Genomic DNA, 72,089 nt, shown 5'->3' on the forward strand with positions numbered 1-72,089 from the left:
CCTTTGGTATTGCCTTCTCATTAGCGACACAGGAGACCCGAAGGTGCTACCCATCCATTTAAGCTGGTTATTTGACTCTAGGGATGGACCGCCACTCCTTCGGTGTTACGCCACAGTGATTCTCACATATCACATATAGGAACTTGTGACAACATAATGTAATGGAAGTAATAAGGTAGATCAATTAACTGCACAATTTGAACACTTGATCAAATAAGAAAAAAAAAACAAAAAAAATATTAACAGCCATAGGCAAAGCTATTCACTCACAACTCAATCATATGAAAACCTTTAGCTGAGTTTACAAAATGGGTAATGGGAAGTCACAAAATCACCAACAGTGGTTTGGAAAAAATGTGTGAGACTTGCCCCGTACATGTCATTGCAAATAAATGGAGGTTCAGTGATGGAAAAGAGAGAATAAACATCATCATTATTTATTTTTGCATGTTCCCAAGAAAGCGATGATGTCAAGAGCATAAAAACAACATTAAACATTTTTTTTACTCTGTAAAACTAGGATTGTATTGAGTCTATCACATGAGCTTCATCAGCCAATAGACTTTGTTTAGTTGCCATACAAATGATGATGTTTGAATATATATTTTAAACACTTGAGGGATTTATTGCCTATTTTACCCAAGCAGTTGTCAGAATTAATAGTTTAAATTGCTGTGAAACACTAGAAATTAAAAATGCTACCGCTGACCTTTCTAAGTTGTGGATGCAACTGCAAAGGTCTTTTATGACTCACCACACGATCATCTGTACTGTGAGTCTCATCCCTGATGAGCCACTGCTCCAGACTCCCTCAAACTGCCACTGCTTGTCAGCATAAATGGTCAGGAAATATAAGGCCGCTGATAGAGGCCTGAGAACGTTTCCTCTGAATGGGCGCATTAACGCAGTGAACCCACAGACACGTATTAGAGCAGGCAGTGGCACTGCATCGCATCCATTGTAGTTATTGGTGAAAGGGCAGCCATCTCTGTCTTCTCAATGTCTTTATCCACATGAAATAATAATGTCACTACTGCAGCGCACAGAATAGAAATATCCAGGGGGTGCAGATGATTTTGTCACATGGCTAAGCAACTCTAACTACTCTCTACACAGAACAACAGGGAGGATAGTTAAAGCCAGACCACTGACTGCTTTTGCTGTTTAGATTAACAGCAATGTCATGAAAACCATTCCGCATGTGGGGGTGTATATGTTTTTATTTTGTTTTGAAGCAGGGATAGATTGTAAATCATACAACTATGAAAGAATCTTGGTGTCAGCGATTTCCAACCATTAGAAGGCCTTAAACTATTCAATAATAGATAAGGTCTAATGGCTTCTTTGCTGCTGCTCCTGGCTGTGTTTGACATAAAATGAGATAATAAATGTAAAAGAGTGCTGGGGGCAGGGGTTACATGGTTAACATCCTATTTTGTATTAAAACCACCGCCCTTGTGTCCTGTATCCACCTGTCTGAAGGGGCTTATTGGGCAGAGGCCCACAAGCCTTCACCTGCAAAATGTCATTCCAGTTCACACATACTGACCAGAAGGATTAAAAAAACATGCAAAGGAACAGTAAAGAGACACAAACTACATAAAGACACAAAAATACTTCAAAAAAATACTGAATGGCCCAAGAGAGACACACAACAATTACAAAGACACACAATTACCCCCTAAAACTACCAACAAACATACTGCAAAAAGACACAAAACATGCTCCTCCATTCAACCCCCCACCCAAAAAAAAAACCCAACCAAAATGACCTCAAACAGACACAAAATGACCCCAAAAGGACAACAAATTACATTTAAAAAAACCAAAACAAAATCACCGGAAAAGAGATGTAAAATGACTACAGACACAAAATGACCACAAGAAAAAAAAAACAAACACAAAATTACTTTAAAAAGACAAAAAACAACTTCAAGGACACATTAACTCAGAAACACAAAAACAACTGCAAGAGATAGAATTACCAAACATAATACAAAAAAACCTTCAAAGACACATAAAACAACATAGGAGACACAAAATCAAGAAAAAAGACAAAAAAAAACAGCCACAAAGAAACACAAAACAATTACAAACAGACAAAATCATCAAAATAACACAACATAACCTCAAAGACACACAACAAAACTAAAAGTAGAAACAAAACAACAACAAGAACGTCAACATCACCAACAACAAAATACAAAATCACAGCAAAGTCTAAATGTCTTCCTCCCATGAAAAAGAAGTGGAGAGGCCTTTTGCATCTCTGTGCACAGGGCCCTGTTGTCTCACAATCTGGCCATGCCATCATGCTGGCCATGTGTGTTTTTAACATTGCACCACTCATTTCTAAAGAGCTCTATGAAATATTCAGTCACAAAAAAATCAATGCTTTACCATCTAAAGCTCTAGAGGTTCACTCACAGACAGTCAGTCATATCTGCCAATGTTTACAGATGAATAGGGTGAGCAGTTATACATTTTTTTATGCACCAAGCTTCCGCTCCTTTATTCATTTCATCTACCATTAGTCAACATATGATATGCTTCTAAACACTGATCAATTTTGTCTGTGCTGGTAGCCTTAGCTAGAAATAGCAAGGGATTTTCCTTTCAGCTTGAAGCCCATTTTTTTCTCTTCTGGATGATATAGTAAGACTATAATATTTCAGTTCTGAAACCAGAAAAATAGTATGTTTTAACACTTACAGCCCAGTCTTTGATTGCCAGTGCCATGTTTGAGCCATTTTGAAAGGAGTGAACATTGTTGGGCACAGACTCAGAAAAGACTGAATATAACATTTTGGGAGCCCCCTATACTTGCACAGGAACACACACTCCGATTACTGTAAATAACTTGCTCGAGTATAGCCCAACAGCTTTGCTTATATGTTGAAATGACAGCAGATTCCTCTTACACTGCCATGTCATGAAATCGAGTTGGACGGACAGCTTTTGCTAGCAGTCTGTATCTGACATATGCATATAAAAAAACACCTGGTGGTGTTGGCGTCAGGCTACCTTCATACCTTCAAGTGCACAGATTATTTTCACCAATAGACCTTTTTCATGGCAGACATTTTGACTTGTCACAGGTGTTACTAATAACATTAACACTGTTCTATTCAAGGGTCCCAGTGAGCCATGACAGTGTGACAGTGAACCAGCATGCACTATACAAGGACCCTAAAACTGCTGCAGCAACATGGAATTCAGCCATCATTAATTCTTATTTTTTACACTTGTGATTTTCCTACTGTGACGTGTCAAAACATCTTTTGTGAAAAAGATCTATTACTTGCTCAATTTGGATCCCTGGCTTGATTGTCTTTTTGCTCCACACACCATTTTGAAATTACTAAATTGACTGGTTTGATTGTCCCCCTATCAACCCTGTCTCCTAGAAATTACATTTATATCATGCTAATTAGTTTTCCTGATTATGTTGTGATGGGAAACAAAATTACTGCCTGAATTGTGTTTGCATAAAATGCTTTTTAAAGCAAAGGAAGTGCTGTATTTATGAAGCAAAATAAAATTCATGGGTTGTAGAATGGTGGTCAGGGTAGTGGGAGTGAGTTAGGGAGAGCAACGATTCTCACCTCGTTGCGACAAAAAGGCCAAAACGCCTTGAGAAGGTTGGAAATGGCCGATCAGCTGAGTTAAATTGATTTGGCTTCAGCCAGCGATTTTTTAGTCCTGATATTGTGACCTCTCCAGTCTCTGACATGCCCTTCAGTCCCTAACCTTAACCAAGTACTGTGAGTACCTAAATATAACCAAAAAAGTTTCAAATTTCATTTCATTTGAGAGACCAAATGAAACACATCATGATTTCTAGGAGACAAGGTTTCCCTTATGACCTGACTTAATCAACCCATGTGGACTTTTTGAGGAAAACTGTAGCCTGCCAAACAAAAGAAAAATGTGAGAATAAAGACAACAAAGGGTGTGTTTTTATCAATCTTTTTTTATGTGCACATTTTCTATTTGCAGATTTAAAAAATCTGAGAGGAGAGGCCAAAAATTTAAAAACAAAACCCAGAAATAACATTAACAGCTTTTTACCCTTGGTGAAGTTGGAAAATTTGGTGTATCAGTAAAAGGAAAATTTGACGGAGTGCAATGGAAACAGACTCAGTGAATAAATATAATGTACACTAATGAAGTAGCCCGCCGTCATTGCACTGGCCCCTGCAAGCTCTCTTCAGTGTCTCTGCATGGTTTTAAACTTTCTTTTGCATGCACACAGGGCTGTTACCAGAACTCTTCCAAGAGTAAAATTTAATACATTCTGTTGTTCAAAACTCGTTTCCATAGTCTGGCATGCTTTCCTTCATACAGTCATTGTTTTCCTTTGGTCAAGGTTTGATTGGCATTCTTCTTCTGCAGTGATAGAATGGGACCTGGCTAGAGAAGTAGTGCCACCTACCTATCTCGATGAATCAGCTCCCAATAATCACATAACAATAGTGGATGGAAAGCACATAAATTCACATTTTCTTTTGCCGATTTCCTTTTTGTGCCAATTTCTCTTTGTCTTTTGCCAAAGCCAAACTATTGATAAAATTCTGTTTTTGATCTTCAGAGATGAAAGATTAAATATTAACAGTTCTCAAATAACCTAAACCTTCCAGATTACCTTGATGCATCACATCTCAACTTCCCGTGTTTTCTAAATGTCTTATTTTCAATCTTCTGCAGCAACTGACAGAAGTTCTGTGCTTGATTGATTTCACTGTTGGTGCCTTCTGTCTGTGTGTACATGCGATAAGGCAGGTGGTTGTTAAACATGGCTGACATTAGTCAGGAGGTATGCGCTGAGATTGAGGTGAGGCAGTATAAACAGATCTCTGTTAATGGGCCCGTCCCTCCGGGTCTGCAGTGCACTGAGGCAGAGAGATAGCCACAGACCCTCCCATCCTCCTGGAACACTGCTCCAGGAAAATTAGAGGCAGATTATTGATGAGCTGCTTTCCCGGAAACACTTTACAATGTGGTGCACAAATTGATGAGTAGTTATGAGGAAACAGAGAGGAAAAAATCAAGACCTAATAATTAATAAATTGTTAATCCAGAATAACTAAAATGAGGAGATTATAGAAGGCAATGATGAGTTACTAGAGAACAGACTGGAAGAGACTACGTTAATGCATCATTAGTTAATGATTAATCTATATTTATCTTTGTAATGACCAGTTTCTTCATGAGTCTCTCCTGATCAATTCTGAACCAACTGCTGAGCAGCACAGACAAACAACTCATTAATTAATGACCACTTAATCCTTAATTATTCTTTCATGTGAGCCTTAAAGTAAAGACGTACATCATACATAACATAGTGTGCACAATTATCTGTATCTCTTCAGATTGCTAAATTATCTGTATCTGTATCCGTAGTTGGAGTTGATCAGGTTTTAACCAAACGTGCTGGGACCTAACTTTTTAAAGCCTGATTATTTATTAGAAAACTATTCACTGCACTAACAGAGGGATTTTCGGCAGTCATGACCTCTGTAAATTTCAGTGGAAGTTCAAGTTAGCAGCTCTTACCAGGAATTTACAGTCAGCACTGATAACTGCCTGAAACTGCCAGGAATAAATGTAGACTAGCAGTACCAAGGTGAGAAAGCCCCAACTCCCCCCCCAGGTTTTCACATGTAAATGACAATGGTGTGAGTTATACAAATGCAACAATGAATGTGTGTGTGTCTGTGTCTGTGTGTGTGTGTGTGTGTGTGTGTTTTCACAGAAAAGATGCACAAAACAGTAAATTTAGTCTAATCAGATACATAGGTATATGTATAGTGCAGATACTGACATATTTTTCACAGGTGATACTTGCGGTTGTAAAAGGTGCATTATTCACACCAGATAATCATTTCATCAGAGGATGTGGCTCAGTTGAAAAACTAATGGATGAAGCTAGGTCATCCATTGGTTTTTGGACTCCTTTAATGAAGGCTCAAATTGGGCATTTCAGCTGTCATCATTTTGTTTTTTTGACCATATATGGGAGAGAGGCTGGAGCTATGGAGGCTCAAGGCCAGGGGGATCTGACTGAAAAGTTGAAGATAAATGAGGAAACAGCCTGTCACTTGAAGCAGTCCCATCTTTAAAGATGCATTAATTAAATACAAATTTGAGTTATTAAAAAAAAAAATCATCCCCTGCACAGTTTTCATAAGCTAAATTTTGATAGTTGCATATGTCATGTAGGCCTATCATCAAACTCCTATGTCATGTTATAATTGCTTTCATTATTTAGACTCATATACTGTTTTTTTATGTTTTTTTTTTTTTTTTTGGTGTCTTCTGAGTTGTGCACTTAACTCCTACATCTCTGTTTACCAGTCTTGTCAACAGAGTGTAGCCGGGCGCCGGGAGGGTGGCGCTGTGCGAGCTTTTATCAGCAGGTGGGTGATCTAACCTCCGGTTTCTCCTTCCGCTTCACTCATTTCCTGTGGTGTGGCGTGTTCTGGCGTGGTGCACTGTGGCGAAGCATTTGGCCACCGTGAAAGATTTTGGCCGAGTGTCAGGCATCACAGCACGCGCACGCGGAACTTCCATACAGGTGAGCAATTTCACCTTTTTTCCTCGGGCTGCGCCCGTGCCAACTGGCCGTATTGATGACGCTGGTCTCACTTGCGGTAGTGTGGCTGTCCGCCGGGGACTCCGCTGGGTGCAGTTTCCGTTTCGAATGCTGAGTCGCGTCTAATAGCCCGTTTTCACCTGTGTGCGTTCCTGGCGCTGCTGCAGTGACTGAGCTGCGGGCCTTCACGGCTGTTCTCTACCGTGCGTAACTCCGCCGTTAAAACGGTGTGTACAAATCCTCATTACGCTGGCACGGTAACCTTAGCCTTTTGATTTATTAATATTTGGTTTGTTCTCATTTTTTAGTGTTAAGTTGGCTAGTCATTTGCAGCCACACAGAGCTGTTTTGTCTCTCTCTTGTACATCTTTTAGTAATATCTTGGTTTTCTTTTGTTCTTTTGTCTCTTGCTCTTTTATTTCTTTTTTGATGAGCCGTGCTCCGGCGGGCCCACCTGTCTGTTTTTGGCACCCCAGCGCACGGTCTTCAAGAGAGAGAGAGCTATAGGCTTGCTGGAGCTTTGGGGATTGGCCCTCTGTAACTAACTGTTGTAGGACTGGCTCATAAGAGAATTATGTTAAATTAATTTCTATTTCTTTTACGTTTCTTTAAGTTATGTTATATTATTATATAATATTTGTTGCATTGATTAAATTGTTTGGGTTGTTTTTGGTAATTTTTGTCAGCACCAGAGATTTATAACAGTACTTTGGTTTGTTTTAATAATTTTACCTTCTCTCTGGGCAGGTCCTGAAGGCTCTTGGCAGTGGCTGCGTTTACTGGTGGAGGTGTTTCTTCAAGGTCCCTTTTTTTGTGCTGGGTGTGCTGTGTCACGGGTGGTTAAGTTAAAGGATCCCTTTCTCCCATTTTCGTTTCTGCTGCCGCGGTAAGCCTGGCAGTGCCCAGTCCCTCATCCAGAGTGCTGCTTTTAGGCTTCAGTTTTGTTATCCTGGTGCTTGACATTTGTTTTGTTAAGATTAAATTTTTGCTGAATAAATTTTCTTCAACTTACATTTACCGTCTGTGCCCACTGGTTGTCCAATGAACCTTGTGTGACCTTAATATTTGTTATAATATAATATACTTTCCTGGGAGCGCAAGCCCCCTACGTGGCGTTGTCGCAACCCTCTAACTACATGCTCATGCCACAAGAGAACAATACCATTTTCGTGCTTCAAAGCATCCACACTATTTTCTTTAGGTGTGGATACTTCAAAGCATTCAGATGATTCAAATTTCAAAATATTATACTGTCTTATACTATCAATACCACTAGTTCTACAGCTTCTGTTACTACTGCCACTGCAGCTACTGCAGCTATTTGTACTCCTATTATTAATAGAAATACTGCTACATATTCTACCAACACAACAACTACTACCACTTCTACTCCTTCTATTTCTACTACAACTTCTTCTGCTACTACTATTACCACTAGCAGTAGTACTATGACTACTAATTCTACCCCTATTACTGCTGCTTCTACTTTTATTACTGCTAATACTATAGGTAGAGTTTATCCTGCACCTTTGATTGACCACTACCTCTGCATACTCAAAAATGCTGTACCATAACTTTTATCAACAGCTAGAATTATAGCTTTTTTGATTGTTTTTACTGCATGCTATAGTATAGCATTTTGCAACATACTATAGCACGAGGCAAAATATTTTAAAAGTTTATTTTTTGGACAATTTTTTTGACACTCTACACTATAATATTCATCAAAATGCTGTACTATGACTTTTTTTTAAATTTGGAACTGTAAATGTTCTGACCATTTTTTCCACATGCTATAGTATGGCATTTTGCGACATACTATAGTATGACTTTAGTCAATATTTTAAATGATGTTTTGGACTGTTCTTTTGAAACTATACTATAATCTTCTAAATCCTATACCATAAGTTCTATTGACATCTGAAACTATTACTCTTTCAACCATTTTTTCCACATGCCATCATACGGCATTTTGCGACATACTATAGTATGACTTTTTTCAACATATAGGTGATACACTATTCTGATAGATAGATGTTTGTACCCATCAGAATGGCCTACTCTACATTTTATTATGTATACAGATGGTAGCCCATTCTGATAGACATTTGTCCCAATTAGATTGACCTACCCTGTATTTAACTATATTTATGTAGGTGGTAGGCCATTTTTATTTTAACCCATCAGATTGACCCACCCTGCATTTCACTCTATTTATAGTGGTAAGCCATTCTGATAGACATTTGTACCTTTCAGAATGACCCACTATGCATTCAACTCTATTTATAGAGATGGTAGACCATTCTGATAGACATTTATTCCTGACAGAATGACCTAAGCATCCTTTCAAATGTGGACTTTTCTGGCCATTTTCTTAAAATTGTACACTATAAACTTCTTCAAAATGCTGTACCTTAAGTTTTATTAACATCTGGAACTATTACTTTTTTCATTGTTTTTACCGCATACTATAGTATGGCATTTTCCGACATACTATAGTACAACTTTCTAAAACATTTTAAATCCTTTGACACTCTACTCTATAAACTCTATAATATACACTATAATATTCTTCAGAATTCTATACCATAAGTTTTATTGACATTTGAAACGATGACTATTTCAACCATTTTTTTCCTCCGTGTGCTATAGTATGGCATTTTGCAACATGCTATGAATGAATGGATGGAAGCTTATTTCGAACATGCAAAAACAAAACAAAAAGCAAAAACAAAACTAAAATAGTCAAAAGAATTTTTTTTTCAAGATGTCTGAAAAGGAGCAGGAAGAAGCTTATCAAATCCTATCCGGTAGGATTCATAATTTTCAGCATATAGGTGGTAGACCATTCTGATAGACATTTGTCCCTATCAGATTGACCTACCCTGCATTCAACTCTATTTATACAGGTGGTTGGCCATTCTGATAGACATTTTTACCTTTCAGAATGACCTACTCTGCATTTAACTCTATTTATGCAGGTGGCAGGCCATTCTGATAGACATTTTTACCTTTACCTTTACATTTCAGATTGACCTACCCTGTGTTTATACAGGTAGTGGGCCATTCTGATACTTTTCTTATACCTGACAGACTGACCTAAGCTACCTTAAAATGTTGACTTCTTGGACTGTTCTCTTGAAATTCTACACCATGATCTACTTCAAAATTCTGTACCATAAGCTTTATTGGCATCTGGAATGATGACTCTTTTGACCATTTTTACTGCATGTACGGAAATTTTCGAGATACTTTAGTATGACTTTTTTCAACTTTTTAAATGTTGACTTTTTGGACCGTCCTTTTGAAATTCTACACCATAATACTTTTCTCAGTGCTGTACCATAAATTTAATTGATATCTGGTATAATTACTTTTTCTACTATTTTTTCACATGCTGTAGTATGGCATTTGTTCACATACTAAACTATAACTTCACCTTCTTTTTTTTAAAATTTTAAGAAAATTTTTTGTGGCATTTTCCTTTTTATTTATAGGGCATTTAAACAGAGAGACAGGAAAGTAGGGAGAGAGAAGGGGATATGATACAATCAAATCATCATTGAACTCTTTTTAGAGAGGTGGTAGGCCATTCTGATGGACATTTGTCCATATTAAAAGGACCTACTCTACTTATAACTGTATTTAGTGTGGATGCTTCAGCAGGTCACAAGACCTTGAACTGTTCAAATATTATTCAGCTCTTTAACCTCTTTTAGCATTTTTGTAAATTTGCAGATGCTGTTTTCAGTTGTTTTCTGACTTTATAATGGGCTCTCATGGGGATGGAATGTCCTTTCAATAACATCTCATGGTGCTCACAGTTCCAATATTTCAACAATACAACTGAGTTTTTTTGCTGTAGCATGTGTTTTTCAAGCAGTACTTCTCTGTGTTTTAACAGATCTGACAATGACTCATCACTTTAATACACCTACTTCTACTAATGCTACAGTAGTAGCAGACAACTACAATCACTACTACTACTGCTTCTTATACTATTACTACTCCTTGTAGTGATAGATGTACTGCTATTTCTTTCACTTCCATGACTACAACTACTTCTACTGCTAGTTATACTACTAGTAGTACTTCTACATACTTTCAGATACAGAAACCATTCGAATGTCAAAATGTTATGCTCTTGAAGGAAATTTGTGCCTCACAATTTTATTTTTCTACATTTTATGCCTCAAAATTTTAAACTTTTGTTATTTTAACCTTTTCAATTAACACCAACTTCTTCCTTTGACAGTCTTCCAATTCAGCTTGTTAGCTTCTTCAGTTTAAGCAGTTTAGCTTTTATATCTGCCAGTTTTTCAGATATTTCTGGCAATTTGAAATATATTTCTGCATTTTCAGCTATGTATTTCTGCAATTTTCAGCCATGGTTCTAAACTGATTTCAGTTTTAACCATCCACACGCATGTTCCGTAGGAAATGCATTTTCTCGTTACTTACCATTTCCAGATTACAGTATCTGACCATTACCTACTACTTTATTTATAAAGTTTGTGCCACTCAGCTGCCACTTTGTACAGAATCTTCCTGTTCTCTAGTAACTTAACCATTGTCCTAATTCTTGGGACCAGTCCTAATTCAGAGTTAATAAGAAATGACTTGTTAATTATTTCATAATCATTGTTTTGTGTTTAACACTAATACAAAAAAGTCCTTCATTTATTTATAATTCTCCTAATTGTTTATTTAAAATTGTATTACAGAAAAAAAATGCACTTCCTTAAGGTCACTTTCTGTCCCTTTTTACATCATTTTCATTTGTTTCTATTTATTGTCAAGTAATTTTCTGGTAACTTTTTTTTATGAATTTCTTGCTATGTTTTGGGACAGCGGTTGTTAGGTAACCATTCACATTTGTTCTGTTTTGCATTCTTCAAAGGGATGTTTTAAATTCCATCGAATATAATTTGTTTCGGTTTTCTAGGCGCATTTTTATTAAATATTAAAATATATAGAGTCCAGAACAGGTGGGGGCAGAAACACAATGTATTTTATAACCAAAACATGTCTGCTAAATAGTAGATAAAGCTGTTCTTTTACTAAACTTTTGTATTCATATGGTCTAGTTTTATCATACAAAGGTATTAGAGAAAGGGCTATTGGCAATGTTCACAAACAACACAAAACTATTTTCTTTAGCACTGATTAGGAAAAAAAAAAAGGGGGGGGGGGGGTAAGGTAAATGTTAAATAAATAAATCCAGCTTATTTTGAACCACAACCTTATTTTCCCAGTTTCCTTTCCATCATGACAATTGACTGTGTTAAAAACTTAATCAGCCTTTTGTAGCTGCTCTGTAGCATACATTAAGCAAATCAAAAAACAAAGAAAAAAGAAACCTTTTCAACACACAGGCTGAATTTACACACCTTTGAATAGCTTTGATCAAACAATTAGCTTGGCATTGCAGTTTCAGTTGTCTGACACTTTTTTTTATTGCTCACACATTACATGGTGTGTCAGCTGTCAGTTTAAACATCTGTGGTAAGTCAGGAGATGTTAGTGAAAGTGCTCGTTTCTACAAGATGGCTCTTGTTCGTGTGAATGTAGATGTTCATGTTGACTGCTGGCAATGTGTTTGGACAACCTTCCACAATTTGTGATGCTTTACGGAGACATCATGGCCTGCAGGAAATCTGACAATGCTTCTTGTTATTATCATGAGGAAGTTGATGTGAAGTGTTTTTTCCTCGTTGGCAGATTGTGTGAGTTCATCTGGTTAGACATGAGCATGACATCGGAGTTCTGTTGATAAATTAAAACATTAGCTACAGCTTACTCAGTAATGGACAGAAATATTTTATGCTATTAATTGTCAAAACAGGATGAGTGCATTGCAAAGTGTGTTTTACTGTGGTATGTTCTCATCCCTTTTTTAGCTCTCAGAGATGATGAGCAGAGGAGTGAGCAGTTGTTACTCGAAGCTCTTCACTGAAGGAGTTTTTTAAAATGAAAATTATTATCATAATAGAGGATTATTAGCTAATCAGCATGGATTTATAAAGAGAACTGGATACAGTGTTGGAGGTGGGACCCATTCATTGCTATGAAAGTTACTTGGTGGCAAGTCAAAAAAGCTTGATTTCCACTGTATAAAATTACCTCAATCTTCCACATTGTAGGGCCCAAAGAGCAAACACTAGCGGCAGCAGCAAACATCTAGATTAGCCCTCAGCTAACATGAATGGGGCTAACGTGCTTCAATTGTGCGACTCTTCTAGACTTCAGAATGTTATCGGACAGACTGGATCAAATCCTGATAGTGAAACAAATCATTTTGCATGGGTTTTAATGCTCCAAAAACTGTGTCCACTGATTTACATAGGTCTCTTTCACAATAAAAGTCTTTGGGGAAAAGTCATTTTGGGCCACATGGCATCATGAGACAAACTCAAACACTGTAATTCCATGTTTTGCCACTATGTTAAATTGCCTTCAAAGCCCAGCACTGTTGTGGTGGCTTGATGGCATAGCAGATTGCAACCAACCAAAACGTCTCCTTTGAGCCAAGTGTTGAGAACTATGATGACAGTAAAAATCTGAAAATGCTGAAGGCTTTATCTAGCCAGTGTTTGGCTTTGTCCGTGCTGGGCTACTGTAGAAAAATATGGTGGACTAATGGAAGGGGACCTGTTCAGTATGGAGATATAAATGGCTCCTGAAAGCTAACAGCAATTTAAAAAAACATTTTTTACTGTATTTTGGGTGACTGTAATCTAATAAAAATATCATTTTGAGTAGTATTTACCATTTCTGCTAAGATAAGCCCCTAAATCCTGCACACTGGGTTTGTTGGTTTGTCATCCACCACACTGGCCTATCTGTGGTATAATGTATTCTGTTCACATCAGGTTAAAGACTAAATAACTGTAAAACTAATGACATTCCCATTAGTATTAGAAGTGCATTGTGCTAATTAGCATAGGCTACGGAAACACCACAACCATGGCTCAGGTAAAGCAGGTAGTTCACTAATTGCCATGTTGAAGTGTCCTTGGGCAAGATACTGAACTATTAATTGCTCCAGATGACTGTTCAGTTCAGTCCATTTACCATGGTTTGTGTTCCATGCTAAAACTGAAATGGTGAGCATAGTTAACATTACATTTTCTTAACATCAGCATGTTACCATTGTTGTTGTGAATGTGGTAGTAGGCTATGCTGATTATAGCATTTAGCTCAAAGCACCACAGTCAGCCTCATAGCTGTTAGCATAGTGGTAGACTCTTGTTATCTTCATTTCCCTTCACTCTTTGTTTTGGAAAAAGGCTACTATAGAAACTTTTGTAAGACATATTAGTCAGTAGAATCAATGTAAAAATTACTGATGTAAGCCTGTCATAACAATCCATGTAATACCATGTTTACCAGGCCTTTAATTAGTGGCTGCTTAGTTACCAGAAGAGCTCTAAGCCATCTGCCCCCCCCCAGTTATCTAATCATCTGTAGTTTAATATGGTGGCAATCGCAACCTCTGATAGGGGATATTAGCCCCAAACCTGATATAGAACGAATGAATTGCAGTGAAAATCCATAGATCTGCAGAAAGTTAACCATTCTTTTAGGCATGGGTGGGAGGAAACATTGAGGGGAAATTACTGGACTAGAAAGATATTTAAAATATTGGAAAGTAGAGAAAATTAAAAGCTTCGACCACTGCCAAGTAGCCCGGTACACTGACAGTCTCTGCGGACGCTCCACCGACAGCTGAATGCGTCTGATAAGAAGTGAGCCAAGGAACAGCAGCAGAAAGAGAGGTACCAAGACTTCCATAAAGAGAGATGAGAGAGAGAGGGGGAGGGGGAAGTCTACAGAGCATGATGCTGCCTATTTGATAGAACACAATTTGATTCAATATTAGCTTGAATAAGCACTCACACAACTGTTTTTGAACAAGCAGAACTTTGAATATCGTGCAATATTGTGCTTTTTATACCCCACGGAAACATCTACATTAAAAAGCAGGGTAAAATTAGTTTGCGATGTCTTCTGAGTTTAATTAACTTAATTAAGGGGGAAATGTGTTCTCTGACCCCACACTCTGGAGGAACTGCTTTCACAAAACATCAAAATGAATGCTTCACAGAGCAAAAGAAAGTGAAAGAAGATGGTGAGCGCATTAATATACTGTATAATGTATACAGAACATAATCTAAAATCACACTTCTAATATTTAGCATATAAAAAGTGCCTTTTTGCCACAATGATTATGTGTATTTATAGCATAGATGGCTTGAACGACAGACAAACTGCTTCGTTGTCAGTTAGTGCCTTTGCTCATTAAAGCATACAGTCCCTGTACTTGTACTCATATCAAATTCAGCCATCAGGGTTTTAACAGAGATCACACTTAATCCACTCCTGGCTTCCCTGGTGACCTGTTAGCTACAGACTTAATTTCAAGATTTTAAAATTCATACATATCTGCTGCCCATCTTGACAGGACTTTTAACCCCAGGTGGCTAAAAGTGCAACATGTATTGCTTGTTCTCTCTCCCAACTTGTAAAATACTGCCACTTTTTTTGTGATCTCAGTGTCAGACACTGCTGCACAAAGACACCTTTTGTGGCAGTTATACTCCCTGAGGACATAAATTTAAAGGCAGTGGGAAACAACCCAACCCATCAAATACTGCCGTCAAATACTATGTCGGCACAAGACATGGACAGAGCCACCCCTCAGTCCTTTAGCCTATGATACAAACTGGGCAGGTGCAGTTTGTAACATTGTTGATAACAACTACAATTAAATGAGCAAGAGTCAGTTTAGGGTGAGTAGGAGGACTGGTGCATGGGTCAAACAAACTCTGGTCTTTCACGCCTTTTGTTTCCCGTATAAATTTAACTAGACCCATGACTTTTTGCTCTGAACCTTACCATGTGTTTTTGTTGTCTAAACCTTTTGAAAAAGACTGGATGCATGTAACAAGCAAAAACTTTACATTTCCTGTCAAAAAAAAAGTGGGTTTAGAAGACACAATGCAAGTAACAAGCGTAAATTGACACACTATCCCTGAAGGTCAAAAACAGACTCAAGATAGTATGATCATATTACACATGCTGGTCGTCGGACAGTGGTGTGCCAAGAATTTTTTTACTGGGGTGGCCCAGGTGGGGCACTGACTTATGCAGGGGTGACATGAAGTACGAGCACCACTGCGGGCAAACTCGGCTGCATAGCTTTTAATTTACCATTTTTGTCTCCACTATCCATACCTACTTTAATTATTAACATTTCAGTGTCTTACATTCCTGTTTATAGTTTAGTTTTGAAGATAAATAGACCTACCAATCACAATACAACAGAGTGACACGACACATGTAAAACAATGCTCCAAATCAAAACAGATCTTCTCTCTCTTCTGTGAATTCTTGGCAGGATAGATACTATTCAGGCCCATTACCTCCTCCCAGGTTTAAGACTGAATTGCACTTATACACGAAAATTCAGTTTACTAGTCAAAATGTTCAAACCCACTGGGCAAAAAGAAAATCATGATAGGGTGAGCCGTGTCTTCCCACGCCACTTCCTAAACATGCCCATGTCCACTGACAAAGTGGCAGTATTTGACAAGTTGGGAAGAAAACGTGTTGGTATTTCTCTCTGTTCTTATAAAAGTAATAATAATAATAATCAGAATGATGATCAAGTAGTTGTTGGGATAAATGTTGTCCTATTAATATTATAATATATTATTATTTAGCCTCTGTACTTAAGAGAATAACACAACTCTTTATGCATGCATATTTGTGGTTCACAAATGAAAGGCCGTTGTAGTTTAATTCTTCCAGGTCTATCAGAAGTCAGGAAATAAACAACGTCCACAAAGTCAGCCCACGGGCCTTCAGTGTGGCTGTGGAGATTAGCATGCAAATTAATTATAAATGGGTTTTTTTTTTAATTTGGTTTTTTTTGTTCACTCACAGTCTTCACCTGGAAAGACTCAGGTTTGTAGAAGTCCGCTTCATCTTTCCCCAGGTGCCTCAACGGCTGCTCAAAAGAGTTTGTATTTTAACTGACTAAGTGAATTGTTAAATTCCTCACATGAAAGGGTGAAACCTTGTGCGTCTGTGAATTTGAATATTTTCTTTTGGACCTCCTTGGAAATATGTTTGAGCATTGGGAGCTCACATTATCAAGCTGAACATCCAACTAATACTCCCTTTTGGGCTGGCGCAGCAGGCAGCAGCGTTAGATAACAACCCCAGCACTGAAATAAAGGAGCAGAAAGAATACATACCCTCACATCTATGACAGAGAAGATGGTGTTGGCCACTTGTGTTCACATCTGACTAAGAGTGTTTTGATCCTCATTCTTCCTGAACTGCTTTGTTTTTATTAACCATTTCCCTTTGCAATCTATTCTCACAGCTGCACTGTTTTCTTCCTGTCTCCTCTGTTTTCCTGCTGCACAGTGGCTAGCTGCCATGGAAGAATGAGCGGTCTCAAAGAAATTACCTTGGATTGGCTCCATGCAAAGAAAAAAAAACACTTTAAAAGCAAGTTTTTGTCTCAGAGAACAAAAGGTGTTCTCACAATTTACTTTTGCACCAGATATCATCATCCTTACATGCTCAAGCAGGGTGAAAGACACACTGCTGTTTCAGAACACCTTTTCTCTGTTTGAGCAGTCGGCTTGGTCATTGTTAACAAAGGTTAATTTTCCACTGTTGCCAAAAAAACAGCTGATTTGATTATCTTCCCACAGCTTTGGTTTTCTCACAGTCTTTTTGTGTACCTGCCAATATCCCATCTCCTGGTGCAACTGTAAACTTTGCACAGTGCCCTGAACACACTCAGCAATCCATGCTCATCAACCCTGCCCTCCTTATTCTTTTGATCTATTGTCTGCCCAAATAAACTATGTGTCCTCTGGCAGCAGGGCTTGTCAATAGGAACAACAGGGGGTACAGGACTATTTCTAACAGACTGGGTCTCACAAGGCCACAAATTGATTGAAAGTTGGATCCATTTTTGTATTACCTTGGGCCCATGTCAGCGCAACCCATAGAGGAGAGTTTCCAAGTCAGCAGTAGTACAGTGAGTCCACATTGTTTTTCTTATTCAGGATTATGAACTCATCACAGAGATGACAGGTGCAAAACATTCAAAAGAGACCAACCCTTCGTCATTGTCTGCTATATAGTCTGTAGAAAAAGTAAGACACCAAACAATGTGTGGCTATGAAGCAGATCAAAGCTCTTCTTGCAACAGTTTAAATCTCTTAACTGTGTGTGTACGTTTATCTCCAGTGGTGATCTGCAATTTGCAATCAATGCTTTTACTGTGCAGTTTTTAAAGTTCATTTTTTAAAGTAATTTTTCAGACTGTTACCCTTTAGATTTTAGAATTTTTAAGGTGCTTACACTTGTATTTTATTTATTTTTTGCTTTTTCAGAACACTGCTACAACGGAAAAGTTAAGAGTCCTTTATAAAATGAAAATTGTGTACAAATTAAAGGAATAGTTTGATGTTCTCCACATATGTTTGTCAAGAGTTAGACAAGACAATCAAAACCTCTCCTAATTTTATAATAAAAAGGAGTTGCAGCCAGCAGCTTTTTAGGTTAGCAAAATATCACGCTGTTCGCTAACATGTTATGCAAATTTTTCCCTTAAAACACTGTAAGTAACCATAAATCTCGCTGCCAAGGCACTAAACTGCCCTTTAGAGAATTCCTGTAGGTCCCCAAACCAAAGTTTCAACAAGTCCTCCAACCTCTACAACCAGAAAGGTTGTTTGTTCCTACCCTCTTCTACAACCACAGCAGCATTTTCTAAATAAGCACCTCTGCGGATGTGGTTAGGTGTTGGAAAATAAGCATGGCTGGGCGTTGTCCTGTGATGTATTTCCCATAGTGTTATGAAATTAATGTAGCCTGGTGATGTAACTTAAAAAACCTGAATGTTGATTTTTGGTTCCACACAGGACGTGAACATTTGTGGTGTCGGAATATTTGGAAGAACAAGTTCCTCAGTTGGAAAATTCACATGAACCATGAAATGGGACCATCAGTGGAGCATGTGACCACCAGAGCTACCACTTTCAGACCAAGGGGCGAAAGGGTCTTGGACTGGCTTGCTGGTATGGGTGAGTCTTGTTGATGGTGGGTGGGTCACATAGTTGCTCCAGCCACAGCTATACCTTTGTATGCGGACTTTGTCACATTTTATACTACATCACCTGACTTTCTCTTTTGCTCCTGTCATGATTACTATGAACACAAGAGGTCGTCACCAGCCTACATTAAACATATAATAAGCTGCTCATACTGATACCTTTTGTCCTATACAGACACCTTTTGGGGTTGCATTTTTTGGTAAGACAAGCTCAATATTTCACTTCCATCTATTACCTGTATTATGAAGTTCTGTAACCAGTGCAAAGTTAACTAAAAAAATCTATGCTTCAGAAAAATCTTGGTTAGAGTTTCGTGGGATAAAGTTTGAAATTCTGATAAATAAAAATGTAAATATAATTAAGGTCTTTACATCCTTGATTTAGTTACTTCAAGGTTCAAACCTCTTAATTTATTTGGTAATTCTCTTGTTTTGTCATTGTGCTTGACATATATTTGTCTTCCACACAATTAAATCAAGAGGGAACATTAATCTGGCAGTGTTCATGATACCATCGAACATGATGTCTCAGCTGGTTGTTTATATTATTTTGAAAGGGCTCTTCCACTACACTTGTCATAGATTATCAATTGCTACACATCAAATCATACCTTTAAACTGAATGGTCTAATAAAGCTGTATCTTAGACAATCTTTGGTAGAGTTATGATGATATCCTTAGATTTCCATGAATTAGTCTTTACAACATATACCTATTTAGGGCTGGAATGTTTTTTATAATGCTTTGAACAAGACCTCTGTGTTACTAATTTATTATTGGTAATTTCAATAAAACCTAGACGTCATTCAGTAAGTCAAGGTGAAACTGCAGGAAGAGGTGTTTGTTTTCTGAAGTGTTTGTTTAAATCAACAGAGTTCTGCCATGTGTGACAACAAGTATAGTGTTTGCCTTTGCAGCTGGCACCATATGAGGGGAGGCACTGTGAAAATGATGAATAATACAAGGATTAATTATTTCTCACCCATGCCACCAAGGGAGAATCCCCATATGGAGTTTTCAGTGAAGGAATTGAACTCACAGATGTTTCAGCATCTGGATGGTCCTTTTGGCATTTGCCAAGGCAGGATACATCACCAAGGGGGGCTGTACATGCTCTTTCCCCTGTTTTTGCTTGCATAATTAGCCACTTCAGAGGTCTAGCACTTAGTCTACACATAATATAAAATAAATGCCTGATGGGTCTGCCTCAATCTGAGACTGGTGTATTAAGGCATCTAGTGTTTATCACCTGCTTTTCTTTCACTTTGTTTTGTTTTGAAGTGCACTCAGGCAGGTCAATCTCAGAACCCATCAGCTATCAATCCGATAATAGGGGCAATTGCCAGTATCTTGGGCTGATTTGATGTGACCTAGTCAGCAGGGAAAAAATGTTGGCATTGTACATTTCTGCAAACCACTGACAAGTTACATTTTCATGTTGTAATGTAGAGTATATGTTGAAACATTACCTCTTCTACAACACTGTGGTGTATGTGCCATTAGGTTTAGGTACAAAAGACACTTGGTTATGGTTAGGAAGACATAATTTTTCGGCTTAAAATACCACCTATGGGCATCCTGGTGTTTCTAAATTATCCCATCCGAAGTAGTCTGTAGAAGTCTGAAAACATCAGTTTCCATGGCTCAGTATTTGGCTGTTAGTTCATTCAGACACTTGGTGCTGTGAGGAGAAGCTCTGCTCTGTTTGTCTGTCTCTCTCTGCGCTGTCGGCGATCAGCGCCATAATGAAACACCGCTCGGTTGTCAAATAATCGACTGTATTTTACAGTCAAAGTCGTTCACGGCATTATATGAGTGTTCAAAACTTCTGCTGTTGCAGTGTTTTGGCTTGAGATTTGTTTTGGTGTCACGAGAGCATCAGACTGACAGTGTGACGGTACTCTGGATCTGTACCTGTTGATCATTAACACATCCTCCCTCTGCAGCTCTGGTCAGACCCAGCCTCTGCCAGACACACAGGGACTGGCAGAGGCTGCGCTGCCTGCAGCCACTGTGAGAGCCAAGCTTCGCTGATACCGATAGTTTGTGAATCGTTCTATCTCCGCTGATTCGGAGAATTCTGTCTTTGCGGTGGCACCCAGTCCAACACTGTAGCACATAATATTCACTACAGTTTCAATCAGTGTAAATGTAGGCTTGTGTGCTACAGAAATGGCTGTTCCTCAAACAAACTGATGAGGTGATTCTCTCACTCTTCTCTGTGCAAAACTGACAGAGCGACTATGGATGGCTCAATAGCTGTCTATCTATTTTTCCACCATGCTGTCTTGTTACATTGCTTACCTACTGAGAGTGAGGAAAAATGTGACAGTAATACAAGACTGTCAGCTTCTGTCAGCATGTCCACTGTTTCTGCGCCTATTTACTTTGAAAGAACAATCGGCCAATAGGGAAATAGCTGCGTTACATCTCAGTCACACTGAGCAGTGGTGCCAATTCACTCGCTCACTCATGGAAAACCCTATGTGTAGCACCGTGACCGCAAGCTGTGGTCTAGCCAAAAATATAGAGATGACGAGCAGGCCAATGACTAATCCTGGGCAGATCCTGACCAATGGAGGAGCAATGAGCTAACAGACATGGATAAAGGCAAACTTGTAAGCTCAACATGAATGTGCAGTGCCTGAGTATTGAAGAGCACAGATGAAGTCATACTTTGGCATAAATCTCAGTGTTTAGGACATCCTAAGAGAACAGCTGTGCTGTGGAAAAGTGGATTATGCTGCAGGAGACGACTGAGATTTTTTTTTTATGTTTTGATACTTTATCTCCAACATGAAAACTTGTTCCTATTTCTTTGGATCTAAGCTTACTACAGCCTCAATTCTTCACGAAAACAAACTTTACACAGACAAGTTGTGTGTTTCAGAGTACTTCACATGCATGTGAGTTTGTCTAGTTTTAAGTCACTCTCAGACAGGGGTTGTGTCAGTAGAGAGGAAGTAAAACTTTCAGGATGGAACATGTCAAATTTAAGGATTTGGAGCATGACGGCTGAGTTGTACGGTGGATTAAAGTATTCCGACATGCCAAGTAGAACTGATAGATGAAGGTACAAAAGACAAGAATGGCACAATATGATGCTTTAAAGCAACACAAATAGTTTCCTTTCCTGTCTCCCTTTGGCTACTGGACACCTTGCAGCGACACTAACATTGTGAGAGCAGTTTGAGAACTGCACAGCCAGCAGCAGGATTTAGTTAAGCTTCTACATTTGGTCATTTTTATCATGAAACAGAAAACTCTATGCAGCCCATTTGAGATGATCATTTATTATAAAGGTGATTTGTTTTGTCTCTGCTGTATTTTTTATAATGTGTAAATTTATACATGGTCATGTACAGAGAGACTGAACGCTGCAGATAATGAGATCACCAAAAGAGAGAAAAAAAATAGTTGAATAAATCAGTGGCACTTTATCGAAAAGGTCGATATTTAAGTTTTATACATCCATACATACATACCATACATACCATACATATTATTTACATGTCATACTGCTATTTATAGCATTACCTCTGCCTGATAAAAGTCAGTTGAAAAATATTTATGCATTATAAGTAGCCCAAATATATTTTTCCATATGAATCTTTGCTATAATCTGTTGTATGTGGAATTTGAGATGTTGTGACTAACTGTAGCTATACTGGATTATAGAGTAATCCCTTTCCCATCATATCATTTAGACTTAATCTGAAACCAGTTTCTCACACTACAGTCACATCTTGCGCTCAGCAGACCATGACTTCCTTTAGCTTTACAAATGAATTTCTCCGTCACTTCAAAGGCGGTCTGCCACAGCAACAGCAGCACTTTGCAGCAGTTGTAGCCTGCCAGCATCAACAAGTTCAGTTAGAGGCTTACTCACACCCCATGGTGATTCTGGAGAGAGTTGTAAGCATTTTGCACTGTTTTGCTCTCTATGACTGTTAAATACAAGACAGTTCAAGTGGCTGAGAGGAAGAAGCTCAACAATGCACATCCTTCTGTTTGCTCCCACAGAACAGTATCTGTATACTTTGTATGTTACCACATACATACTAAGAATTTAACAGAAAGTGGTCAAAAGGATAAGCAATCTATTTCCTTTTACTAGCTTCTTTTGAGTCTCTAATCATATTTGCAAAAGTGTGTTTGTTAGTATGCATCATACTAGGTATTATAATAACATGAAATGACTTTGATGATGACTGTGATTTAATTCATTCATTTCATTAAATTTTTGTCAAAATCAGTAAACTACTTTTGAGGTGAAAAAGCCAGAGAGCCTAGGCTGAAGTTCCTATCAGAGAGCTTAGGTTGTTGCTAATGAAGAGACAAAAACAAAAGTGTTTTTTAAAGATTTAAAGTCAAATTTGCTCCATGTAATTGAACTGCCAGAGGCTACATATACTATAAACCTGGAAATCTGCTTGTACAGTTACCCTCAGCCCTGCCACAGTTTTCACACCTCTGCTTTGACCGGTTGATCAACATTATAGAAATTACATGTTCATTCCCCAATGAATTACCCGTTAAACAATGATGATGAATGTATGTACTGCACACATTTATACTGAGAGGTCCTTGAAAAGAGGGACAGTAAAATGCTCGTCCTTGGCCCTAGAGAAGAGCAGCTGGCCTCTGCATCATCTCTCTGAGCTGTATGAAGACCTGTCTGTTTGGCATTGAGATATTGTTCTTTATTGCATCTTTTTTACTGTGTAGAGCGGGAAATTTTAATTTTTTATTCTCAAAAGCAAACAATCTGTACGAAGAACCAACATCTCCTCTGAGGTTTGACCTCTGGCCATATATTAGTTGACCATTTGCTTACCTCCTTTACTGATTGCTGCGTCTATCAAGCTTTCTATTCTTGCACAGTACTATTTAAAGTCAAATTATGGGATAATTGTTTTGAATAAATGGGTCCCAGATATCAGAGAGAGGTAGGCAACCTCGTATTTCTAGCTGTTGACTGGCGAATGTATTTGCTGAAATGACACCTGGCAGATTTTATCAGCAGTAACTGGCTAACTGTGCTAATGTTAACTTCATGAGTTGGTTTAAAATGTCACCTCTGGTCAATGGTGGATGAAAGACCGGAAAGATACTAAAACTATCGATATCTTACAGAAAATGACTCTAGAAGAGGTTAAAGTCACCCATTAGAATATTATTTGAGTAAAAGTCTTGAAGTGTGTGATGTTAGTGTACCTAAGTATAAAAAGTTAATTCATGTTTTAGATATTCTTAAAATTCAAAGAGAAAGTACAACTCAATGCTATAAATAAAAACACAAGTTGGCAGAATCCTGAGAATTATGAAGTTTATTTCTTCATAGGATATGCAGCACAACAATGCATAACTAGCATAGCATAGCATAACAATGGAGCAAACATTATATTTAAGAAAAAGGCTGTTTTTGCATCTCAATTTATTTAAAGAGCAAAACACAATTTCTCTTTTTTATTCTGTCCTGCCTCCTTCCTTCTTCCCTTCCTCCTGATTTTGAAGTACTTTACTAAGGTGTTTAGGGGAATTGAAAAAACTAAACATTAAATGTAGAAATTAAAGATGATTGAAAGTGTAAGTTGACAGAAATATTAAAAAGCCCTAATTGTGATGTTTTATGCTATTTTGAAAAATATACTGAAAACAAAAAAAGTCATAGTATAGTATAATATGATGTGTCTCTACAAACTATAATATGCGGTGTTCAGCCATTTCTTGGACATGTCAAAATTTTTGATTTTTCAACGTACTACACTATATCGTTTTCTGCCATTTTTTTATCCACAAGCTATATTATGACGATTTAGGCCGTTTTTGCGACATGTTATACTGTGACGTGTCTCTACAAGCTATAATATGCGGTGTTCAGCTATATTTTTGATATGTCAAAATTTGAGATTTTTCAACATACTTTACTGTGTCATTTTCAGCCATTTTTTCAACATGCTATATTATGAAGTTTTTGGCCATTTTATTCGACATACTACACAACGTCGTTTTCAGCCATCTTTTTGATATGCTCTATTACGTTTTGGGCCTTTTTTTGATATACTATTCTATGTCGTATTCAGCCATTTTATCAGGCAAGCTATATTATGAAGAATTGGGCCTTCTTGCAACATGCTTTACTATGACGTGTCTCTACAATCTAATATATGCAATTTTCAGCCATTTTTAGACATTATTCGACATACTATAATATGTAGTTTTCAACCATTTATTTGACACACTATATTATGATGTTTTAGGTCTTTTTTCAACACGCTATACTATAATGTGTCTCTACAAGCTGTAAGATGCAGCCATTTCTTGGACATGTCAAAATCTGAGATTTTTCTACATACTATACTATGTTGTATTCAGCCATCTTTTCGACATGTTATATTATTATGTTTGGGCCTTTTTTAGACATGCTATACTATGTCACATTTAGCCATTTTTTTTTTGACAAGCTATATTATGAAGATTCGGGCCTTTTTTTGACACGCTATACTATAATCTGTCTCTACAAGCTATGATATGCGGTGTTCAACCATTTCTTAAACTTTTCAAAATTTGCAAATATTCGATATACTAAACTTCGTTTTCAACCATTTATTTGACACACAATATTATGATGTTTTTTGCATTTTTCAACACACTATACTATGTCATTTACAGCCATTTTCTTTAATCCTAAAATGTCTAAATATAGCTTGTCAAACAGCTGATGGTCCGACAGCAGCAGTGAGACAGAAAAACATAGTGCAGCTTCTCCTCAAAGCACCAAAGTATCTGAAACAGACACATTTCAAGAGGTGGAATGTGTCTTATTTAGACTTCTTCAGACTACTTTGTGTTGGTTTCAGGTTTAATCAGACTTTGGATGAATTATTTAGAAACAGCAGGACGTATGGCTCCTTGTCTCATCCAGCTGCTCGCCCTGAGCTCTTATTATTATTACCACCGGCAGATGTAATGTTTTGGGGGCCTGGAGCCACAAGCACATGACCTTACTTTCACCCTTTCTCTAACTGGGAATTTTGGCAGGCTGTTGGTTATAGGAGATGTAGGCCTACTCAATTTTTTTTATTCCTGAATAAAATTAGTAATTTGAAGAAGAAGTTGAAGCCAGAGTCCTGCAGTCAGGATAGGTTGGGCTATTATCAGAACAATGGGCTTAAATTTTCAATTTTCAAGTTTGTTTAAGATGGGGCTTTTAATTTATATATAATGCTGGAAGGTTTAACAAATAATAATAAATCATATGTTTTTTTAAACTCCAACACGCCATGGCCACATGAAACTCTGTCAGTGAACTACACGGTAAAATAGGATTTTTCGTGTTTGTTATTTTAGCACATTATTCTATGTCAGGATAACAAACGATTCTGATGTTGTTGTGATATCATGAAATTACTAGTTCAAAACGTCTTAACTACAAAATAAATATTAAGTTAAAAATCCACGTCCAGCTCAATTAGTAATTTATATCTGGGCTCAGCACATTCACACCTCAAGTTTAAATAAATAATTAATAAAGACTTCAAATGTGAAAGATGTGACATTAATTAATTGAAAATTAACTGTTATTTTGTAATTGATCCGGACCCCTGAGCTTAAACAAAAATCAGACGTGGACCTCTGAACAATAAGTTTGAGGACCCCCCGGTTCGCTGTATCTACCATTGTCCCCCATTTTTATGAGATTAGATTGAAATTTGTATTTTTCATCTGTCTTGTACAAACATGCAGGCAAAGTAATTTCCCTGGTGCTTTTATTTTCAGATGTACAAAATATGTTTGTGTGTGTGTATATATATATATATATATATATATATATATATATATATATATATATATATATATATATATATATATATATATATATATATATATATATATATATGACATAAGCTGTTGTGTCATTGTAAACCTTAAAGGGATAGTTCAAGTTTTTTGAAGTGGGCTTGTATAAGGTTCATAGTCAGTGTATTACCTACAGCAGATTGCAGCGGTAGACCAGTAACTCCTGTGTTCTGTGAGGTAAAATGATGATTTTGTCAGTGGAGTCTGGTTTGTTTACAGAGAGCAATATACATATACTATATACCTATACAACAGTTCCTGGTCAGAAAAGGATAGGAAAAACGGAAAGGAAAAAGGTTTGATAGCAGGGTAAAGTGGTGAAAATATTCTTAATACATACACCACCTTAAAACATACATTTAAACATTGATTTAATTAAAAAGAATTAAAACATTTTTTAAGGTGGTGAAAACATGTTTTGGTGCTTACCCTGCCCACAGCAGCACATTATTTAACTTCTTACACTGGCACTCCTGCTGCAGACTGGGGGAGAGCTGTTTGCCATCTACTGTAGGTAATGCACTGACTATGGATAAGTGACTCATATAACCACACTTCAGAAAGACTGAAGTATTAATATTAGTATTAGTGCTCTTAGGACTCACATGCAAGTTGCAGCAATGAAATGGTAAGAATAACCGAAAACTATCTTTATGTCAGTGCATTATACCAGTAGGTCCTAACCTGGGGTCAGGATATCACAGGGGGTTGTTGGGAAAGTGCTAAAATAATACAAAATAAAAGCACATAAAAATATTGTTTGAAGAAAAAAGCCAGAATAGGAATTGTGATGAAGTGTGGTTGTAATAGCATTCATAACTGAGTCTTTCCTTTTCATATATTTTTCCTGTAGGTCTACATGAAGACAACTGCTGCTTTTTCTTTGGCTTAGTTTCTTTTTTGTTTTTTATGTTGAATGAGGTGGACTTGCAAACTTTGTACTATTTTCTGTGGAAATTGTAAGAGATTCATTGAACATTACCAAAGTAGCCAGAGACATTACAGAAGAAACTTTCCACTACCCTGCATATACAAAGACTGCACATAATTTCCAGACTAAAAACTCCCTGCAGGTCTACTTGAGAGATCATAGGGTCATAGAAAGAAGTGGTGGACATTTTGGCTTTAAACTAAAATGCTCATTGTGTGACTTTAGACAGGCAGTCACCCTAAAGCAATATATAGATCATCTTGGGAAGCATCTGAGGAATAGGGAAACTGTTCTGTCCTTTCAGTCACTGTCCTTTCCAATCAAATGTTTTCTCCAGTTGTACATCACATAAATGTTGTGGTCACCCACATTCTACTTTAAAAGACTTTAAGACAGAGATTACTGTTCAGGAGTGTAAAAGGAATGTGGAATTGGCAGAATGTGAAACAGCTGAATCACAGTCAGATGTGACTGACAATGACTTTCATGTGCCACTTGAGGATAATTCTGATAATGAACCAGAGTACAATGACACCACTGAAAAAATTCAGGAAAGGCTTGCATTATTACTTCTGCAAACGCAAGCAGTCTTGCATGTCTCAAAATTAGCCACTCAGGAATCAGTGAATCAGTGAATTTTATGGCATTGGTGTTTGGATTGGTGAACTAAATGGTCATACAGTAAAAAAGGTACTAAGACGGAACAATTGTAACATTGATGAAAACACTATAACTTTAGTAACAGGACCCTTAAACAACCACAGTCCACTCCGCTCCATTTCCCTGAGTGGGTGTCTGGGATCAGAACAAAAAGGTTGTCCTATGTCAAAAAAAAAAAAAAAAAAGGTGTCATAGGCCCAGTTGTATATGTTTTAGATTTGCCATCAAAGAAAACCTTTGTTTATGTCCCAGTTCTAAAAACGCTGCAAAGATTGTTAAATAGGGGTGATGTTATTCACAAAGCCAATACAGAATCACAACCTGGCCATTATAACACCTCATTTGATGGATCGTATTTCAAGGAGAACCCACTTCTGTCTAAGGAAGATCAAAATATTTCTTTAGCTCTGTATATTGATGATTTTGAGGTCTGTAACCCTTTAGGCATATCCAGAAAAAACACATAAATTGTATGCAATATACTGGGTATTAGCAAATTTACCTGTTAAATACAGATCATCAGTGTGTAGCATATATCTTGCTCTCTTGTGTAAAAGTGTTGATGTTAAGACATTTGGATATGAGAGGAGTGTAGAGTCGCTTCTGAGAGATCTCCAACTGCTTGAAAACCAAGGGATTTACATCAGTAGATTTGGAACCAGTGTAATGGGTACAGTATTGTTTGTATCATCTGATAATTTGGGAGCACATTCATTGGCTGGCTTTTAGGATAAAGCTAGCTAGTCGTGTGATATTCAAAGTTGTTCTGTAAGAAGTAAGTCATTTGTATTGAGGACCAGAGAGTCCTTTAATTACAAGGTTTTCAGGCATAGGGAGAATGAGAACTTGAAAAGTGTTGATGGAATGAAAAGAGACTGTGTACTGAACAAGTTATCTTACTTTCACTGTATAACAGGCTTCCTGCCTGACTTTTTGAAACACCACCAATAAACACCATTTTCTGGAATGCTACCCTCATTTAATCTGCTGCTTTGGTCCACTGGTTGAGTTTTGGACATTACGTTTTGAAGCTAAACATAGCTTTTTCAAGAAAGTTGTTCATGATGCCAATAATTTCAAAAAAATCCTATTGACTCTGTGTCCCTCAGACACGAGCGTATATTTATATACTGCTTGGACTTGCCCAACCTGTTCAAACCAACAGTGGAAGTAAAAGGAGTATCAAATGTTTCCCTAGACATTCTGGCCTCCTCTGTCAAGCACGTGATTGAGAAGAAATGAAGGACTCTGAGCAGTGTATCGCTGGCCACAACAGCATACATAAATGGAACAAAATGCACTACGGGAATGATCGTGTCAATTGGAAGCTCAAGTGGACCTGAGGACTGATTTTTGTAAGATTGTCTATGTATTGCTTTTATGCAACAAGCTATTCTTTCTTGTTGAACCTTTCCAAGTTTGGTATTTGGAGCACTTCAGATGTTACGAAGTCTGCAAAAGAGACCCTGCTCAACTCATGGTAGCTGAACCCGGAGAGCTCAATCACTACACTCCATTGTCAGCATACACTGTGCGAGACGGACTTCTGGTTTCACCGAGGGCACGTCTTGTACATTAAGGTAATCTTTTGTGGCTCATAATTTTACGTTTGAAAGTAAGAACATATATGAGGTGGATCCACATATTTAATGTAGTCTAGATGAATACTAGAGTTAGTGTGTCACACTCAATCATATGTGTCTTAATTGCATGTAACATATGTGGATTGTGGTTTTTTTTGTGTGGTTTAATTATTATTATTATTTTTTGGAGACAGTTTCATCGTGCTGCTGCGCATAATCTTGAGCGACGATGACATCAGAAAGGTTACCATTGACACCTTGCCTGAGACTCTTGATGACTTCTACTCAGTCAGAAAGACCAAACTTGGATTGGAGGAGGACCTCGTTGATCAGTATCAACACCCTGAATTTGATAATGAACAATTTAAGCAGCTTCCTAAGGATAAAGCAACTTTGAAAGTGTACACCAAGGCTTGTGTATCATACCACACAGACTCTACTCTAGACACAGCAAGCCTGTCATCATCTTCCCTTTAGGAGAGCCCCAGTGGTACCCAAACTCATCAGCTGCCTCAGCCATTTGTCATTCACACCTTTTCTTTTGATGTTGAGCTAAAACTGAGGCAACAAAATGTAGCCTACCATAGTGATGGGACCCTTCTTCCCAACTTTTGGCAGAAGTTGTGAGTGGCCGGATGCTCTGAGCTCAGAGTCAATGCACGTACCTCTGGGCCAACAAGTTCAAAAAGACTAAAGAGGGCCAAAAAGTCAGAAGGGAATTTTCTGCCAGATTTTCCAAAAGGGACAGTCCAAAGTGATCTTGACATGGAGAGATCAGCCATGGTCAGTGAGATGAAGAAGAGAAAGATTGACTGGAAGCTAATTGGTGGAATGATGAAATACACATTCCCTTTACGGAGAAATGAGATTGTTGCTGATGAACCGCTTGTGGCACAAGTCAAAGAAAGATGGCCAGACTTGGTTTCTGTACAGCAGGTGAAATGTGCTTTTAATTTGTCTTCTCAGGTGAGATTTTGCTCTAAGGCATACTTTGGATTATTTGAAGTGAGGTTGTATGGGGTAGTTATCCATAGTCGGTGTTGACCACCATTTACTGTAGTTAATAAAATGACTATGGTTAAGTACCTCACATAACCCCACGTCAAATAATCCAACTATCCCCTCAAACTTCGGTCTTGCACTTGATTTTTATTTTCATAACACTGAAAAGTCATTCAAGAGTCCAGTTTATGTCCTTATTAAAACCATACCCTTTGACTTTTTGTTTTGTTTTGAAATTCAAAGTAAAAAAAAATTAATTTCCCTGAAAAGGGATTTATTCAGTATCTCTTCTTCTTCTTCATTTGCCTACATCAACAGATTGAGGCAGAATTTGCTCGCCTTACGTCGGTTGACCTGAAAGGCTCAGGATCTGGCGAGATTCCTTGAGCTGTACAAAGCCAAGGCAAAGAGTGGCATGTCGCGCCTGACCAAGCTCACAAGATGTCTTGACGTAAGTGTTCAAATGTTAGTTGTTCCTCCATGCCTTTCACTATTGTTGTTAGCATCTTCCAGACCGTATTTGTGAGATTTCCTCCCTGGTCTACATATAAAGTAGTGCACACAGTTTCTTCTGTCTAAAAAGCAATTATTTATTATTGAAAAATAACTGCATATATACATGAGCTAATTTTTTTTTCCACATAACATGATACTCAAAAAATGTCATCAGGGTTGGCAGGTCCGTATCCCTGTAATTACATTTTTATGGAATCCTGATCAAATAGCTGTTATTATATTAGCTGTCTACAATCAGATGGTGCTCAATAAATAATAATGGGTATTTGTTCTTCTGTTTTTTGATCAGAGCTCCACATACAAGAAGAGGATGGTTCTTCTGCCGGGCCTTCCTCATTTTCTTAAGGAGGATCCCTCCTGTGTTTTCAAGATTGTGGAGGTAACTATTACTTAATTTATTTTTACAATGGTCAAGAATGAGATAATAAGAACATACCTAATATCCCAAATGTGCTTTGTGTATGTGCTAAACAAAACTACACCACTCCAAACTGGTCGTTGTATTGACTCAGAAATCCTACACTTTCTGGCTTCCCTTCTAGTTGTCACTATATATATAATAATATAATAATATATAACGGCTAAAACAAGAAAAGATGTAAAAGATGTTTTTGCCTTCTCTGAAATCTTGCCTAGGCTGCAGACAGATTCACAGAGGGGATGAAAGTTGGTGTTGTGATGGTGAAAGAAGGAGAAGACATCGTTGATGTTTCAGTGGTCCATGAGGAAACAGTGATCCTGTCTGATCTTAAGGACATCCCAAGCGCCATTGCCATGCTGATGGGGCTTCTTTATGCCCTCAACATAGACTACCCAAATGAACTGAGGTACACATTCAAGGTTATTTAAAGGGTCCTCATGAGCATCGGTGGAGCACAGTGTTCTTCACTTGTGCATGGTTTAAGAAACAGACTCTTGCGGAAAACCATGTAAGTGTGCTCTGATGATTCATCTCGTGCCAGAGTATTAAAGTATTAAAGGGGTTTTTGATGTTTAAGTTCTTATTTTGCTGTATTTTTACTCATTATTTGCAAATTCTCATTTTTCTTTTGTACATTTCTAAATGAGAAGACAGAGGAACTTGTGATGAAAAGTAATTTGGTCGTCTTTTGCCCTCAGGTTTGCACAGTGTACTGTACAGACATTCAAAGGTTCTCATAAACATTGGTAGAGGATGGTATGTCTCATTTGTGCATGGTTTAAAGAAGAGACTCCTTTTGGAAAAGCATGTAACCCTGAACTCTGGTGGCTGATATCTTGTAATCTTGTACATCAGCTTTAAAATGGGAGCTTTTGACTTAAGTTCACATTTTTGCATCTGTTCAAGCTACCAGTTGTATATATTACATTATATTTAAGTGTTGAAGCATTCAGTACTCAGGACTCAGTCTCAGCGGTTTGAAGGTAGTCTTGTTAAATTGGTTGAGATTGAACATGCAAAGTTATTTTTTATTTCAAGTTTCACAAGCTTCTTTTTGTTTATATCCAGATACTAAGTGGTGCAGGCTTATGCCAGAAAGTGATGCTTCTGTACTTCTGTTCATTGTTTGCTATTTTAACATTTTCAGTTTTATGGTGACAGGTAATAGAACGTGCAGCTGAAGAAAATACTGCACATGTAAAGCCAATTGTTCTTCTAAAACAGCAGTACTGTCATATTAATACTGAAAATGTTTAAGTTCTGAATTTTATGAAGGAGCTTGGACCAAGTTTTGATGTGTTCAAATATGGACTGTGGTGTTAGATGTGAATTATGTCCCTGACTTGATGACTTTGACCCCTTCTATGCGATAACAAGTGGTTTTCCAGTCTCTTCTCGCGGGTCTTTGCCATTTTCTTGCTATAATGTTCCCAACAGCTTCGATCTTTCTGTGGCCCTCCACTGACAACATTTTCAGTTTTATGGTGACAGCCAGGTGAGCGTGTGCATTTGAAGAAAATGCTGAACATGTAAAGCCACTCACTGTCTTAAATAGTAATATTGTCACATTGATACTTTCAATGTTTAGTAAAGCCTTGACTGTTACAAAATATGTCCATCAATAAATGTTTAAGTGGTTGGAAGTTAACTAGTCATTCTCATACTTCTCTTTGAAACAAGCTTGCTACTGCCATTTATTATCAGTTGCTGTAACACTTAATTGGTGAAATCAGTTTTTCAATTTTAATTTTAATAAGGTTTTGATAAGCATAACTTTGACTGATTAGGTCAAATAGCCAGTTTGAACTATATTTTGGAGTATGAACAGCTGGAACTGGAGTTAACTAAATGTTGAAAAAAAAAAAGTTTAATTAATCCTTAATTAATTCTGATTTTAGGTATTAGATTCGGACCTTTGCTAGGAGGGAATTTTAGCAACTGGACCACTTTGAATTTGAACTGAATACCCCTGTGCTATCGTATGGTGTTTTTGACCATTTTTGCAATATTCAGTGCTATTGCATAGAATGCTATTCTATTTGACATATTTAATATCAGTATTGTATTTTTTGTCTTTTTTTTCCCAACAAGCTATTTTATGGTGTTTTTGACTGTTTTTGCAACTTTCTATGCTGTGGCGTGTCTCGGCATGCTATTAAATGCGGTTTTCAGCTGTTTTTGGGACACGACATATGTTGACATATTCTCCATACTATAATATGGCATTTTCTGTCGCTTTTTCAACATTCTGTTATGGTATTTTTGACAGTTTTTGCAACATACTATGCTGCGACATATCTGAGCACTCTATTTTATGTGGTTTTCAGTTGTTCTGGGGACATATCATATTTTGACATTTTGCACCATTTTATATAACTGCATTTTTGGTCAAATTTTTTACATGCTCCCTTATTGTGTTAATGACCATTTTTGAAACATTCTGTGCTAGGCAATGTTTCAGCAAGCTATTTTATGTGGTTTTCAGTTGCTGTTGGGACAAATCATATTGTGACATTTTTGCCATATTATAGCCTTGCAATTTTGGTGGATTTTTCAACATGCTATTTTGTGGTGTTTTTGCAACATCCTTTGCTATGGTGTGTCCTGGCATGCTATTTTATGTAGTTTAATGTGGATTTCAGCAGTTATTTTATGTGGGTTAATGTAGTTTTCAGCATTTTTTATGACATGTCATATTTTGACATTTTTACTATTCTATAGCCTTGCATTTTGGTGAGTTTTTCAACATGCTATTTTATGGTTTTTTTTTTTTTTTTGCCATTTTAGCAACATACTTTGCTATGGCTTGCATTGGCACACTATTTTAATGGTTTAATGTGATTTTCAGCAGTTTTTTTGGACAAGTCATAATTTGACATTTTTGCCATACTATAACTTTGCATTTTTGGTGGATTTTTTTGACATGCTATTTTGTGGGGTTTTTTTTGCCATTTTAGTAACATCCTTTCCTATGGCTTGCATTGGCATGGTATTTCATGTGGTTTAATTTGGTTTTCAACAGTTTTTTGGACTTGTAATATTTTGTCATTTTTGCCATACAACGGACTTGCATTTTTGGTGGATTTTTTGACATGCTATTTTGTGGTGCTTTTGGCCATTTTAGCGACATCCTTTGCTATGGTGTGTCCTGGCATGCTATTTTATGTAGTTTAATATGGTTTTAAGCAGTTATTTTATGTAGTTTAATGTGGTTTTGGGCAGTTTTCAGGACATGTCATATTTTGACATTTTTGCCATACTATGGTCTTGCATTTTTTGTGGTGGATTTTTTTGACATGCTATTTTGGGGTGTTTTAGGCCATTTTAGCAACATACTTTGCTATGGCGCATCTTGGCACGCTATTTTATGTAGTTTGATGTGGTTTTAGGCAGTTTTTTGGACATGTCATATTTTGACATTTTTGCCATATTATAGCCTTGCATTTTTGGTGGATTTTTCGACATGCTATTTTGTGGGGGTTTTTTTTGCCATTTTAGCAACATCCTATGCTATGGTGTGTCTCTGCACACTATTTTATTTAGTTTAATGTGGTTTGAGGCAGTTTTTTGGACATGTCATATTTGACATTTGACATTTTTGCCGCGCTATAGCCTTGCTTTTTTGGTCATTTTTTCAACATGCTATATTATGGTGTCTTTGGCCATATTTTCACATTTTAATACTATGGCATTTCTCAGCACGCTGTTTTGTGCTGTTTTGAAGTGCTTTTATCTGTTTTTGGGACGTCATTTTTTGACATTTTTGGCATACTATAGCCTTGCTGTTTTGGTCATTTTTATTCATTTCATTTCATTCTATTTTATGCTGTTTTAAGAATCAGAATCAGAATCAGAATCAGAAATACTTTATTGATCCCCAAGAGGAAACTGCCTTTAGTTACAGATGCTCCCATTCAACAGTCTGAAAAGAAGTAGGACATTATAGAATATATATCAATAAAATTTAAACATAAGTACTTAAATAAAATTCATGTCTAAGCACTAAAATAAAAATATAAATATACATTTTGTTCTTGATTCTACAAAATATCCAACAATATTTGAATATAGAATATCACACATGGATGTAGTTTTTGCACTAGATTATTCCACATCAAAGTAGTTATTGCACATTGTTGAGTGTCCAGAGTAGACTAATTGACTCAGAGTTTCTGACATTCAGAGTGAGGAGTTTTCCAGTCTGATGGCCACAGGCAGGAATGATTTCCTGTGGCGCTCTGTGGTGCATTTTGGTGTTATCAGCCTTGTTCTGAATGTACTCCTGTAACTGACCAACACGTCATGGAGTGGGTGGGACACATTGTCCAGGATGACATGCAGCTTGGACAGCATCCTCCTCTCAGACACCTCCGTCAAAGAGTCCATCTTTACTCTTACAACGTCACTGGCTTCACGGATCAGTCTGTTCAGTCTGTTGGTGTCCGCTAACCTCAGCCTGCTGCTCCAGCACACCACTGCATACAGGATAGCACTGGTAACCACAGACTCATAGAAAATCCTGAGCATAGTCCTGCAAATGTTGAAGGACCTCAGCCGCCTCAGAAAATAGAGGCGACTCTGGCCCTTCCTGTAGAGGGCGTCAGTATTCTTAGCCCAGGTGATTTTAGCTGTGTTTGGGACATGCCATTTTTGCCATTTTTGCCATACTATAGCCTTGCTTTTTTGGTCATTTTTTCAGCATGCTATATTATGGTATTTTTTTCCTTTTTTTGCACGTTTTAATGTTATGGCATGTCCAAGCAGGCTATTTTATGTTGTTTTGAGGTGTTTTTAGCTGTTTTTGAAACATGCCATATTCTGACATTTTTGCCATACTATAGCCTTGCTCTTTGGGTCATTTTTTTCAACATGCTATATTATTGTGTTTTTGGCCCTTTTACCACGTTTTGATGATATGACGTGTCCCGGCATGCTATTTTCTGCTGTTTTGAAGTGTTTTTAACTGTTTTTGGGACATGCCATTTTTTGACATTTTTGCCATACTATAGCCTTGCTCTTTTGGTCTTTTTTTTCAACATGCTATATTATTGTGTTTTTGGCCCTTTTACCACGTTTTAATGCTATGACGTGTCCCAGCATGCTATTTTCTGCTGTTTTGAAGTGTTTTAAACTGTTTTTGGGACATGCCATTTTTTGACATTTTTGCCATACTATAGCCTTGCTCTTTTGATCAGTTTTTCAACATGATATATTATTGTATTTTTTGCCATTTTTGCAGGTTTTAATTCTATGGCGTGTCCCAGCAGGCTATTTTGTGCTGTTTTGGGGTGTTTTTAGCTGTTTTAGGGACATGCCATTTTTGACATTTTTGCCATACTATAGCCTTGCTCTTTTGGTCATTTTTTTCAACATGCTATATTATTGTGTTTTTGGCCCTTTTACCACGTTTTAATGCTATGGCGTGTCCCAGCAGGCTATTTTCTGTTGTTTTGAGGTGTTTTTAGCTGTTTTTGAGACATGCCTTTTTCTGACATTTTTGCCATACTATAGCCTTGCTCTTTTGTTCATTTTTTTCAACATGCTATATTATTGTGTTTTTGGCCCTTTTACCACGTTTTAATGCTATGACGTGTCCCAGCATGCTATTTTCTGCTGTTTTGAAGTGTTTTTAACTGTTTTTGGGACATGCCATTTTTTGACATTTTTGCCATACTATAGCCTTGCTCTTTTGTTCATTTTTTTAGCATGCTATATTATTGTGTTTTTGGCCCTTTTACCACGTTTTAATGCTATGGCGTGTCCCAACAGGCTATTTTCTGCTGTTTTGAGGTGTTTTTAGCAGTTTTTGGGACATGCCATTTTTTGACATTTTTGCCATACTATAGCCTTGCTGTTTTTTGTCATTTTTTTCAACATGCTATATTATTGTGTTTTTGGCCCTTTTACCACGTTTTAATGCTATGGCGTGTCCCAGCATGGTATTTTCTGCTGTTTTGAGGTGTTTTTAGCTGTTTTTGGGACATGCCATTTTTTGACATTTTTGCCATACTATAGCCTTGCTGTTTTTTGTCATTTTTTTCAACATGCTATATTATTGTGTTTTTGGCCCTTTTACCACGTTTTAATGCTATGGCGTGTCCCAGCATGGTATTTTCTGCTGTTTTGAGGTGTTTTTAGTTGTTTTTGGGACATGCCATTTTTTGACATTTTTGCCATACTATAGCCTTGATCTTTTGTTCATTTTTTCAACATGCTATATTATTGTGTTTTTGGCCCTTTTACCACGTTTTAATGCTATGGCGTGTCCCAGCATGGTATTTTCTGCTGTTTTGAGGTGTTTTTAGCTGTTTTTGGGACATGCCATTTTTTGACATTTTTGCCATACTATAGCCTTGCTCTTTTGGTCATTTTTTTCAACATGATATATTATTGTGTTTTTGGCCCTTTTACCACGTTTTAATGCTATGGCGTGTCCCAGCATGGTATTTTCTGCTGTTTTGAGGTGGTTTTAGCTGTTTTTGGGACATGCCATTTTTTGACATTTTTGCCATACTATAGCCTTGCTCTTTTGGTCATTTTTTTCAACATGCTATATTATTGTGTTTTGGCCCTTTTACCACGTTTTAATGCTATGGCGTGTCCCAGCATGGTATTTTCTGCTGTTTTGAGGTGGTTTTAGCTGTTTTTGGGACATGCCATTTTTTGACATTTTTGCCATACTATAGCCTTGCTGTTTTTTGTCATTTTTTTCAACATGCTATATTATTGTGTTTTTGGCCCTTTTACCACGTTTTAATGCTATGGCGTGTCCCAGCATGGTATTTTCTGCTGTTTTGAGGTGTTTTTAGCTGTTTTTGGGACATGCCATTTTTTGACATTTTTGCCATACTATAGCCTTGCTCTTTTGGTCATTTTTTTAGCATGCTATATTATTGTGTTTTTGGCCCCTTTACCGCGTTTTAATGCTATGGCGTGTCCCAGCACGCTATTTTATATTGTTTTGAGGTGTTTTTAGCTGTTTTTGGGACATGCCATGTTTTGATATTTTTGCCATACTATAGCCTTGCTCTTTTGGTCATTTCTCAACATGCTATTTTATTGTGTTTTGGCCCTTTTACCACGTTTTAATGCTATGGCGTGTCCCAGCACGCTAATTTCTGCTGTTTTGAGGTGTTTTTAGTTGTTTTTGGGACATGCCATTTTTTGACATTTCTGCCATACTATAGCCTTGCTCTTTTGGTCATTTTTTTCAACATGATATATTATTGTGTTTTTGGCCCTTTTACCACGTTTTAATGCTATGGCGTGTCCCAGCATGGTATTTTCTGCTGTTTTGAGGTGTTTTTAGCTGTTTTTGGGACATGCCATTTTTGACATTTTGCCATACTATAGCTTTGCTCTTTTTGTCCTTTTTTGCAGCATGCTAGATTATTGTGTTTTTGGCCCTTTTACCACGTTTTAATGCTATGGCGTGTCCCAGCATGGTATTTTCTGCTGTTTTGAGGTGTTTTTAGCTGTTTTTGGGACATGCCATTTTTTGACATTTTTGCCATACTATAGCCTTGCTCTTTTGGTCATTTTTTTCAACATGCTATATTATTGTGTTTTTGGCCCTTTTACCACGTTTTAATGCTATGGCGTGTCCCAGCAGGCTATTTTCTGTTGTTTTGGGGTGTTTTTAGCTGTTTTTGAGACATGCCTTTTTCTGACATTTTTGCCATACTATAGCCTTGCTCTTTTGGTCATTTTTTTAGCATGCTATATTATTGTGTTTTTGGCCCTTTTCCCACGTTTTAATGCTATGGCGTGTCCTAGCACGCTAATTTGTCCTTTTTTAAGGTGTTTTTAGTTGTTTTTGGGACATGCCATTTTTTGACATTTTTGCCATACTATAGCCTTGATCTTTTGTTCATTTTTTCAACATGCTATATTATTGTGTTTTTGGCCCTTTTACCACGTTTTAATGCTATGGCGTGTCCCAGCATGGTATTTTCTGCTGTTTTGAGGTGTTTTTAGTTGTTTTTGGGACATGCCATTTTTGACATTTTTGCCATACTATAGCCTTGCTCTTTTGGTCATTTTTTCAACATGCTATATTATTGTGTTTTGGCCCTTTTACCACGTTTTAATGCTATGGCGTGTCCCAGCATGGTATTTTCTGCTGTTTTGAGGTGTTTTTAGCTGTTTTTGGGACATGCCATTTTTTGACATTTTTGCCATACTATAGCCTTGCTCTTTTGTTCATTTTTTCAACATGCTATATTATTGTGTTTTTGGCCCTTTTACCACGTTTTAATGCTATGGCGTGTCCCAGCATGGTATTTTCTGCTGTTTTGAGGTGTTTTTAGCTGTTTTTGGGACATGCCATTTTTTGACATTTTTGCCATACTATAGCCTTGCTGTTTTTTGTCATTTTTTTCAACATGCTATATTATTGTGTTTTTGGCCCTTTTACCACGTTTTAATGCTATGGCGTGTCCCAGCATGGTATTTTCTGCTGTTTTGAGGTGTTTTTAGCTGTTTTTGAGACATGCCATTTTCTGACATTTTTGCCATACTATAGCCTTGCTCTTTTGGTCATTTTTTCAACATGCTATATTATGATGTTTTTAGCCCTTTTGCACATTTTAATGCTATGGCGTGTCCCAGCATGGTAATTTGTCCTTTTGAGGTGTTTTTAGCTGTTTTTGGGACATGCCATTTTTGACATTTTGCCATACTATAGCCTTGATCTTTTGTTCATTTTTTCAACATGCTATATTATTGTGTTTTTGGCCCTTTTACCACGTTTTAATGCTATGGCGTGTCCCAGCATGGTATTTTCTGCTGTTTTGAGGTGTTTTTAGCTGTTTTTGGGACATGCCATTTTTTGACATTTTTGCCATACTATAGCCTTGCTCTTTTGGTCATTTTTTTCAACATGCTATATTATTGTGTTTTTGGCCCTTTTACCACGTTTTAATGCTATGGCGTGTCCCAGCATGGTATTTTCTGCTGTTTTGAGGTGTTTTTAGCTGTTTTTGGGACATGCCATTTTTTGACATTTTTGCCATACTATAGCCTTGCTCTTTTGGTCATTTTTTTTAGCATGCTATATTATTGTGTTTTGGCCCTTTTACCACGCTTTTAATGCTATGGCGTGTCCCAGCATGGTATTTTCTGCTGTTTTGAGGTGTTTTTAGCTGTTTTGGGACATGCCATTTTTTGACATTTTGCCATACTATAGCCTTGCTCTTTTGGTCATTTTTTCAACATGCTATATTATTGTGTTTTTGGCCCTTTTACCACGTTTTAATGCTATGGCGTGTCCCAGCATGGTATTTTCTGCTGTTTTGAGGTGTTTTTAGTTGTTTTTGGGACATGCCATTTTTTGACATTTTTGCCATACTATAGCCTTGCTCTTTTGGTCATTTTTTTCAACATGCTATATTATTGTGTTTTTGGCCCTTTTACCACGTTTTAATGCTATGGCGTGTCCTAGCACGCTAATTTGTCCTTTTTTGAGGTGTTTTTAGTTGTTTTTGGGACATGCCATTTTTTGACATTTTTGCCATACTATAGCCTTGATCTTTTGGTCATTTTTTCAACATGCTATATTATTGTGTTTTTGGCCCTTTTACCACGTTTTAATGCTATGGCGTGTCCCAGCATGGTATTTTCTGCTGTTTTGAGGTGGTTTTAGCTGTTTTTGGGACATGCCATTTTTTGACATTTTTGCCATACTATAGCCTTGCTGTTTTGGTCATTTTTTCAACATGCTATATTATTGTGTTTTGGCCCTTTTACCACGTTTTAATGCTATGGCGTGTCCCAGCATGGTATTTTCTGCTGTTTTGAGGTGTTTTTAGCTGTTTTGGGACATGCCATTTTTGACATTTTGCCATACTATAGCCTTGCTCTTTTGGTCATTTTTTTCAACATGCTATATTATTGTGTTTTGGCCCTTTTACCACGTTTTAATGCTATGGCGTGTCCCAGCATGGTATTTTCTGCTGTTTTGAGGTGGTTTTAGTTGTTTTTGGGACATGCCATTTTTTGACATTTTTGCCATACTATAGCCTTGCTCTTTTGGTCATTTTTTTCAACATGCTATATTATTGTGTTTTTGGCCCTTTTACCACGTTTTAATGCTATGGCGTGTCCCAGCATGGTATTTTCTGCTGTTTTGAGGTGGTTTTAGCTGTTTTTGGGACATGCCATTTTTTGACATTTTTGCCATACTATAGCCTTGCTCTTTTGGTCATTTTTTTCAACATGCTATATTATTGTGTTTTTGGCCCTTTTACCACGTTTTAATGCTATGGCGTGTCCCAGCATGGTATTTTCTGCTGTTTTGAGGTGGTTTTAGCTGTTTTTGGGACATGCCATTTTTTGACATTTTTGCCATACTATAGCCTTACTCTTTTGGTCATTTTTTTCAACATGCTATATTATTGTGTTTTTGGCCCTTTTACCACGTTTTAATGCTATGGCGTGTCCCACCAGGCTATTTTCTGCTGTTTTGAGGTGTTTTTAGTTGTTTTTGGGACATGCCATTTTTGACATTTTTGCCATACTATAGCCTTGCTCTTTTGGTCATTTTTCAACATGCTATATTATTGTGTTTTTGGCCTTTTACCACGTTTTAATGCTATGGCGTGTCCCAGCATGGTATTTTCTGCTGTTTTGAGGTGGTTTTAGCTGTTTTTGGGACATGCCATTTTTTGACATTTTTGCCATACTATAGCCTTGCTCTTTTGGTCATTTTTTTAGCATGCTATATTATTGTGTTTTTGGCCCTTTTACCACGTTTTAATGCTATGGCGTGTCCCAGCACGCTAATTTGTACTTTTTTAAGGTGTTTTTAGTTGTTTTTGGGACATGCCATTTTTTGACATTTTTGCCATACTATAGCCTTGCTCTTTTGGTCATTTTTTTCAACATGATATATTATTGTGTTTTTGGCCCTTTTACCACGTTTTAATGCTATGGCGTGTCCCAGCATGGTATTTTCTGCTGTTTTGAGGTGTTTTTAGCTGTTTTTGGGACATGCCATTTTTTGACATTTTTGCCATACTATAGCCTTGCTCTTTTGGTCATTTTTTTTAGCATGCTATATTATTGTGTTTTTGGCCCTTTTCCCACGTTTTAATGCTATGGCGTGTCCTAGCATGGTATTTTCTGCTGTTTTGAGGTGGTTTTAGTTGTTTTTGGGACATGCCATTTTTTGACATTTTTGCCATACTATAGCCTTGCTCTTTTGGTCATTTTTTTCAACATGCTATATTATTGTGTTTTTGGCCCTTTTACCACGTTTTAATGCTATGGCGTGTCCCAGCATGGTATTTTCTGCTGTTTTGAGGTGATCTTACCTGTTTTTGGGACATGCCATTTTTAGACATTTTTGCCATACTATAGCCTTGCTCTTTTGGTCATTTTTTTCAACATGCTATATTATTGTGTTTTTGGCCCTTTTACCACGTTTTAATGCTATGGCGTGTCCCAGCATGGTATTTTCTGCTGTTTTGAGGTGTTTTTAGCTGTTTTTGGGACATGCCATTTTTTGACATTTTTGCCATACTATAGCCTTGCTCTTTTGGTCATTTTTTTTAGCATGCTATATTATTGTGTTTTTGGCCCTTTTCCCACGTTTTAATGCTATGGCGTGTCCTAGCACGCTAATTTGTCCTTTTTTAAGGTGTTTTTAGTTGTTTTTGGGACATGCCATTTTTTGACATTTTTGCCATACTATAGCCTTGCTCTTTTGGTCATTTTTTCAACATGCTATATTATTGTGTTTTTGGCCCTTTTACCACGCTTTTAATGCTATGGCGTGTCCCAGCATGGTATTTTCTGCTGTTTTGAGGTGTTTTTAGCTGTTTTTGAGACATGCCTTTTTTGACATTTTTGCCATACTATAGCCTTGCTCTTTTGGTCATTTTTTTAGCATGCTATATTATTGTGTTTTTGGCCCTTTTACCACGTTTTAATGCTATGGCGTGTCCTAGCACGCTAATTTGTCCTTTTTTGAGGTGTTTTTAGCTGTTTTTGAGACATGCCTTTTTCTGACATTTTTGCCATACTATAGCCTTGATCTTTTGTTCATTTTTTTCAACATGCTATATTATTGTGTTTTTGGCCCTTTTACCACGTTTTAATGCTATGGCGTGTCCCAGCACGCTAATTTGTACTTTTTTAAGGTGTTTTTAGTTGTTTTTGGGACATGCCATTTTTTGACATTTTTGCCATACTATAGCCTTGCTCTTTTGGTCATTTTTTTCAACATGCTATATTATTGTGTTTTTGGCCCTTTTACCACGTTTTAATGCTATGGCGTGTCCCAGCATGGTATTTTCTGCTGTTTTGAGGTGTTTTTAGCTGTTTTTGGGACATGCCATTTTTTGACATTTTTGCCATACTATAGCCTTGCTCTTTTGGTCATTTTTTTCAACATGATATATTATTGTCTTTTTGGCCCTTTTACCACGTTTTAATGCTATGGCGTGTCCCAGCATGGTATTTTCTGCTGTTTTGAGGTGGTTTTAGCTGTTTTTGGGACATGCCATTTTTTGACATTTTTGCCATACTATAGCCTTGATCTTTTGTTCATTTTTTCAACATGCTATATTATTGTGTTTTTGGCCCTTTTACCACGTTTTAATGCTATGGCGTGTCCCAGCATGGTATTTTCTGCTGTTTTGAGGTGTTTTTAGCTGTTTTTGGGACATGCCATTTTTTGACATTTTTGCCATACTATAGCCTTGCTCTTTTGGTCATTTTTTTAGCATGCTATATTATTGTGTTTTTGGCCCTTTTACCACGTTTTAATGCTATGGCGTGTCCCAGCATGGTATTTTCTGCTGTTTTGAGGTGTTTTTAGCTGTTTTTGGGACATGCCATTTTTTGACATTTTTGCCATACTATAGCCTTGCTCTTTTGGTCATTTTTTTCAACATGCTATATTATTGTGTTTTTGGCCCTTTTACCACGTTTTAATGCTATGGCGTGTCCCAGCATGGTATTTTCTGCTGTTTTGAGGTGTTTTTAGCTGTTTTTGGGACATGCCATTTTTGACATTTTGCCATACTATAGCCTTGCTCTTTTGGTCATTTTTCAACATGCTATATTATTGTGTTTTTGGCCCTTTTACCACGTTTTAATGCTATGGCGTGTCCCAGCATGGTATTTTCTGCTTTTTGAGGTGTTTTTAGCTGTTTTTGGGACATGCCATTTTTTGACATTTTTGCCATACTATAGCCTTGCTCTTTTGGTCATTTTTTTTAGCATGCTATATTATTGTGTTTTTGGCCCTTTTACCACGTTTTAATGCTATGGCGTGTCCCAGCATGGTATTTTCTGCTGTTTTGAGGTGTTTTTAGCTGTTTTTGGGACATGCCATTTTTTGACATTTTTGCCATACTATAGCCTTGCTCTTTTGGTCATTTTTTTCAACATGCTATATTATTGTGTTTTTGGCCCTTTTACCACGTTTTAATGCTATGGCGTGTCCCAGCATGGTATTTTCTGCTGTTTTGAGGTGTTTTTAGCTGTTTTTGGGACATGCCATTTTTTGACATTTTTGCCATACTATAGCCTTGCTCTTTTGGTCATTTTTTTCAACATGCTATATTATTGTGTTTTTGGCCCTTTTACCACGTTTTAATGCTATGGCGTGTCCCAGCATGGTATTTTCTGCTGTTTTGAGGTGTTTTTAGCTGTTTTTGGGACATGCCATGTTTTGATATTTTTGCCATACTATAGCCTTGCTCTTTTGGTCATTTTTTCAACATGCTATATTATTGTGTTTTTGGCCCTTTTACCACGTTTTAATGCTATGGCGTGTCCCAGCATGGTATTTTCTGCTGTTTTGAGGTGGTTTTAGCTGTTTTTGGGACATGCCATTTTTTGACATTTTTGCCATACTATAGCCTTGCTCTTTTGGTCATTTTTTTCAACATGCTATATTATTGTGTTTTTGGCCCTTTTACCACGTTTTAATGCTATGGCGTGTCCTAGCACGCTAATTTGTCCTTTTTTGAGGTGTTTTTAGCTGTTTTTAAGACATGCCTTTTTCTGACATTTTTGCCATACTATAGCCTTGATCTTTTGTTCATTTTTTCAACATGCTATATTATTGTGTTTTTGGCCCTTTTACCACGTTTTAATGCTATGGCGTGTCCCAGCATGGTATTTTCTGCTGTTTTGAGGTGTTTTTAGCTGTTTTTGGGACATGCCATTTTTTGACATTTTTGCCATACTATAGCCTTGCTCTTTTGGTCATTTTTTTAGCATGCTATATTATTGTGTTTTTGGCCCTTTTACCACGTTTTAATGCTATGGCGTGTCCCAGCATGGTATTTTCTGCTGTTTTGAGGTGTTTTTAGCTGTTTTTGGGACATGCCATTTTTGACATTTTTGCCATACTATAGCCTTGATCTTTTGTTCATTTTTTCAACATGCTATATTATTGTGTTTTTGGCCCTTTTACCACGTTTTAATGCTATGGCGTGTCCCAGCATGGTATTTTCTGCTGTTTTGAGGTGGTTTTAGCTGTTTTTGGGACATGCCATTTTTTGACATTTTTGCCATACTATAGCCTTGCTCTTTTGGTCATTTTTTTCAACATGCTATATTATTGTGTTTTTGGCCCTTTTACCACGTTTTAATGCTATGGCGTGTCCCAGCATGGTATTTTCTGCTGTTTTGAGGTGTTTTTAGCTGTTTTTGGGACATGCCATTTTTTGACATTTTTGCCATACTATAGCCTTGCTCTTTTGGTCATTTTTTTAGCATGCTATATTATTGTGTTTTTGGCCCCTTTACCGCGTTTTAATGCTATGGCGTGTCCCAGCATGGTATTTTCTGCTGTTTTGAGGTGTTTTTAGCTGTTTTTGGGACATGCCATTTTTTGACATTTTTGCCATACTATAGCCTTGCTCTTTTGGTCATTTTTCAACATGCTATATTATTGTGTTTTGGCCCTTTTACCACGTTTTAATGCTATGGCGTGTCCCAGCATGGTAATTTCTGCTGTTTTGAGGTGTTTTTAGTTGTTTTTGGGACATGCCATTTTTTGACATTTTGCCATACTATAGCCTTGCTCTTTTGGTCATTTTTCAACATGCTATATTATTGTGTTTTTGGCCCTTTTACCACGTTTTAATGCTATGGCGTGTCCCAGCATGGTATTTTCTGCTGTTTTGAGGTGGTTTTTGCTGTTTTTGGGACATGCCATTTTTGACATTTTTGCCATACTATAGCCTTGCTCTTTTGGTCATTTTTTCAACATGCTATATTATTGTGTTTTGGCCCTTTTACCACGTTTTAATGCTATGGCGTGTCCCAGCATGGTATTTTCTGCTGTTTTGAGGTGTTTTTAGCTGTTTTTGAGACATGCCTTTTTCTGACATTTTTGCCATACTATAGCCTTGATCTTTTGTTCATTTTTTCAACATGCTATATTATTGTGTTTTTGGCCCTTTTACCACGTTTTAATGCTATGGCGTGTCCCAGCACGCTAATTTGTACTTTTTTAAGGTGTTTTTAGTTGTTTTTGGGACATGCCATTTTTTGACATTTTTGCCATACTATAGCCTTGCTCTTTTGGTCATTTTTCAACATGCTATATTATTGTGTTTTTGGCCCTTTTACCACGTTTTAATGCTATGGCGTGTCCCAGCATGGTATTTTCTGCTGTTTTGAGGTGTTTTTAGCTGTTTTGGGACATGCCATTTTTTGACATTTTGCCATACTATAGCCTTGCTCTTTTGGTCATTTTTTTCAACATGCTATATTATTGTGTTTTTGGCCCTTTTACCACGTTTTAATGCTATGGCGTGTCCCAGCATGGTATTTTCTGCTGTTTTGAGGTGGTTTTAGCTGTTTTTGGGACATGCCATTTTTTGACATTTTTGCCATACTATAGCCTTGCTCTTTTGGTCATTTTTTTAGCATGCTATATTATTGTGTTTTTGGCCCTTTTACCACGTTTTAATGCTATGGCGTGTCCCAGCAGGCTAATTTTCTGCTGTTTTGAGGTGTTTTTAGTTGTTTTTAAGACATGCCTTTTTCTGACATTTTTGCCATACTATAGCCTTGATCTTTTGTTCATTTTTTCAACATGCTATATTATTGTGTTTTTGGCCCTTTTACCACGTTTTAATGCTATGGCGTGTCCCAGCATGGTATTTTCTGCTGTTTTGAGGTGGTTTTAGCTGTTTTTGGGACATGCCATTTTTGACATTTTTGCCATACTATAGCCTTGCTCTTTTGGTCATTTTTTCAACATGCTATATTATTGTGTTTTGGCCCTTTTACCACGTTTTAATGCTATGGCGTGTCCCAGCATGGTATTTTCTGCTGTTTTGAGGTGTTTTAGCTGTTTTTGGGACATGCCATTTTTTGACATTTTTGCCATACTATAGCCTTGCTCTTTTGGTCATTTTTTTCAACATGCTATATTATTGTGTTTTTGGCCCTTTTACCACGTTTTAATGCTATGGCGTGTCCTAGCACGCTAATTTGTCCTTTTTTGAGGTGTTTTTAGTTGTTTTTGGGACATGCCATTTTTTGACATTTTTGCCATACTATAGCCTTGATCTTTTGTTCATTGTTTCAACATGCTCTTTTATTGTGTTTTTGGCCCTTTTACCGCGTTTTAATCCTCTGCCGTGTCCCAGCATGGTATTTTCTGCTGTTTTGAGGTGTTTTTAGCTGTTTTTGGGACATGCCATTTTTTGACATTTTTGCCATACTATAGCCTTGCTCTTTTGGTCATTTTTTTCAACATGCTATATTATTGTGTTTTTGGCCCTTTTACCACGTTTTAATGCTATGGCGTGTCCCAGCATGGCATTTTCTGCTGCTTTGAGGTGTTTTAGCTGTTTTTGGGACATGCCATTTTTGACATTTTGCCATACTATAGCCTTGCTCTTTTGGTCATTTTTTCAACATGCTATATTATTGTGTTTTTGGCCTTTTACCACGTTTTAATGCTATGGCGTGTCCCAGCATGGTATTTTCTGCTGTTTTGAGGTGTTTTTAGCTGTTTTTGGGACATGCCATTTTTTGACATTTTTGCCATACTATAGCCTTGCTCTTTTGGTCATTTTTTTCAACATGCTATATTATTGTGTTTTTGGCCCTTTTACCACGTTTTAATGCTATGGCGTGTCCCAGCATGGTATTTTCTGCTGTTTTGAGGTGGTTTTAGCTGTTTTTGGGACATGCCATTTTTTGACATTTTTGCCATACTATAGCCTTGATCTTTTGTTCATTTTTTCAACATGCTATATTATTGTGTTTTTGGCCCTTTTACCACGTTTTAATGCTATGGCGTGTCCCAGCACGCTAATTTGTACTTTTTTAAGGTGTTTTTAGCTGTTTTTGAGACATGCCTTTTTCTGACATTTTTGCCATACTATAGCCTTGCTCTTTTGGTCATTTTTTTCAACATGATATATTATTGTGTTTTTGGCCCTTTTACCACGTTTTAATGCTATGGCGTGTCCCAGCATGGTATTTTCTGCTGTTTTGAGGTGTTTTTAGCTGTTTTTGGGACATGCCATTTTTTGACATTTTGCCATACTATAGCCTTGCTCTTTTGGTCATTTTTCAACATGCTATATTATTGTGTTTTTGGCCCTTTTACCACGTTTTAATGCTATGGCGTGTCCCAGCATGGTCTTTTCTGCTGTTTTGAGGTGTTTTTAGCTGTTTTTGGGACATGCCATTTTTTGACATTTTTGCCATACTATAGCCTTGCTCTTTTGGTCATTTTTTTCAACATGCTATATTATTGTGTTTTTGGCCCTTTTACCACGTTTTAATGCTATGGCGTGTCCCAGCACGCTAATTTGTACTTTTTTAAGGTGTTTTTAGTTGTTTTTGGGACATGCCATTTTTTGACATTTTTGCCATACTATAGCCTTGCTCTTTTGGTCATTTTTTTCAACATGCTATATTATTGTGTTTTTGGCCCTTTTACCACGTTTTAATGCTATGGCGTGTCCCAGCATGGTATTTTCTGCTGTTTTGAGGTGGTTTTAGCTGTTTTTGGGACATGCCATTTTTTGACATTTTTGCCATACTATAGCCTTGCTCTTTTGGTCACTTTTTTCAACATGCTATATTATTGTGTTTTGGCCCTTTTACCACGTTTTAATGCTATGGCGTGTCCCAGCATGGTATTTTCTGCTGTTTTGAGGTGTTTTTAGCTGTTTTTGGGACATGCCATTTTTGACATTTTGCCATACTATAGCCTTGCTCTTTTGGTCATTTTTCAACATGCTATATTATTGTGTTTTGGCCCTTTTACCACGTTTTAATGCTATGGCGTGTCCCAGCATGGTATTTTCTGCTGTTTTGAGGTGTTTTTAGCTGTTTTTGGGACATGCCATTTTTTGACATTTTTGCCATACTATAGCCTTGATCTTTTGTTCATTTTTTCAACATGCTATATTATTGTGTTTTTGGCCCTTTTACCACGTTTTAATGCTATGGCGTGTCCCAGCATGGTATTTTCTGCTGTTTTGAGGTGTTTTTAGCTGTTTTTGGGACATGCCATTTTTTGACATTTTTGCCATACTATAGCCTTGCTCTTTTGTTCATTTTTCAACATGCTATATTATTGTGTTTTTGGCCCTTTTCCGACGTTTTAATGCTATGGCGTGTCCCAGCATGGTATTTTCTGCTGTTTTGAGGTGTTTTTAGCTGTTTTGGGACATGCCATTTTTGACATTTTGCCATACTATAGCCTTGCTCTTTTGGTCATTTTTAACATGATATATTATTGTGTTTTTGGCCCTTTTACCACGTTTTAATGCTATGGCGTGTCCCAGCATGGTATTTTCTGCTGCTTTGAGGTGTTTTTAGCTGTTTTTGAGACATGCCATTTTTGACATTTTTGCCATACTATAGCCTTGCTCTTTTGGTCATTTTTTAGCATGCTATATTATTGTGTTTTTGGCCCCTTTACCGCGTTTTAATGCTATGGCGTGTCCCAGCAAGGTATTTTCTGCTGTTTTGAGGTGTTTTTAGCTGTTTTTGGGACATGCCATTTTTTGACATTTTTGTCATAGTATAGCCTTGATCTTTTTTTCATTTTTTCAACATGCTATATTATTGTGTTTTTGGCCCTTTTACCACGTTTTAATGCTATGGCGTGTCCCAGCACGCTAATTTTCTGCTGTTTTGAGGTGTTTTTAGTTGTTTTTGGGACATGCCATTTTTGACATTTTTGCCATACTATAGCCTTGCTCTTTTGGTCATTTTTCAACATGCTATATTATTGTGTTTTTGGCCTTTTACCACGTTTTAATGCTATGGCGTGTCCCAGCATGGTATTTTCTGCTGTTTTGAGGTGTTTTTAGCTGTTTTTGGGACATGCCATTTTTGACATTTTTGCCATACTATAGCCTTGCTCTTTTGGTCATTTTTTCAACATGATATATTATTGTGTTTTTGGCCCTTTTACCACGTTTTAATGCTATGGCGTGTCCCAGCATGGTATTTTCTGCTGTTTTGAGGTGTTTTAGCTGTTTTTGGGACATGCCATTTTTGACATTTTTGCCATACTATAGCCTTGCTCTTTTGGTCATTTTTTTCAACATGCTATATTATTGTGTTTTTGGCCCTTTTACCACGTTTTAATGCTATGGCGTGTCCCAGCATGCTAATTTCTGCTTTTTTGAGGTGTTTTTAGTTGTTTTTGGGACATGCCATTTTTGACATTTTGCCATACTATAGCCTTGCTCTTTTGTTCATTTTTTCAACATGCTATATTATTGTGTTTTTGGCCCTTTTACCACGCTTTTAATGCTATGGCGTGTCCCAGCATGGTATTTTCTGCTGTTTTGAGGTGTTTTTAGCTGTTTTTGGGACATGCCATTTTTGACATTTTGCCATACTATAGCCTTGCTCTTTTGGTCATTTTTCAACATGCTATATTATTGTGTTTTTGGCCCTTTTACCACGTTTTAATGCTATGGCGTGTCCCAGCATGGTATTTTCTGCTGTTTTGAGGTGTTTTAGCTGTTTTTGGGACATGCCATTTTTGACATTTTGCCATACTATAGCCTTGATCTTTTGTTCATTTTTTCAACATGCTATATTATTGTGTTTTTGGCCCTTTTACCACGTTTTAATGCTATGGCGTGTCCCAGCATGGTAATTTTCTGCTTTTTAAGGTGTTTTTAGTTGTTTTTGGGACATGCCATTTTTTGACATTTTTGCCATACTATAGCCTTGCTCTTTTGGTCATTTTTTTCAACATGATATATTATTGTGTTTTTGGCCCTTTTACCACGTTTTAATGCTATGGCGTGTCCCAGCATGGTATTTTCTGCTGTTTTGAGGTGTTTTAGCTGTTTTTGGGACATGCCATTTTTGACATTTTGCCATACTATAGCCTTGCTCTTTTGGTCATTTTTCAACATGCTATATTATTGTGTTTTTGGCCTTTTACCACGTTTTAATGCTATGGCGTGTCCCAGCATGGTATTTTCTGCTGTTTTGAGGTGTTTTTAGCTGTTTTTGGGACATGCCATTTTTGACATTTTTGCCATACTATAGCCTTGCTCTTTTGGTCATTTTTTCAACATGCTATATTATTGTGTTTTGGCCCTTTTACCACGTTTTAATGCTATGGCGTGTCCCAGCATGGTATTTTCTGCTGTTTTGAGGTGTTTTAGCTGTTTTTGGGACATGCCATTTTTGACATTTTGCCATACTATAGCCTTGATCTTTTGTTCATTTTTCAACATGCTATATTATTGTGTTTTTGGCCCTTTTACCACGTTTTAATGCTATGGCGTGTCCCAGCATGGTATTTTCTGCTGTTTTGAGGTGTTTTTAGCTGTTTTTGGGACATGCCATTTTTGACATTTTGCCATACTATAGCCTTGCTCTTTTGGTCATTTTTTCAACATGCTATATTATTGTGTTTTTGGCCCTTTTACCACGTTTTAATGCTATGGCGTGTCCCAGCATGGTATTTTCTGCTGTTTTGAGGTGTTTTAGCTGTTTTTGGGACATGCCATTTTTGACATTTTTGCCATACTATAGCCTTGCTCTTTTGGTCATTTTTCAACATGCTATATTATTGTGTTTTTGGCCCTTTTACCACGTTTTAATGCTATGGCGTGTCCCAGCATGGTATTTTCTGCTGTTTTGAGGTGTTTTTAGTTGTTTTTGGGACATGCCATTTTTTGACATTTTTGCCATACTATAGCCTTGCTCTTTTGGTCATTTTTTCAACATGCTATATTATTGTGTTTTGGCCCTTTTACCACGTTTTAATGCTATGGCGTGTCCCAGCATGGTATTTTCTGCTGTTTTGAGGTGTTTTTAGTTGTTTTTGGGACATGCCATTTTTGACATTTTTGCCATACTATAGCCTTGCTCTTTTGGTCATTTTTTCAACATGCTATATTATTGTGTTTTTGGCCCTTTTACCACGTTTTAATGCTATGGCGTGTCCCAGCATGGTATTTTCTGCTGTTTTGAGGTGTTTTAGTTGTTTTTGGGACATGCCATTTTTTGACATTTTGCCATACTATAGCCTTGCTCTTTTGGTCATTTTTTCAACATGCTATATTATTGTGTTTTTGGCCCTTTTACCACGTTTTAATGCTATGGCGTGTCCCAGCATGGTATTTCCTGCTGTTTTCCGGTTTTTTTAGCTGGTTTTGGGACATGCCATTTTTTGACATTTTTGCCATACTATAGCCTTGCTCTTTTGGTCATTTTTTTAGCATGCTATATTATTGTGTTTTTGGCCCTTTTACCACGTTTTAATGCTATGGCGTGTCCCAGCATGGTATTTTCTGCTGTTTTGAGGTGTTTTTAGCTGTTTTTGGGACATGCCATTTTTTGACATTTTGCCATACTATAGCCTTGCTCTTTTGGTCATTTTTTCAACATGCTATATTATTGTGTTTTGGCCCTTTTACCACGTTTTAATGCTATGGCGTGTCCCAGCATGGTATTTTCTGCTGTTTTGAGGTGTTTTTAGCTGTTTTTGGGACATGCCATTTTTGACATTTTTGCCATACTATAGCCTTGCTCTTTTGGTCATTTTTCAACATGCTATATTATTGTGTTTTTGGCCCCTTTACCGCGTTTTAATGCTATGGCGTGTCCCAGCATGGTATTTTCTGCTGTTTTGAGGTGTTTTTAACTGTTTTTGGGACATGCCATTTTTTGACATTTTTGCCATACTATAGCCTTGCTCTTTTGTTCATTTTTCAGCATGCTATATTATTGTGTTTTGGCCCTTTTACCACGTTTTAATGCTATGGCGTGTCCCAGCATGGTATTTTCTGCTGTTTTGAGGTGTTTTAGCTGTTTTTGGGACATGCCATTTTTGACATTTTGCCATACTATAGCCTTGCTCTTTTGGTCATTTTTTCAACATGCTATATTATTGTGTTTTGGCCCTTTTACCACGTTTTAATGCTATGGCGTGTCCCAGCATGGTATTTTCTGCTGTTTTGAGGTGTTTTTAGCTGTTTTTGGACATGCCATTTTTGACATTTTTGCCATACTATAGCCTTGCTCTTTTGGTCATTTTTTCAACATGCTATATTATTGTGTTTTTGGCCCTTTTACCACGTTTTAATGCTATGGCGTGTCCCAGCATGGTATTTTCTGCTGTTTTGAGGTGTTTTTAGCTGTTTTTGGGACATGCCATTTTTTGACATTTTGCCATACTATAGCCTTGCTCTTTTGGTCATTTTTTTCAACATGCTATATTATTGTGTTTTTGTCCCTTTTACCACGTTTTAATGCTATGGCGTGTCCCAGCACGCTATTTTATATTGTTTTGAGGTGTTTTAGTTGTTTTGGGACATGCCTTTTTCTGACATTTTTGCCATACTATAGCCTTGATCTTTTGTTCATTTTTTCAACATGCTATATTATTGTGTTTTTGGCCCTTTTACCACGTTTTAATGCTATGGCGTGTCCCAGCATGGTATTTTCTGCTGTTTTGAGGTGTTTTTAGCTGTTTTTGGGACATGCCATTTTTGACATTTTGCCATACTATAGCCTTGCTCTTTTGGTCATTTTTTCAACATGCTATATTATTGTGTTTTTGGCCCTTTTACCACGCTTTTAATGCTATGGCGTGTCCCAGCATGGTATTTTCTGCTGTTTTGAGGTGGTTTTAGCTGTTTTTGGGACATGCCATTTTTGACATTTTTGCCATACTATAGCCTTGCTCTTTTGGTCATTTTTTCAACATGCTATATTATTGTGTTTTGGCCCTTTTACCACGTTTTAATGCTATGGCGTGTCCCAGCACGCTAATTTCTGCTTTTGAGGTGTTTTTAGCTGTTTTTGAGACATGCCTTTTTCTGACATTTTTGCCATACTATAGCCTTGATCTTTTGTTCATTTTTTTAGCATGCTATATTATTGTGTTTTTGGCCCTTGTACCACGTTTTAATGCTATGGCGTGTCCCAGCATGGTATTTTCTGCTGTTTTGAGGTGGTTTTAGCTGTTTTTGGGACATGCCATTTTTTGACATTTTTGCCATACTATAGCCTTGCTGTTTTTTGTCATTTTTTTCAACATGCTATATTATTGTGTTTTTGGCCCTTTTACCACGTTTTAATGCTATGGCGTGTCCCAGCATGGTATTTTCTGCTGTTTTGAGGTGGTTTTAGTTGTTTTTGGGACATGCCATTTTTGACATTTTTGCCATACTATAGCCTTGCTCTTTTGGTCATTTTTTTCAACATGCTATATTATTGTGTTTTTGGCCCTTTTACCACGTTTTAATGCTATGGCGTGTCCCAGCATGGTATTTTCTGCTGTTTTGAGGTGGTTTTAGTGTTTTTTGGGACAACCCATTTTTGGAATTTTTGACCATACTATAGCCTTGCTCTTTTGTTCATTTTTTAGCATGCTATATTATTGTGTTTTTGGCCCTTTTACCACGTTTTAATGCTATGGCGTGTCCCAGCATGGTATTTTCTGCTGTTTTGAGGTGTTTTTAGCTGTTTTTGGGACATGCCATTTTTTGACATTTTTGCCATACTATAGCCTTGCTATTTTTTGTCATTTTTTTCAACATGCTATATTATTGTGTTTTTGGCCCTTTTACCACGTTTTAATGCTATGGCGTGTCCCAGCATGGTATTTTCTGCTGTTTTGAGGTGTTTTTAGCTGTTTTTGGGACATGCCATTTTTTGACATTTTTGCCATACTATAGCCTTGCTCTTTTGGTCATTTTTTTCAACATTATATATTATTGTGTTTTTGGCCCTTTTCCCACGTTTTAATGCTATGGCGTGTCCTAGCACGCTAATTTGTCCTTTTTTGAGGTGTTTTTAGTTGTTTTTAAGACATGCCTTTTTCTGACATTTTTGCCATACTATAGCCTTGATCTTTTGTTCATTTTTTCAACATGCTATATTATTGTGTTTTTGGCCCTTTTACCACGTTTTAATGCTATGGCGTGTCCCAGCATGGTATTTTCTGCTGTTTTGAGGTGGTTTTAGCTGTTTTTGGGACATGCCATTTTTTGACATTTTTGCCATACTATAGCCTTGCTCTTTTGGTCATTTTTTTTAGCATGCTATATTATTGTGTTTTTGGCCCTTTTCCCACGTTTTAATGCTATGGCGTGTCCTAGCACGCTAATTTGTCCTTTTTTGAGGTGTTTTTAGTTGTTTTTGGGACATGCCATTTTTTGACATTTTTGCCATACTATAGCCTTGCTCTTTTGGTCATTTTTTCAACATGCTATATTATTGTGTTTTTGGCCCTTTTACCATCGTTTTAATGCTATGGCGTGTCCCAGCATGGTATTTTCTGCTGTTTTGAGGTGTTTTAGTTGTTTTTGGGACATGCCATTTTTGACATTTTGCCATACTATAGCCTTGTTCTTTTTGTCATTTTTTTCAACATGCTATATTATTGTGTTTTTGGCCCTTTTACCACGTTTTAATGCTATGGCGTGTCCCAGCAGGCTATTTTCTGCTGTTTTGAGGTGTTTTTAGCTGTTTTTGAGACATGCCTTTTTCTGACATTTTTGCCATACTATAGCCTTGCTCTTTTGGTCATTTTTTTAGCATGCTATATTATTGTGTTTTTGGCCCTTTTACCACGTTTTAATGCTATGGCGTGTCCCAGCATGGTATTTTCTGCTGTTTTGAGGTGTTTTTAGCTGTTTTTGGGACATGCCATTTTTTGACATTTTTGCCATACTATAGCCTTGCTCTTTTGGTCATTTTTTTAGCATGCTATATTATTGTGTTTTTGGCCCTTTTACCACGTTTTAATGCTATGGCGTGTCCCAGCATGGTATTTTCTGCTGTTTTGAGGTGTTTTTAGCTGTTTTTGGGACATGCCATTTTTGACATTTTTGCCATACTATAGCCTTGATCTTTTGTTCATTTTTCAACATGCTATATTATTGTGTTTTGGCCCTTTTACCACGTTTTAATGCTATGGCGTGTCCCAGCATGGTATTTTCTGCTTTTTTGAGGTGTTTTTAGCTGTTTTTGAGACATGCCATTTTTGACATTTTGCCATACTATAGCCTTGCTCTTTTGGTCATTTTTTTTCAACTTACTATATTATGGTATTTTTGGCCTTTTGTGCACGTTTTAATGCTATGGCGTGTCCCAGCATGGTATTTTCTGCTGTTTTGAGGTGTTTTTAGCTGTTTTTGGGACATGCCATTTTTTGACATTTTTGCCATACTATAGCCTTGCTCTTTTGTTCATTTTTTAGCATGCTATATTATTGTGTTTTTGGCCCTTTTGCCACGTTTTAATGCTATGGCGTGTCCCAGCATGGTATTTTCTGCTGTTTTGAGGTGTTTTTAGCTGTTTTTGGGACATGCCATTTTTTGACATTTTTGCCATACTATAGCCTTGCTCTTTTGGTCATTTTTTTAGCATGCTATATTATTGTGTTTTTGGCCCTTTTACCACGTTTTAATGCTATGGCGTGTCCCAGCATGGTATTTTCTGCTGTTTTGAGGTGTTTTCAGCTGTTTTTGGGACATGCCATTTTTTGACATTTTTGCCATACTATAGCCTTGATCTTTTGTTCATTTTTTCAACATGCTATATTATTGTGTTTTTGGCCCTTTTACCACGTTTTAATGCTATGGCGTGTCCCAGCACGCTAATTTGTACTTTTTTAAGGTGTCTTTAGTTGTTTTTGGGACATGCCATTTTTTGACATTTTTGCCATACTATAGCCTTGATCTTTTGTTCATTTTTTTAGCATGCTATATTATTGTGTTTTTGGCCCTTGTACCACGTTTTAATGCTATGGCGTGTCCCAGCATGGTATTTTCTGCTGTTTTTAAGTGTTTTTAGCTGTTTTTGGGACATGCCATTTTTTGACATTTTTGCCATACTATAGCCTTGCTGTTTTTTGTCATTTTTTTCAACATGCTATATTATTGTGTTTTTGGCCCTTTTACCACGTTTTAATGCTATGGCGTGTCCCAGCATGGTATTTTCTGCTGTTTTGGGGTGTTTTTAGCTGTTTTAGGGACATGCCATTTTTGACATTTTTGCCATACTATAGCCTTGCTCTTTTGGTCATTTTTTTCAACATGCTATATTATTGTGTTTTTGGCCCTTTTCCCACGTTTTAATGCTATGGCGTGTCCTAGCACGCTAATTTGTCCTTTTTTGAGGTGTTTTTAGCTGTTTTTAAGACATGCCTTTTTCTGACATTTTTGCCATACTATAGCCTTGATCTTTTGTTCATTTTTTCAACATGCTATATTATTGTGTTTTTGGCCCTTTTACCACGTTTTAATGCTATGGCGTGTCCCAGCATGGTATTTTCTGCTGTTTTGAGGTGGTTTTAGCTGTTTTTGGGACATGCCATTTTTGACATTTTGCCATACTATAGCCTTTATCTTTTGTTCATTTTTTCAACATGCTATATTATTGTGTTTTTGGCCCTTTTACCACGTTTTAATGCTATGGCGTGTCCCAGCATGGTATTTTCTGCTGTTTTGAGGTGTTTTTAGCTGTTTTTGGGACATGCCATTTTTTGACATTTTTGCCATACTATAGCCTTGATCTTTTGTTCATTTTTTCAACATGCTATATTATTGTGTTTTTGGCCCTTTTACCACGTTTTAATGCTATGGCGTGTCCCAGCACGCTAATTTGTACTTTTTTAAGGTGTTTTTAGTTGTTTTTGGGACATGCCATTTTTTGACATTTTTGCCATACTATAGCCTTGATCTTTTGTTCATTTTTTTAGCATGCTATATTATTGTGTTTTTGGCCCTTGTACCACGTTTTAATGCTATGGCGTGTCCCAGCATGGTATTTTCTGCTGTTTTGAGGTGTTTTTAGCTGTTTTTGGGACATGCCATTTTTTGACATTTTTGCCATACTATAGCCTTGCTCTTTTGGTCATTTTTTTAGCATGCTATATTATTGTGTTTTTGGCCCTTTTACCACGTTTTAATGCTATGGCGTGTCCCAGCATGGTATTTTCTGCTGTTTTGAGGTGTTTTTAGCTGTTTTTGGGACATGCCATTTTTTGACATTTTTGCCATACTATAGCCTTGCTCTTTTGTTCATTTTTTTAGCATGCTATATTATTGTGTTTTTGGCCCTTTTACCACGTTTTAATGCTATGGCGTGTCCCAGCATGGTATTTTCTGCTGTTTTGAGGTGTTTTTAGCTGTTTTTGGGACATGCCATTTTTTGACATTTTTGCCATACTATAGCCTTGCTCTTTTGGTCATTTTTTTAGCATGCTATATTATTGTGTTTTTGGCCCTTTTACCACGTTTTAATGCTATGGCGTGTCCCAGCATGGTATTTTCTGCTGTTTTGAGGTGGTTTTAGCTGTTTTTGGGACATGCCATTTTTTGACATTTTTGCCATACTATAGCCTTGATCTTTTGTTCATTTTTTCAACATGCTATATTATTGTGTTTTTGGCCCTTTTACCACGTTTTAATGCTATGGCGTGTCCCAGCACGCTAATTTGTACTTTTTTAAGGTGTTTTTAGTTGTTTTTGGGACATGCCATTTTTTGACATTTTTGCCATACTATAGCCTTGATCTTTTGTTCATTTTTTTAGCATGCTATATTATTGTGTTTTTGGCCCTTGTACCACGTTTTAATGCTATGGCGTGTCCCAGCATGGTATTTTCTGCTGTTTTGAGGTGTTTTTAGCTGTTTTTGGGACATGCCATTTTTTGACATTTTTGCCATACTATAGCCTTGCTGTTTTTTGTCATTTTTTTCAACATGCTATATTATTGTGTTTTTGGCCCTTTTACCACGTTTTAATGCTATGGCGTGTCCCAGCATGGTATTTTCTGCTGTTTTGAGGTGGTTTTAGCTGTTTTTGGGACATGCCATTTTTTACCATTTTTGCCATACTATAGCTTTGCTCTTTTGGTCATTTTTTCAACATGCTATATTATTGTGTTTTTGGCCCTTTTACCACGCTTTTAATGCTATGGCGTGTCCCAGCATGGTAATTTGTCCTGTTTTGAGGTGTTTTTAGCTGTTTTGGGACCTTCCATTTTTCTACCATTTTGCCCAAACTATAGCCTTGATCTTTTGTTCATTTTTTTAGCATGCTATATTATTGTGTTTTTGGCCCTTTTACCACGTTTTAATGCTATGGCGTGTCCCAGCATGGTATTTTCTGCTGTTTTGAGGTGGTTTTAGCTGTTTTTGGGACATGCCATTTTTTGACATTTTTGCCATACTATAGCCTTGATCTTTTGTTCATTTTTTCAACATGCTATATTATTGTGTTTTTGGCCCTTTTACCACGTTTTAATGCTATGGCGTGTCCCAGCACGCTAATTTGTACTTTTTTAAGGTGTTTTTAGTTGTTTTTGGGACATGCCATTTTTTGACATTTTTGCCATACTATAGCCTTGATCTTTTGTTCATTTTTTCAACATGCTATATTATTGTGTTTTTGGCCCTTTTACCACGTTTTAATGCTATGGCGTGTCCCAGCACGCTAATTTGTACTTTTTTAAGGTGTTTTTAGTTGTTTTTGGGACATGCCATTTTTTGACATTTTTGCCATACTATAGCCTTGATCTTTTGTTCATTTTTTTAGCATGCTATATTATTGTGTTTTTGGCCCTTGTACCACGTTTTAATGCTATGGCGTGTCCCAGCATGGTATTTTCTGCTGTTTTGAGGTGTTTTTAGCTGTTTTTGGGACATGCCATTTTTTGACATTTTTGCCATACTATAGCCTTGCTGTTTTTTGTCATTTTTTTCAACATGCTATATTATTGTGTTTTTGGCCCTTTTACCACGTTTTAATGCTATGGCGTGTCCCAGCATGGTATTTTCTGCTGTTTTGAGGTGGTTTTAGCTGTTTTTGGGACATGCCATTTTTTGACATTTTTGCCATACTATAGCCTTGCTCTTTTGGTCATTTTTTTCAACATGCTATATTATTGTGTTTTTGGCCCTTTTACCACGTTTTAATGCTATGGCGTGTCCCAGCACGCTAATTTGTACTTTTTTAAGGTGTTTTTAGCTGTTTTTGAGACATGCCTTTTTCTGACATTTTTGCCATACTATAGCCTTGCTCTTTTGGTCATTTTTTTAGCATGCTATATTATTGTGTTTTTGGCCCTTTTACCACGTTTTAATGCTATGGCGTGTCCCAGCATGGTATTTTCTGCTGTTTTGAGGTGTTTTTAGCTGTTTTTGGGACATGCCATTTTTTGACATTTTTGCCATACTATAGCCTTGCTCTTTTGTTCATTTTTTTAGCATGCTATATTATTGTGTTTTTGGCCCTTTTACCACGTTTTAATGCTATGGCGTGTCCCAGCATGGTATTTTCTGCTGTTTTGAGGTGTTTTTAGCTGTTTTTGGGACATGCCATTTTTTGACATTTTTGCCATACTATAGCCTTGCTCTTTTGTTCATTTTTTTAGCATGCTATATTATTGTGTTTTTGGCCCTTTTCCCATGTTTTAATGCTATGGCGTGTCCTAGCACGCTAATTTGTCCTTTTTTAAGTTGTTTTTAGTTGTTTTTGGGACATGCCATTTTTTGACATTTTTGCCATACTATAGCCTTGCTCTTTTGGTCATTTTTCAACATGCTATATTATTGTGTTTTTGGCCTTTTACCACGTTTTAATGCTATGGCGTGTCCCAGCATGGTATTTTCTGCTGTTTTGAGGTGTTTTTAGTTGTTTTTGGGACATGCCATTTTTGACATTTTTGCCATACTATAGCCTTGCTCTTTTGGTCATTTTTTTCAACATGCTATATTATTGTGTTTTTGGCCCTTTTACCACGTTTTAATGCTATGGCGTGTCCTAGCACGCTAATTTGTCCTTTTTTAAGGTGTTTTTAGCTGTTTTTGAGACATGCCTTTTTCTGACATTTTTGCCATACTATAGCCTTGCTCTTTTGTTCATTTTTTTAGCATGCTATATTATTGTGTTTTTGGCCCTTTTACCACGTTTTAATGCTATGGCGTGTCCCAGCATGGTTTTTTCTGCTGTTTTGAGGTCTTTTTAGCTGTTTTTGGGACATGCCATTTTTTGACATTTTTGCCATACTATAGCCTTGCTCTTTTGGTCATTTTTTTAGCATGCTATATTATTGTGTTTTTGGGCCCTTTACCGCGTTTTAATGCTATGGCGTGTCCCAGCCCGGTATTTTCTGCTGTTTTGAGGTGTTTTAACTGTTTTGGGACATGCCATTTTTTGACATTTTTGCCATACTATAGCCTTGATCTTTTGTTCATTTTTTCAACGTGCTATATTATTGTGTTTTTGGCCCTTTTACCACGTTTTAATGCTATGGCGTGTCCCAGCATGGTATTTTCTGCTGTTTTGAGGTGTTTTTAGCTGTTTTTGGGACATGCCATTTTTTGACATTTTTGCCATACTATAGCCTTGCTCTTTTGGTCATTTTTTTCAACTTACTATATTATGGTATTTTTTGCCTTTTGTGCACGTTTTAATGCTATGGCGTGTCCCAGCATGGTATTTTCTGCTGTTTTGAGGTGTTTTTAGCTGTTTTTGGGACATGCCATTTTTTGACATTTTTGCCATACTATAGCCTTGCTCTTTTGGTCATTTTTTCAACATGCTATATTGTGGTGTTTTGGCCATGTTTTCACGTTTTAATGCTATGGCGTGTCCCAGCACACTATTTCATTCTGTTTTAAGGTCTTTTTAGCATTTTTTGGGACATGTCATTTCTTGACATTTTTGCCATACTATAGCCTTGCTCTTTTGGTCATTTTTTTCAACATGCTATATTGTGGTGTTTTGGCCATGTTTTCACGTTTTAATGCTATGGCGTGTCCCAGCACACTATTTCATTCTGTTTTAAGGTCTTTTTAGCATTTTTTGGGACATGTCATTTCTTGACATTTTTGCCATACTATAGCCTTGCTCTTTTGGTCATTTTTTTCAACATGCTATATTATTGTGTTTTTGGCCCTTTTACCACGTTTTAATGCTATGGCGTGTTCCAGCACGCTATTTTATATTGTTTTGAGGTGTTTTCAGCTGTTTTTGGACCTGTCATTTTTTGACTTTTTTGCCATACTATAGCCTTGCTTTTTTTGGTCATTTTTTCAACATGTTATGTTGTGGTGTTTTTTGCCCTTTTTGCACATTTTAATGCTATGGCGTTTCTAAGCACGCTATTTTATGTTGTTTTGGGGAGTTTAAATGTGTGTTTTTTACATGTCATTTTTTGAAATTTTTGCCATGCTATAGCTTTGCATTTTTGTTTTTTTGGGGTTTTTTTGGCAAGCTAATTTGTGTAGTTTTTGGCTGTTTTTGTGACACCCTTTGCTATGGCTTGCATTGGCATGATATTTTATGTGGTTTAATGTGGTTTCCAACAGTTTTTTGGACATGTCATATTTTGACATTTTTGCCACATTTTTTTTTTAAGGCCGTTTTTGCAACATTTTTTCGAAATGCTATATCATGGTTTTTTGGGCCTTTTTTGCATAATTCTATGCTATGACATGTCTCGCAATCTATTTAATTTGGTTTTCAGCTGTTTATGAGGCATACCATATTTTAACATTTTTTGCCATACTATTATATTGCATTTTCAGTCATTTTGTCGACATGCTATATTTGTAACATTCTATGTTATGGCTTGTCTCCGCATGCTATTTCATGCAGTTTTCAACCATATTTGGAGCATGTCATATTTTGACATTTTTGCCATAGTGTAGCTTGGCATTTTCGGTTGTTCTTCTTTTTCCCATGCTGTATTATAGTGTGTCATTCTATGATTTATTCTATACTATGGTTTTCTGGTTCGTTTTTGCAACATTCTATGATATAACATGTCTCAGCTATATATTTTATGCAGTGTTTTACTGTTTTTGGGACAAAACATATTTTTACATTTTTCACCATAATATAGTAATGCATTTTGGACAGTTTTTCCACATGCTATTTTATGGTGTTTTTGGCCTGTTTGCAACATTCTATGGTATGACGTTTCTCACCACACAATTTGATGTGGTTTTCAACTTTTTTTTTAGACACATTATATTTTGACATTTTTCGTTGCTGAAAACGACATATTATTGCTTGTAGAGTTGCGTCATAGCATACAATGTCACAAAAAAGGCCAACAACATCATTATTTAGCACGTCAAAAAATTGCTGAACACAATATAGTATATCCATCCATCCATCCATCCTTTTTCATCCACTTATCCAAGGCCATGTCGCGGGGGCAACAGGCTAAGCAGAGCACTTCAGGCGTCCCTCTCCCCAGCAACACTTTCTAGTTCCTCCTGGGGGACCCCAAGGCATTCCCAAGCCAGACAAGATATGTAATCCCTCCAGCGTGTTCTGGGTCTGCCCCGGGGCCTCCTACCTGTAGGACGTGCCTGGAACACCTCCAGCGGGAGGCACCCAGGAGGCATCCTGATCAAATGCCCGAACCACCTCAACTGGCCCCTTTCGACGTGAAGGAGCAGCAGCTCTGCTCCAAGCTCCTCACGGATGTCCAAGCTCCTCACCCTATCTTTACAGCTGAGCCCATTCACCCTCTGGAGGAAGCTCATCTCGGCCGCTTGTATCACCAAACTCATTCTTTCGGTCACTACCCAGAGCTCATGACCATAGGTGAGGATTAGAACATAGACACATAGAACACATAGGCAGCAACTCACTCCCCACCCAGAGGGAACAGTCCCCTGTTTTCCAGCAGAGAACCATGGCCTCAGATTTGGAGCTGCTGACTCGCATTCGGCAGCTTCACCCTCGGCTGCAAACTGCCCCAGTGCATACTGAAGATCATGGTGTGATGGAGCCAACAGAACCATGTCATCTGCAAAAAGCAGAGACTCAATTCTGATGTCCCCAAACCGGACCCCTTCCTCCCTCCTCGCTGCGTTTGAGATCCTGTTCATGAAAATCAAAAACAGGATTGGAGTAAAAGGGCAACCCTTGTGGAGGCCAACACTGACTGGGAACGTGTTTGACTTCACGCTGAGTATGCAGACACAGCTCCTACTTTGGTTATACAGGGACCGAATGGTTCACAGAAGTGAACCCGTTACGCCGTTCTCCCGCAGTGCCCCCCACAGGACTCCCAGAGGGACACAGTCGTAGGCCTTCACCAAGTCCACAAAACACATGTAGACCGGATGAGCAAACTCCCATGACCCCTCCAGCAGCCTCGCAAGGGGGAAGAGCTGATCCACTGTTCCACGGCCCGGACTGAACCCGCATTGTTCCTCCTCAATCTGAGGTTTGACAATCGGACAGAGCCTCCTTTCCAGCACCCTGGAGTAGACTTTCCCTTGGAGGCTGAGTAGTGTGATATCCCAATAATTGGAGCACATCCTACCCCTTTTTGAAAATGGGGACCACTACCCCAGTCTGCCACTCCACAGGCACCATACCCAACCTTCATGCAACACTGAACAGACGTGTCAGCCAAGACAGCCCTACAATGTCCAGAGCCTTCAGCATCTCGGGGCAAATCTCATTCACACCAGACGCCTTGCCACCAAGGAGCTTTTTGACTACCTCAGCGACGTCTGCCAGGGATATGGATGAAGGTTCCCCCAAGTCTCCTCCACGGAGGACGTGAAGGCAGGGTTCAGGAGTTCCCAAAAGTGCTCCTTCCACCATCTGACAATGTATCCAGTCCAGGTCAGCTGTTCTCAAGCAGAGAACAGCTGACCTGGACTGACAACATAGTATAGTATGATATAAAAACATCAAATTTTGACATGTCAAAAAAATGGCTGAAAATGACATAATATAGCTTGTAGAGTAGAATAATAGCCTACAATGTCACAAATAATGGCCAAAAATGTCAAAATTTGGCATGTCAAAAAAATGGCCAACAATGACTTGCCTAAAAACTCATTCCATAGTATGTGGTCCAAAATAGCATCAAAATGTCATGCTATAGTTTGTGGTCCAAAATAACATAATAATTTCATACCATACCATGGTATCCAAAATGGCACAAAAGCCTCATACTATAGTAAAGCAGTCATCCAAAATATCACAAAAAAAGATGTAGTACAGTGTTCCAAAGTAGAAAAAAAAGTCATAGTTGAGCACTTTATTATGACCTTTTTATGCACATACCATACTATGACTTGTTTTACTATTTTGAATGACATACAATAATTTGTGGTCTAAGCAGTAACACGTACCACTGGAGAGCCTTTTTTTTCACCTACCTTCTTCTTCTCCTTTTCCTTCTTTATCATAATCTTCTTCTTCTTGATTTTTCTCCACTGAAAGTTTTCATTCAGCAAAACAATTCAACGTCTGGCTTTTTGTTTGTTTTCTTGCATATTTCCTTCCATTTCTCAGTCACAAAAAATGATACTAAATGACCTCATGAAAGCACTGTAAAAATAAATTTTACTCTTCAACTACCTAAAAGTGGCTTGGCTTAGACTCAAAATTCCTTCACCATTACAATCTCTTAGCCTCATGCATTTGCATCTTTGTGCTTTGAGCTTCAGCTTTAAAAATGTCCATAGTTTTGCACTCTTGCCCTAGGCCATTCAACCAATCATCCTGAAACTGTAGCAGCAGCATCTACAATCATTGCTGATCTGAAGTTATCAAAAAAATACTTCAACACATTTTAAAGTTATGCATAGTGAAACCTTTGTCTTTAGATTCAATTTTATATAAACACCCAATCAATTAAAAATTGCGTTGGCAGTAATAATGTCACCCAGGTTAAAACCCCAGCAGCCTCATAGCCACTCCCCGACCACTCCAAGATTATAAATATCCAGGTGAGGCCAGTTCACTTAATCTTTTCCCTGATCTCACCTGGCTGTTTCAGCAAAGCAAACAGACCCGAGCACACAACATTCTCCACATACATACATACCTTTTGTTCCTTGTCCAGCAGGCAGGTTTTTTGGATGGACTGTTAATGATGGCGAGCTACCAACCCAACACCAGAGTCCCTATCTACTCTCTCTTCTCAACACAGAGAAGCAGTGGCACTAATCCTAGCTCCTCCCGGATGACCGAGCTTCTCACCCTATCTCTAAGGGAAAACCCAGCCACCCTACAGAGGAAGCTCATTTCGGTCACTTGTACCCACAATCTTTTTCTTTCGGTCACAAAGCTTGTGACCATAGGTGAGAGTAGGAACGAAGATCAACCGCTAAATCGAGAGCTTTGCTTTTCGGCTCAGCTCCCTCTTCACCATGACAGATCGGTGCAGAGTCCACATTATGCAGACACTGCACTAATCCACCCGTCGATCCACCGCTCCATCCTTCCCTCACTCATGAACAAGACCCCGAGATACTTAAACTCCACCACTTGGGGCAGAATGTCTTCCCCGATCTGGAGAGGACACGTCGCCCTTTTTTGGCTGAGAGCCATGGCCTCAGGTTTGGAGGTCATCCTGGCCGCTTCACAATTGGCTGCAAACTGATCCAGTGAGAGCTGAAGGTCTAATGAAGCCAACAGGTCCACATTATCTGCAAAAAGCAGTGACCCAATCCTGAGGTCACCAAACCAGACCCCCTCAACGTGCCGGCTGCACGTCCATAAAAGTTATGAACAGAATCAATGACAAAGGGCAGCCCTGGTAGAGTCCAACCCTCACTGGAAATGAGTCCGACTTACTGCGGGCAATGCGGACCAAGCTCTTGCACCGGTCGTACAGCGAACAGATGGCCCGTATCAGGGAGTTCGATACCCCATACTCCCGGAGAACCCCCCATAGGACTCCTTGAGGGACATGGTCGAATGCCTTCTCCATGTCCACAAAGCACATGTGGACTGGTTAGGCAAACTTCCATGCACGCTCAAGGATCCTGACAAGGGTCCAGAGCTGGTCCACAGTTCCACGACCAGGACGAAAACCACATTGCTCCTCCTGAATCCGAGGTTCGACTATCCAGTGGACCCTCTTCTCCAGCACCCCTGATTAGACCTTACCAGGGAGGCTGAGGAGTGTGATCCCCCTATAGTTGGAACACACCCTCCAGTCCCCCTTCTTAAAAAGAGGGACCACCACCCTGGTCTGCCAGTCCAGAGGCACTGCCCCCGATGTCCACGCAATGTTGCAGAGTTGTGTCAACCATAACAGCCCCACAACATCCAGGGCCTTAAGGAACTCTGGGCAGATCTCATCCACCCCCAGGGCCCTGCCACCGAGGAGCTTTTTGACCACCTCGGCAACCTCAGCCCCAGAGATGGGAGAGCCCACTCCCAAGTCCCCAGGCCTTGCTTCTTCATTGGAAGGCGTGTCGGTGAGATTGAGGAGGTCTCCAAAGTATTCCTTCCACCGATCCATAACGTGTGTTGTGCGTTCATATCACCTTTTAGATACCGCTTAGTACGCAGTCGGCTGTTTTTGGAACCCCAGGAGAGCAGGTACTAAAAAGGTTGTACCAGGTATTTTTTTCTAATGAAAAACCAAAAAAGGCGAGTAGAGTAGAGTAGAGCCGGTACCTTGTAGTGGAAAAGCGCCATATGACAACCAGCTACACTGAGCTGGTACTATCTTCTAATCGAAAACGACCCCCAGAGGAGTACCTAATACCAAAGGCAAGTTGTGTAGAGTAGAGCCGGTACCATTTAGTGGAAAAGTATCATAACTGTACTGAACTTGAATGAACTGAAAAGAAAAAAAAAACGAGGCTAACATATCCATACTGGAAACAATGACTTGAACTCAAAGGCCTATATATATTTTGTTTGTATCTCTGTTGGTTTATGTTGTGAGAACTATTCACCAACACTGGGCTCTCAGCTATGTCCCTGTTATCTTCAGTGTGGTCCTAGTCTATTTGAACATTTTTCACCTTTTTATACAATTTAGCTTAGCCTACCCTAGCCCAATAAGTGAAAATACTTCAGTGTTTACGATTTTGGTTGCCAATTTGAAGATTGTTTCACATCAAGATGAATGTTATTGAGCAGTCAGGAGTGAGTGTGTCAAGGTCTGTCATTATTAATGGTGTTACTAACACAGAAACAGACGAGACATTTTTGACTGTTTAATGAGATATGGGTCTATTAAGAACATTGTTCTTGTGGATGATCCTTCAAGTCAATACCACAACAACCTGATCGTTGAATTCACAAATGATTCTGCCTTAGCAGCATTAGAGCTACTCTTGCCATATTCACATGCACATTCCATTCATCCTGAAGTCACCTACTATGTAAAGGCACAGAGTACACAACCACAATAGGTAGCAGCTGTACAACAAACTACGTCAATAAGCTGACGCAATGGGCAAAACAAAGTGGGAAAAATGTTGATGAAGTGCTGAAGGACACGATGAGCCAGATCAGTGAACACCTGGAGGGGGAAAGGAGCAGCATTATCTACCGGTTAAACTTCTCGAACCCACACAACCTGAAGTCTCTATGTCTGGTCAGCAGGGGGAGCGACCCCTTATGGGTCCTTTTGCTTCACATAGAGAGCTGTCTTTCTCAGGCAATGACTTAAACTCACTTGAAATACAAAGAGTTGTGGTTGAACATATTGTAAGAAAGGAAGACAAAAGTTCTCAGTTACTGTCTTTGCTCCGACTCCATGCTTTCTCTGTGAAATGCCATAAACCTAGTTATGAAACAGATTATAAAACACGGCGCTCCCAGACTGAAATGCTGCTTGCTGATCCCAGTCTGTCTGCCTTATATGTCACCAGGCGAATCCTTGAGAGTCTGCTGTTCTCTGCGGCCGACATTGTCAAAGGTTTAGGTACTGATACCTTGTCCACTGTCTTCTTGAAGGTTCTTGACTCAGCCTTTGCCACAGTCCAAGATGGAGAGCAGCTCTTATCTCAGCTCCTGAACACTCTCCAAGATCCTGGTGAAAGACCTTCAGCCTACCTCCAGCGACTGAAGTTCTCCTTGAACTCTGCTGTTTAAAGAGTAGGCGTCTCGACTGGTGAGATGGAAAAACACCTCATTAGACAGTTCTGCCATGGATGCTGGGATAACACAATCATATCACACTTGCAGCCTGAACATAATAAAAGACAACCCCCCACCCTTTCCAGAGCTTTTGCTCCTGTTGCGCACTGAGGAGGATAGACAATTAGCAAGAGAGCCATATGAAGAAGCACGAGTTCCTCCAAGCAATGTATTAATTTGAATTCCCAAAGTGCTTGTTCCTGTGGTCCAGTCAGAGTACGATTTCAGTGTAATAGAAGATCTCAGAAAGGAAATGAATAAATTGCAGAGCCAACTAACATCAACAAGAAATCGCAATCCACACCAGAGCCTGAAACCAAAGCAACTAAGTCCAGAGCTACGAACACTGTTGTGCCTCAACATGCAAAGAGACCCAAACCTTGGTCTTGCTTCAGGTGCAGTGAGGATGGGCACATGATCACATCATACAGAAATGAGGCCGATCCAGACCTTGTGATGACTAAACAAAAGCAGGTACAACAAAAACAGCAGACCTTGGACATGAAGAATGCTTCATTCGACTCATCAAACTGAATGTAGCCTTTGTGGAGGGACAGACAGGGGCTGCAGTAAGTCAATGTCCCAGTAAATTGTCTCCACCCCAGTCCATTTCCCATACGAGCAGGTTACCAAAAGGACTCATTAGTGCCAAAAGCACAGCACAAGTGAACATTAATGAAACACAGTTCAACTGTCTGTTAGACACAGGTTCACAGGTCACTACAGTTCCCTACACGTTTTACTGCAGTCACCTACCTGATAAAGAAATCAAGCCCCTTAATGGATATCTTGGAAGTAGAGGGGACTAATGGTCAGACTGTGCTACGTTGAGCTTGATCTCACTTTTTCACACCACTTGATGCAAACACTCAAGCTGTGGTAGTACCTGATATAAAGACCTATCCCTGCACCAACAGGCCTGTTGTCAGTTATGAGAAACGTCGAAGAGAAATTGCCAGTTAATGATTCCCTTCCCTATGGGTACAAAGTCGTACTGAAGATCCTTGAGCTAAGGCACAAACGAGTAACTGAGAGTTACCAAGGTTTTGTCAGAATGAATGGAAGTCCACAAACCATCCCAGCTGGAAAAACTGTTGTTTTGGAGGGACATGTCTCCACTCGATCCTTGCAGCCAGAGAAGTCTGTCGTTGTTAAACACCCGTCTTCCATCCCATTGCCTAGTGACTTGATGGCCAAAGCTTGTTTTGTTGATCTTCCCACACAGCAGCCTTGCCAGTGCCTGTCATCAAAACAAATGAATCTGATCATGATATTGCCATCCCTGTCAAGTCTGTTATTGCAAAGATGAGTGCATTCCAGTCTATCATGTCAAAGGAGCAAAGTGTTTCTGATCCTGTCCAAGCTTTTCCATCAGACCCGGGTTCTTCTCAGCCAAAGATGAGTTTCAATTTTGGTGAATCCCCAGTGTCAACTGAATGGAAAGATCGCATCACCTCACAACTTAACAATATAACAGAAGTCTTTGCAAAACATGATTTTAACTTTGGTCGAACTGACAGAGTTACTCACCAGATCAGAATGTCAGATGAAACTCCTTTCAAACACAGACCAAGAGCTATCCATACCCTGGATATCGACGCTGTCTGTAAACACCTCTAAGAACTACTTGAAAGCGGAGAAATCTGTGAGGCAGTCTTCCTTTTCATCACCGATTGTGGTAGTAAGGAAAAAGAAATGCAGTGTAAGACTCTGTATTAAGTATAGGAAATTGAACCTGCAGACGATCAAAGATGTTTATGCCCTTCCAAAGCTTGAGAATGCTTTCACAGATCTTTCTGGATCTGAGTGGTTGTCTGGCCTGGATCTGAAATGAGGATACTACCAAATTGAAATGAAGGAATCAGACAATCCCAAAACCGCCTTTGTGTGTCTCTTTGGCTCCTGGAAATTCAAATGAACACACCATCAGGGCCATCAGGGTCGTCTGTCACTGACAACTCATCTATAGTTCAACTAACATGCATCATGACCAGAATCTTGCACTTGTTCAGTCACTTA

At 38.0% G+C, this 72,089-nt stretch overlaps 1 protein-coding gene across 3 annotated transcripts; it reads left to right on the forward strand.

Annotated features, from left to right (window-relative positions):
- Positions 1 to 6,432: 6,432 nt before the first annotated feature.
- LOC121945097 (uncharacterized) lies at positions 6,433 to 33,356 on the forward strand. Of its 3 annotated transcripts, none has more exons than XM_088084089.1 (7): positions 6,433 to 6,577; positions 18,547 to 18,708; positions 27,454 to 29,771; positions 29,969 to 30,710; positions 31,095 to 31,227; positions 31,582 to 31,671; positions 31,929 to 33,356. In XM_088084089.1, exons 5-7 carry the CDS (start codon positions 31,192 to 31,194, stop codon positions 32,139 to 32,141), a joined length of 339 nt encoding a protein of 112 aa, XP_087940215.1. In that variant the 5' UTR covers positions 6,433 to 6,577; positions 18,547 to 18,708; positions 27,454 to 29,771; positions 29,969 to 30,710; positions 31,095 to 31,191; the 3' UTR covers positions 32,142 to 33,356. The 3 variants fall into 3 exon arrangements, with proteins under 3 accessions (XP_087940215.1, XP_087940217.1, XP_087940218.1); XM_088084091.1 differs by having other exon boundaries at positions 18,547 to 18,702; XM_088084092.1 differs by lacking the exons at positions 27,454 to 29,771; positions 29,969 to 30,710.
- Positions 33,357 to 72,089: the final 38,733 nt, after the last annotated feature.

Source organism: Plectropomus leopardus, chromosome 11, assembly GCF_026936395.1.
Source record: "Plectropomus leopardus strain MGB_pleo_1.0 chromosome 11, ASM2693639v1, whole genome shotgun sequence".
NCBI classification, from domain to species: domain Eukaryota; kingdom Metazoa; phylum Chordata; class Actinopteri; order Perciformes; family Serranidae; genus Plectropomus; species Plectropomus leopardus.

Coding starts and splice junctions, on each gene's coding strand:
- LOC121945097 (XM_088084089.1), top strand. CDS start 31,192: ATGTCGCGCCTGACCAAGCTCACAAGATGTCTTGAC. Junction 31,228..31,581: donor AGCTCACAAGATGTCTTGAC/GTAAGTGTTCAA, acceptor TTTTTTGATCAG/AGCTCCACATACAAGAAGAG. Junction 31,672..31,928: donor GTGTTTTCAAGATTGTGGAG/GTAACTATTACT, acceptor AATCTTGCCTAG/GCTGCAGACAGATTCACAGA.